This window comes from Porites lutea, chromosome 1 (genome assembly GCF_958299795.1).
Source record: "Porites lutea chromosome 1, jaPorLute2.1, whole genome shotgun sequence".
Taxonomy (NCBI): Eukaryota; Metazoa; Cnidaria; class Anthozoa; order Scleractinia; family Poritidae; genus Porites; species Porites lutea.
In genome coordinates, this window is record NC_133201.1 from 49,121,575 (window position 1) to 49,193,663 (window position 72,089).

At 40.2% G+C, this 72,089-nt stretch overlaps 4 protein-coding genes across 4 annotated transcripts in view; 2 read left to right on the top strand and 2 right to left on the bottom strand.

Moving 5' to 3' along the window:
- Positions 1-9,347: 9,347 nt before the first annotated feature.
- LOC140939470 (uncharacterized) lies at positions 9,348-12,498 on the bottom strand. The gene is made up of 3 exons (XM_073388847.1): positions 11,997-12,498; positions 11,248-11,528; positions 9,348-9,723 (listed from the first exon to the last, which is right to left on the bottom strand). The coding sequence occupies exons 1-3, from the start codon at positions 11,997-11,999 to the stop codon at positions 9,561-9,563; spliced, it is 447 nt and encodes a 148-aa protein (XP_073244948.1). The 5' UTR covers positions 12,000-12,498; the 3' UTR covers positions 9,348-9,560.
- A 2,663-nt stretch (positions 12,499-15,161) lies between these two features.
- LOC140931408 (uncharacterized) lies at positions 15,162-18,161 on the top strand. The gene is made up of 3 exons (XM_073381228.1): positions 15,162-15,220; positions 15,588-15,639; positions 17,758-18,161. The coding sequence occupies exons 1-3, from the start codon at positions 15,162-15,164 to the stop codon at positions 18,121-18,123; spliced, it is 477 nt and encodes a 158-aa protein (XP_073237329.1). The 3' UTR covers positions 18,124-18,161.
- Positions 18,162-35,970: 17,809 nt separating this feature from the next.
- Positions 35,971-41,752, top strand: LOC140939486 (small ribosomal subunit protein uS15m-like). The gene is made up of 7 exons (XM_073388848.1): positions 35,971-36,072; positions 36,917-37,003; positions 38,322-38,385; positions 38,764-38,812; positions 39,932-39,998; positions 40,319-40,386; positions 41,501-41,752. The coding sequence occupies exons 1-7, from the start codon at positions 36,000-36,002 to the stop codon at positions 41,714-41,716; spliced, it is 624 nt and encodes a 207-aa protein (XP_073244949.1). The 5' UTR covers positions 35,971-35,999; the 3' UTR covers positions 41,717-41,752.
- A 15,447-nt stretch (positions 41,753-57,199) lies between these two features.
- Positions 57,200-72,089, bottom strand: part of LOC140953676 (DNA mismatch repair protein Msh2-like) — a 34,908-nt gene continuing 20,018 nt past the window's right edge. The window contains exons 23-30 of the mRNA XM_073403088.1: positions 71,625-71,689; positions 70,636-70,803; positions 69,949-70,040; positions 68,873-69,027; positions 66,673-66,740; positions 59,057-59,129; positions 58,177-58,226; positions 57,200-57,563 (exon numbers count right to left, since the gene is read on the bottom strand). Coding sequence (XP_073259189.1) covers positions 57,408-57,563; positions 58,177-58,226; positions 59,057-59,129; positions 66,673-66,740; positions 68,873-69,027; positions 69,949-70,040; positions 70,636-70,803; positions 71,625-71,689 — 827 coding nt within the window. The 3' untranslated portion in view covers positions 57,200-57,407. The remainder of the gene's footprint in view (positions 57,564-58,176; positions 58,227-59,056; positions 59,130-66,672; positions 66,741-68,872; positions 69,028-69,948; positions 70,041-70,635; positions 70,804-71,624; positions 71,690-72,089) is intronic.

Sequence of the window (72,089 nt, forward strand, 5' to 3'; positions counted from 1 at the left end):
ACAGCTACTACACCAACTACAGCTACTACACCAACTACACTAACTACACCAACTACACCTACTACACTAACTACAGCTACTACACCAACTATAGCTACTACACTAACTACAGCAACCACAGCTACTACACCAACTACACTAACTACACCAACTACAGCTACTACACTAACTACAGCTACTACACCAACTACACCAACTACACCAACTACATTAACTACACCAACTACACCAACTACATTAACTACACCAACTACACCAACTACAGCTACTACACCAACTACAGCAACTACAGCAACTACAGCTACTACACCAACTACACTAACTACACCAACTACAGCTACTACACTAACTACAGCTACTACACCAACTACACCAACTACAGCAACTACAGCAACTACACCAACTACAGCAACTACACGAACTACATTAACTACGCCAACTACACCAACTACAGCTACTACACCAACTACAGCTACTACACCAACTACACTAACTACACCAACTACAGCTACTACACCAACTACAGCTACTACACCAACTACACCAACTACAGCTACTACACTAACTACAGCTACTACACCAACTACACTAACTACACCAACTACAGCTACTACACCAACTACAGCTACTACACCAACTACACCAACTACATTAACTACACCAACTACAGCAACTACAGCAACTACAGCAACTACACTAACTACACCAACTACATTAACTACAGCAACTACAGCTACTACACCAACTACAGCTACTACACCAACTACACTAACTACACCAACTACAGCTACTACACCAACTACACCAACTACGCCAACTACAGCAACTACACTAACTACACCAACTACATTAACTACAGCAACTACAGCTACTACACCAACTACACTAACTACACCAACTACAGCTACTACACTAACTACAGCTACTACACCAACTACACCAACTACATTAACTACACCAACTACAGCAACTACAGCAACTACAGCTACTACACCAACTACAGCTACTACACCAACTACACTAACTACACCAACTACACCTACTACACTAACTACAGCTACTACACCAACTATAGCTACTACACTAACTACAGCAACTACAGCTACTACACCAACTACACTAACTACACCAACTACAGCTACTACACTAACTACAGCTACTACACCAACTACACCAACTACACCAACTACATTAACTACACCAACTACACCAACTACATTAACTACACCAACTACACCAACTACAGCTACTACACCAACTACACCAACTACAGCAACTACAGCTACTACACTAACTACAGCTACTACACCAACTACACCAACTACAGCAACTACAGCAACTACACCAACTACACCAACTACACCAACTACATTAACTACACCAACTACACCAACTACATTAACTACACCAACTACACCAACTACAGCTACTACACCAACTACAGCTACTACACCAACTACACTAACTACACCAACTACAGCTACTACACCAACTACAGCTACTACACCAACTACACCAACTACATTAACTACACCAACTACAGCAACTACAGCAACTACAGCAACTACACTAACTACACCAACTACATTAACTACAGCAACTACAGCTACTACACCAACTACAGCTACTACACCAACTACAGCTACTACACCAACTACACTAACTACACCAACTACAGCTACTACACCAACTACACCAACTACACCAACTACAGCAACTACACTAACTACACCAACTACATTAACTACAGCAACTACAGCTACTACACCAACTACAGCTACTACACCAACTACACTAACTACACCAACTACAGCTACTACACTAACTACAGCTACTACACCAACTACACCAACTACAGCAACTACACCTACTACACCAACTACAGCTACTACACCAACTACAGCTACTACACCAACTACAGCTACTACACCAACTATAGCTACTACACCAACTACAGCAACTACAGCTACTACACCAACTACAGCTACTAAACTAACTACAGCTACTACACCATCTACACCAACTACACCAACTACATTAACTACACCAACTACAGCAACTACAGCAACTACAGCTACTACACCAACTACACTAACTACACCAACTACAGCTACTACACTAACTACAGCTACTACACCAACTACAGCAACTACAGCTACTACACCAACTACAGCAACTACAGCTACTACACCAACTACACTAACTACACCAACTACAGCTACTACACCAACTACACCAACTACAGCAACTACACCAACTACAGCTACTACACCAACTACACCAACTACATCAACTACACCAACTACAGCAACTGCAGCAACTACAGCAACTACACCAACTACAGCTACTACACCAACTACAGCAACTACACCAACTACAGCAACTACACTAACTACATTAACTACATTAACTACAGCAACTACAGCCACTACACCAACTACAGCTACTACACCAACTACACTAACTACACCAACTACAGCTACTACACTAACTAGAGCTACTACACTAACTACAGCAACTACAGCTACTACACCAACTACACTAACTACACCAACTACAGCTACTACACTAACTACAGCTACTACACCAACTACACCAACTACATTAACTACACCAACTACAGCAACTACACCACTACACCAACTACAGCTACTACACCAACTACAGCTACTACACCAACTACACTAACTACACCAACTACAGCTACTACACCAACTACACCAACTACAGCAACTACACCAACTACAGCTACTACACCAACTACACCAACTACATCAACTACACCAACTACAGCAACTGCAGCAACTACAGCAACTACACCAACTACAGCTACTACACCAACTACAGCAACTACACCAACTACAGCAACTACACTAACTACATTAACTACATTAACTACAGCAACTACAGCCACTACACCAACTACAGCTACTACACCAACTACACTAACTACACCAACTACAGCTACTACACTAACTAGAGCTACTACACTAACTACAGCAACTACAGCTACTACACCAACTACACTAACTACACCAACTACAGCTACTACACTAACTACAGCTACTACACCAACTACACCAACTACATTAACTACACCAACTACAGCAACTACACCACTACACCAACTACAGCTACTACACCAACTACAGCTACTACACCAACTACACTAACTACACCAACTACAGCTACTACACCAACTACTGCTACTACACCAAGTAGACCAACTACACCAACTACATTAACTACACCAACTACAGCAACTACAGCTACTACACCAACTACACTAACTACACCAACTACAGCTAGTACACTAACTACAGCTACTACACCAACTACACCCACTACACCAACTACACCAACTACACCAACTACATTAACTACACCAACTACATCAACTATAGCTACTACACCAACTACACTAACTACACCAACTACAGCTACTACACTAACTACAGCTACTACACCAACTACACCAACTACAGCAACTACAGGTACTACACCAACTACTGCTACTACACCAACTACAGCTACTACACCAACTACAGCTACTACACCAACTACAGCTACTACACCAACTACACTAACTACACCAACTACAGCTACTACACCAACTACAGTTACTACACCAACTACAACTAATGCACTAACTACTGCTACTACACCAACTACAGCTACTACAACATTCTCATAGTGGGCTTAGTGGTCACTTAATATCTCTATATTCGTGACGGTTATCATGAACCCATTACCCTCGTTTGGATGAAATGTTAGCGACGTTAGCCGGCAAGTTGAACAGCAATGAAGCCTTCAACCCCGATCGCGGTTTCCAAGTGGATGTGGTGTTTGTGTCTATGCCTGGTCCAGGGTCTGGTCGACATAAACAACGCAATCCTGGTCGACTGTGTCTGGATCGAGAGAACAAGAAAAAGAAATGTATTATCACCATTCGAAACAGGGATGCCCTATGTTGTGCTCGCGCTATTGTCACCATGCGTGCCCACTGCCATAAAGATCAAGGGGTGGATGGGTTTCGCGACTGGGACAATCTCAAGCGTGGTCTTCCTGTGCAGCAACGTCAAGCCCAAGCCCTCCATCAGCAAGCGGGGGTGGCTGAGGGTCCCTGTGGTTTGCCCGAGCTTCGTCAGTTTCAACAGGCATTAGGCTCTCAATATCAACTCTTGGTGATGACCCGGATGAAACCCTTTTTTCTCATCTTCAAAGGCCCTGACGCGCCTCATCCAATACGTTTATTGAAATCCGATGATCATTTTGATGGCTGCACGTCTTTTCCTGCGTTTGTCAATCGCTCCTATTATTGCCTGGATTGTGAACGAGGGTTCAACAACAACGATCGGACCAATCACACTTGTCAAGGGAGACGCTGCAAAGCGTGTGGTCGATTTGATTGTCCAGATTATGTGCGTGGCACCCGCCCCACAGACTATTGCCCCTTATGTCATCGCAAGTTTTACGGCAGCCAATGCAAACATCATCATGGGGTCAGCAAGCAGTGTCAATCCCTCAAAACCTGTCTCAAGTGCCAGGCCCAGTACACCGTCGTCCCTAACCAACGTCATCAGTGTGGGTACGCCAAATGTCATGTGTGTCACGAATGGGTGTCCATCCAATACCATAAATGCTACATTCAACCCGTGGTCGAGAATGAGGAAGAAGAACCCACAGAGGAGGGGGGAGGTAGCATGGTGGCGCCACCCTCTCCCCTGTTTGTTTACGCCGATTTTGAAGCCATGCAGAATGCGGAAGGCGTGTTTGTAGCCAATTTGTTGTGTTATTCGTCTAGTGAAGAAACCACTATTCATGTGTTGGACGGGGAAGACTGTGCTCTCCAATTTTTGCATGATTTGGATGATCTCGTGGCTCTCCCGGACACAGAGGGCGAGCGGGAGATTCTCGTGGTGTTTCACAATTTGAAAGGGTTTGATGGCATGTTTATTCTGCATGAACTGTACCAGCAACAACGCGAGGTGGTGGATCAACTGACGGTGGGCGCTAAAGTCCTGTCTTTCAAGAGTGGACCCCTCAAATTCATTGACTCGTTGTGTTTCTTGCCCATGCCGCTGGCCTCGTTTCCTAGCACCTTCAATTTGACCGAATTAAAGAAGGGTTTCTTTCCGCATTTGTTCAATACCCCGGATCATCAACAGTATGTGGGCCGTATCCCCGATTTGGAATTTTACGATCCCGAGGGCATGATGGCTAAAAAGAAAGACGAACTGACGCGTTGGCATGCCGACCAAGTCCGTCGTAACGTGCGTTTTGATTTCCGTCAAGAAATGATGGACTATTGTAAATCAGATGTGGCTCTCTTGAAAGCGGGGTGTGAAGCCTTTCAGCAAGAATTTGAACGGCAGGCTGGCTTCAATCCCATGGCCAAATGCGTCACCATCGCCAGTGCCTGCAATCTCTATTGGCGCAAGCATCATTTGACCCCCGATACCATTGCCGTCGAACCGCTAGGGGGTTGGCGAGGCGCCCAAGTCAATCAATCGCTCAAGGCCCTGCAATGGCTGTACTACCAAGAACATCTCCTTCCCAAGGAGGGAGCCAGTGCCGATCGCATTCGTCATGTCCGAAATGGGGGTGAGCAGTTTGTCCGGACCCTCGTGAATAGTTATTTCGTCGATGGGTACGATCCTCTGACCCGAACCGTCTACGAATTTCATGGGTGTCTCTATCATGGCTGTCCCGTTTGTTATCCCATGAGAAACGCCAAACATTATGCCACACCGGATCGAAGTGTGGAAGAACTCTATCAGGCCACGCTCTCTAAACGTATGGCTCTGCTTCGAGCGGGTTACACGGTGATTGAAATGTGGGAATGTGAATGGGACAAGTTGGTGGTCACGGATGAAGCTGTCCAACGTTTCCTGAATTCGTTTGATTTGGTGGCACCCTTGGAACCCCGTGACGCCTTCTTTGGGGGTCGCACCGGTGCGGTGGCCCTGCATGCCGTGGCTGAAGAGGGGGAGGACATACGTTATGTGGATGTGACCTCCCTGTACCCATGGGTGAATAAGAACTGTCCTTACCCTATCGGTCATCCCAAGATCATCACCCAACCTGCCGACCAGTCCCTGGAGTCTTATTTTGGTCTGGCCACGGTGGACATTCTGCCTCCCGCTGGTCTGTTCCACCCCGTCTTGCCTGTACGCTGTGGCCAAAAGCTCACGTTTCCTCTCTGCCGTGCCTGTGTCCAGACAGAACAAGCCCAACCCATGTTGACCCGAACCCAGTATTGCCCTCATTCGGATGCGGATCGCACGCTACGCGGGACCTGGTGTACGCCCGAATTGGTCAAAGCTGTGGAAAAGGGGTACACCCTGATCAAGATCCATGAAGTCTGGCATTTTCCCCCTGAGCAACGTCAAACGGGTCTTTTCGCTGATTACGTCAATACTTGGCTCAAACTCAAACAAGAATCCGCGGGGTGGCCCAGTTGGTGTCAGACCCTCGAGCAAAAACGCGAGTACATTCTTCGCTACCAGGAACGGGAGGGGATTCGATTGGACATTGCCAGCATTGCTAAAAATCCCGGTCGCAAGGCCACGGCCAAGCTCATGCTGAACAGTTTCTGGGGCAAGTTTGGCGAGCGGATGAACAAACCCACCACCGTCACCGTTCAAAACCCCGCCCATTTGTTCAGCCTCATCTCTGACGCCGCTCTTGATCTCAGTACCCTCCGTCTCTGTACCGACGACATTCTGGAAGCCGTTTACACCAGTGTCCAAGACAATGCTATCAAAGGCACTAAGACCAATATCTTTGTGGCGGCCTTCACCACGTGTCATGCTCAATTGAAGCTCTACGAGTCCCTGGACACCCTTCAACAGCAAGTGCTTTACTATGATACCGACAGTGTGGTGTACAAGTGGCGTCCGGGTCAACCCTCTATCACCACGGGCGATTTTCTGGGGGACATGACGGATGAATTGGACGGAGACGTCATCACTGAGTTTGTTTCGGGGGGCGCCAAGAATTATGGGTATACGACTCGCGCAGGTAAAGTGGTGTGCAAGGTCCGCGGTTTCACTTTGAATGTTCGGGGATCCGCCATTCTTAATTTTCACACCATGAAAGAGAACATTCTCTCGGAACTAGACTCGCCTCAGGACACTCGCCGAAATTTGAACATTGTCACGCCTTATCATTTCACACGGGATCTAGAGAAGAAACAAATTCAAGTGGTTCCGCGCGTAAAGCAGTATGGGTTGGTGTTTGACAAGCGTGTCATCGATGTGACCACCCGGTCGAGCTATCCTTATGGCTACAAAAAGATTGGGGATGAACTTGATTTGTTATTAGATTTGTAAAACAATGGGCGTGACGTCACTAGGACCTCACACACGTCCCGCTTGTACCTAGGCTCTACGCGGTCAATAAAACTATGCCAAGTATGTGGATCAAACCCTTGTGTGGGCGTGTTCTTTTCCCTATGGGGTCACGTGACTTTGATGCCCAAATATGGGCATTGTGACGTCAATGAAGTCACATGGGCTGTATGCTCGATGCTGATTGGTGGAAAAAATTTTTGCTGCGCTGTGATTGGTTAGTCCCATTAGTAGCCTGCATCACTACTCGCCGCTTATCCGGATGTGCACAATTCAGTCAAATAGACAGGAGAAAAATGCAAAAAATCACGTAAAGTTGACCCAAAAACTGCAATGAATTTGAAAAATGTCCTATTGCACTAACCACCTTGCATGAAGCCTACAAATGTCCAGCAAAGGGAAAAAACTGGGCAAGAAAAGCGGGAGAAGGGAGAAGAGACAAAGCACGAAGAAAAATTTGGCCTTCTGCCCATGCCCAAAATTCAGAACCGGCTGTTTGCCAGAAACAAAGAGCAGCGTAATGCTTAACATGAGATCGGGCCCAATTTTGGCCGCTTTCATACCAAGGCCGTAGCTAGAAATTTTTGACTGGAGGAAATAAAGCGAAATCTGGAGCAATGGTCTTTCAGAAAATTTTGAAGTGAATGTAGCGGCATGGAAATAGCAATTTGTACATAGATATGCCGTTCAAAGTAACGTTAGTCAGTTAAAGTTTAAAAGGACACGTTCTTTTAGAGCGCAAGGTTTTAAAAACTATTGATTCATCAATCAAATCTGACCAGATCGCGGTCTAGGATCGATGTCTCCAAATGGATTTCCCTCTAAAATATCGTCCTCAGTCAATTGCAGTTTTCAAAGTTAATCATGGCATAGAATGGACGATATAAAGACTTACTCAGGGAACCCAGTTAAAACGACGCGGGTTCGGGCCTTTGCGCAAGTTAGGTTTCATTTGCTAATATAAATGGCCTCAGATTCCTGTATGTATTCTGTCCCACTTTGAATGAGGAAACGAGGAACATCCCTAGGCCACGTGCACTCAAACGACCCTCATTCATTGCAGAACGGTTCCACAATAGCCCAAGTTCGATATATTAAATTCTAACACGACTCCGACCCTTTCTGGTCATTTTTCTATATTTGGTTTTGTTTTCTTTGCGTTCGAGTCTCTTCTGAGAATTACGAGACAATGGAGTCGTGAAAAATTTGCAATTTTGACCCTAAAGCCTTGGAGCTATAGTGTTAGAATTTTGATATATTGAAAGTAAGCTATTTGAGACGCCTCAGAGCAGAAAAAGAGCGTTCACAAATAATATTTCCCACGGGTGTAGTAAGAAGAATGGTAAGGATCTTGTGAATGGCTAGAAATGTCTGAGGATACCCTAGAGTGCCGTACCAATCGCTACTCTTCTCAGGGTTTCGCTAAGTATTAATCACTTTTCAACCTACCACATGTGTGAGACACTTTTCTATTAGAACGTTCAGCATGAAATTTGCCAAAAAAATTTAATTTAAAAGAACATGCTAAGAACATACACAAGGCTCAGAAGAACAATTTTTTTTCACTGCTTTTACTTTCCTAAATCCAGAGAATCTGAATTACCATACAATGTTCTACATGAAGAGTGCAGGTAAAATTTTGTTCTTTCAACACATTTACATTGTACTTGTACAATTCATTAATATAAAAACTATAATCATTATCTTATCTTGCATACGGTATGTCTGTATGTCAGATTTCCGTTATTGAAATTTAAGAACATCCGTAGGGACATTTTTAGGCTGAAACTACCCGGAAAATAAGAACTGTCCATGCTTAACTCGAAAAATGGACGTTCTTATAAAAAAGAGTGTATGCCAGGAAGAAAAACGCTGTTTACTGCTTTTTTTTCCCCCACGAATGCCAAGTGAAGGTATCACGACATTAGTTGCTCGGTATTTAAAGGTTTTAATTAATTCTTTAGCTATATAAAAACTTTTCTTAAAAGCATTCAAGAAATTGTTAAAAAAGTTAAAAAATATACAACGTTTCGACGTTCTCGAACGTCATTATCAAGTAAAAAAAATACAATATGAATGTTCTATAAATACAAGAAAAACAATAGTTCATTAAAAAGAAAAGTAACATATAAAAATATGCTGCAAATTAAACAAAGAGTTTAGCATAGATGGAGTCACTCTGAGTGTTAAGGCTGGGCCTCACACTATCTAGTAAGCTTTTTGTTCCACTTCCTCGCTTAAAGTTGTGTAATCCAAATCACCCCCATCATTTGCTTGGAATTCCAGTGATAAACCAGTGAGGGACTTTTTGATGGTGTCTTTCGAAGATGCGTATATCATTTTGTCTCCAATCTTTGCATTTTCGTCACACCTAAAGTGAAAAAGGGAAATGAGATGAAACGGGCTGGCTCGGCTCATGCCTTGTTTCCTTATAAAATTGTTGCTGTGTTGTATGAGAAGGCCTGCTGCCCCGTTTGCCGAGATCGTGGTTGCTTGAAGGAAGATCTCAGAAAGCGGGCCAGCCGGCCTTCTCATATAAACACCACAACAGTTTTACAAGGAAACAGGGCATGGGCAGGCCATTCTAACGGGGCTGACTCACTCATATAAGCAGTCCCTAAGTAGAAATGAGAACCAGGCAATAAGAGTGTACTTCATCATACAAACTAAAGCTTAAGAGGTGTACCCAACACCTTTTTGATTTAATAATAGGGAGCTTTAACATCGACGACGGCGATGGCAGCGAAAAAGCAACTTTTAAAATGAATTCGCGTTTATTCCAATTCACTGAAAATGTCAAATGTGGGCGAATTACACTGGAGTTGATTTTTCGGGGACCGGACTCAAGCTTAGAAAGAGAAAGGAAAATTCGTCGTCGCTTGTTTACGTTCTCCATAAATCATGAAATTAGGCCTTTTCACGTCGTAGTCGTGCAGTAACGGCAAAGAAATGTACAAAAAAGTGTGATACACGTGGAAAGTTGTTGTTTTGCTAATCAAACCTATTGTTTTTTTGCGGTTCTCGTTGCCGTCGCTGTCGCCGTTGCTAAAGCTCCCTAATCTCTTGATGAATGCTTACATCAATTAAGGAAGCAAGGGTGGCACTGTGGTGAGAGCAGTAGTTAGAGCAAACACCTCCCACCTGTGTTGTGTAGGTTTATATCCCGGCGTGGACTCCGTATGTTGGTTGGTTTTGTCGTTGGTTCTCTACCTTACATGGAGAAGTTTTTTTTTCCGGTTCTCCGTCTGGGTCGTAAGCGATGGATTCATAAGCAGAGTCAGAAGAAAATAGAAATGTTCTGATTATTCTGACTCCAGTTCTGCAGCCTGTGTGTCAGGTATTCGAAAGGGGAAGGGGACGGAAATTTTAGGAAAGGTGGGAGGGTAGGGAACGCTTGCAAGAGCGTCATTATTATCACCTTCCCGCCTACTTATTATGTGTGCAAAAAAGACGCAACTGCGTAAACGTCTAACCATCTGTTACTGTTAGTTAAGGTATTCATTATTTTTACATCTCTCTGGTAGATGTGAAAATGGAAACTATCATAGCGTCCTTGCAGGCGTTCCTTACACTCCTCCTCCCGCGCCTTTCTGCCACGCAGACAACCAATTCTGTACAATTGCCGTAAGTCGACTGCGTGAGCGCCGAAGGCGCGAGGGACGCTGGCGAAGCGAGTGAAAGCGAGCGACGGAGCATTCTGTTGCACTTATAACTATAACTCCGCTTACGACTCAGAGTTTTGATTTTCACTAAGTTAATAACTTATTTTGAAAATAAACTGTTTTTACAACTCTAACTCTGTTAGACAAGTAAAATCCAGCCTAAAATGTCTTGAGGCTAAAGGAAAATTTTATACCCGGTCACCAATTAAAAATGCAGAGACAACCTCACTCACCAGAAGATGAATGCCAACTTATTAAGTTTCCTGCCATCCTTCTTCACAAATCCGAAATCATACAAAATATATCGTGGCTCATTGCTGAGTTGCTCCTTCATTCTATTAAACTGTGCTTCATCTTCTTCTTTTGCTTCTGTTTTGCATGGATCACCACACACGTCAACAACAATTTTCTTCTTTCCTTCAATTTTAAAGAATGCAAACTTGTGTGTGCTTCTCAACCTCATATCATTAAACAAACCGTTGATTTCAGCATCGAGTTGTACCCCTGACATAGACTGTATCAAGAGAACATAAAGAATAAAATTAATAATCTAAAAAACCTTATTAAGGTATCAAAACTGCTATTAAGTCAAAAATTGGTCAGGCTTATAAAATTGCTTATTTGAAATGTACTCTCAAACTGAACACAAATTCCAAAAATGAAGTATTTTTGTTCAATTGAAATGGAGAAAATTAAAACCAAAGTTGGTATCTAGAGAGCTAATTTTGAAATCTGATTGATTTTCTAATAAGCGAGTGGAAATAACAACGAAATTTGCAAACATTCTGCTTCCTCAAATAAAAAACGACTGCTTTGATCATGCCTAATCACTCCCATGACTGAAAAAAGCCTGGCCGAGGATGTCAGTCAGGTTTCCTGTTTAGTGAACAGCGACCTCTTTCTGCTATTCTGTCGGGTATTTATGAAATTAAGAGTTAACAACGGCCATCTACAATTTCAGCAAAGTACTTCAACTACTTACCATTGTGATAGTTTATCGTGACTTTAATTTCCAAAACACCTTGAAAACAAAATAATCATTGTAAAAATTAGTTGGGTCCCAGCAAACAAATCTGCAGATGGATGTTTAAAATAAACTTCGTAGTGAAAAGGTGTACATCGCGGATAGCACCTCATGGTGAAAAATCTTTAAATACTTAATCAATTGTAGCAAATTTTTACAACTTGAGCTTTCCGCTCCTGATGTGATAATTAAGTGTTTGGATTCCAAAAAACTTAGAACAAAGTTTAGTTCCGCTCCTTACCAGCAACTTGTTTCTTGACAGCTTGTAGCTCTTCCAACTCTATGGCTTGATAAAAACTTTGCTGTAGTTGCGTATATATATGTTCCCGGTGTGATGTAATATTGCTATATTTAAAATTACCCATTTGGTCAAGATTGTGGGTTTTCTGCGACATCATTTACTTCAAGGCGAGCTCAGTGCATCCTTTTAAGGAACATGGTTTAATAAACCGTGCCATGGGAATTGCGCAATGATAAAAATTTACATAAAATTGAATATTACAAGCAGTTGATTTGTTGTTGTTTTACAGCGTTAAGGCACATTGGTGCCCGGCGTTACAAGCGTGAACCATATAAACCTTCTCGTACAGCAATATGTCTCTTCTAATAATCAATTTTTAATTCATTTTACTGAGGGCAACTCGAACTAACGAACGAAAATGTGAAAATTTACTTATGCTGACCGAGCAACTCCGGATATAAAAGAGTTGATTGCGCACATAAGGTGTATTATCTCCTTATATGGCGTATTTTACAAATTACTAGATATTTTAAAGAATAATATGATATGAGATAAAGTTTTGTTGGTAACGTCATAGTCTATAAAACCGACATGTACTTTTTGATAAATCTGAGAAGCTTAATACCTATGTACTGGACAAAATTAACGATTGCATTTCATGTTAGCAATGTTTACCTCATAAAATGTGTCAGTATTTGCTACCTAGCGTTCAAGGTTAAAAGTACATTTAAGGTCTCTTGACCTAGCTCTCTAGCTCGATGAAAGAATCAAAGTACGTGAGGCGAACGAAGTGTCCAAAAACTTCCCACAACATTGCCGTGTTATATTCCCGTAATATTCGACTATAAACTGACATTCTGAAAAATGTTATGATCGCTGAGTGTTTTAGTAGAGTGAGAGTCCTTTGCATACGAATAATGAGTATAGAGCTTTCCCTAAATTTCTACCGAAAATATATATTATATGGCTTGAAAAAATGATGTTACAGTTATTACGTAGCGTAACAAAAAGCTTTAGATTCAAAGTAAGGGTTGATTTCTTCGAGACAAAAGACAACCCGCATCGCGTGGGCTATTACATGCTCTATGATTTTAATCAACATTACCAAAATAGGAAACGACAGTCGCATCTGTGTGTCACGTCACGCGAAAAAGGATGCTAGTCGCCAGCCACCTGTAAGCCGTGCAAAATATATAAAATTCAACTTTGTTGGGCATTTTAAAAGAAAGTAAAAAGATAAGAAAACCCTGTCTGCTGTTTAGAGAGATTCTACAGAAAACTTTGCGGCTTTATGATCATTTACGTGAGTACAGTGTTTTGCGTTGCGTAATACGTCATGGTACTGTAAGCCGACTGTAGTATGTGAAGAACAAAACGCTTATGTACTTAATAACGCACACTCTCTTGTTTCTGAAGTTTGAATTTTTAGTAATTTCATGGGCGTTCCGCAGAACAGTCATTAAAAATATTTATTGAATGTAGGTGAAGCTTGACTCGGTAGCTATAGCGTGACAAAGAAATTGCGTTATCGCGTGATCACGTGCTCGAGGTGAGTCGTCTCAAAGTGCGTTATGATATGAGACGATAGAACTGGACTGGGCTCTTTTCTTTTTATAAGAATATATTCTATAGGAATTATGAGGTTGAAAGTTGGGAAATTTTAAGAATATTTTAGGAGTAACTGAGGCTGAGATTTTGAAAAGGATATATTTTTGTGTGTTGAAAATCTGTAAATACAATACAAGTTAGTATGTGTTTTTAACTTAATTGTATCAGGAAATTGTTCTTTTCGTTAAACGGCAACACTAAACAACAAAACGAAATAAAAGGCGCCTGTGAGCCAGCTCATGGATGAATTGGATAAGTGTAGAAAAGACAGTTCAATAAGTCAACAAGACCCCCATAATGGGGTACATTGGTTTGCCGGCGTACCTGACAATTTGTTAGACGGAGTCGGGGCTATGTATTACTAACTTCTACCGGTGAACAAAAATAGGCAAGTTAGCCCTTTGAAACAAGAAACGATAACGTGACTAGTTTGCTCTACCCTGGTCAACTTTTGGCGTTTTAAAATGCTGTTAAAAAGAAGTAAAGCAAATTATTAAGTTTTAGTTTTGTTTCTTTCTGATATTGCATTAGCTGCCATATGACAGTCAACAATTTTAACAATAATTTGCACTGTTAATTTTCAATCGCTGCTCCGGTATATTGCTGATTCAAGATTTCCATGTTTCTTCGTTTCTTTCTAGTTTTCGTAAGACTGTCGGAATTAGAGCTTTAGCCAAAACGCTTGAAAAACGTAAGTTTTTTAAAAGAATACCAGGTCGATGGTGAGACATTAAGATTTGATCCTAATTGTTGGCTTTAATAATAAACATTCTCGTTTCCATATATCTCTGGCACGTCTCACAGATGCATTACTCGCTCACTTTTGGACACAACCACGCTTGGGAAGATTTTCTTGTTCTGCAAAACTTGTGGATCAAAGTTCATCGTTGACCGCAACCTCTTCACAGAGTCCTTCTCTCTTCCTCCCTTGAGGATTAGAAAGTGCCCTTGGAACGAAGTTGCGTTGACTGTTAAATCTAATGACGCCACATCTGGTACGAGGGCTGCGGCTTTTAATGCAATGAGAGGTTAAGAGCGTTTCAGGAGTGAATAGTGCTGTATATGGTGTTAAGCTGACATTAATAAGAAAATTTTATCAGATATGTATTGTACAGTATTCTGAGAACAATGAGGCTGAAATCTAAAGTCTTGATTTTCTCTTTTTAAAATAGTACATATAACCGTATAATTTCTTTTTAAACTTTGTATTTGAAGCATTTCCTTTTTCTTATCTTTAAGATTGCTTTTCGTGCATCCTTCGTCCCGTTTTCAAGATGTTTATTGACCAGTTTGGCTACTGGGCACCGTGTATAACTGCTGTTTATCATGTCGGGTAAGGTACAACCAACTGATCTGCAAGGGGTATTCACTTATAGTAATCAACAAAACTATACTCACTTCACTCTCTTCTCCCCAGAGGCCTCTTTTTGCCGTGGGGAGGCTCGGGAGAGGGAAAAATAGAGCGCCCGGGGGATGATGGGAAGAAGAACAAGATGAACATAGGCTACATCCAGTCTTCTTCGGAAATCCGGCGCCATCTTGAAATGTATTACAGAGCAGAGCGGTCAGCATTAGATCCCATCGGCCTAAACCCTTTGGTCACCTTAAAATGTAAAATGTAGTATTCTTTATTGCTTCTACACTACACTTAGATGAAATTCTGCTCAGCAAATTTTCATCAAAGTGTATGTCTCTTAAAGTTTTAAGGAAAAAATCATTCCGAAGAGCGTGAGTGGGTATCGAACCTGGAGTGTAGGTTCTGCAGGCCATCACCTTACCACTAGGTCACTGAGGTGATTTGATTTGAACTTATATAGCATCACTCCTAACCCTAAATAGAAGCTAGCCGTTGTGTAAACTTCATGAAGTGTCCCAGGTGGTTTAAGCCGATGGGATCTAATGCTAACCGAGCAGAGCAGAGGCTCCCTCATTTTCGAAGTTTTGAAATCGACACTCGCATGTAGATAATTAAGGACTGCTATTAGAATGTTAAACCGTGTTTAGTGTTGTTAACTCTTTAGGTTCTAAACGCGTTTAGCTTTGGAGTGTATAGTAGGGGTTATTATGCGGAGGTGCTGAAATGTACCGCATTAAATAAAGTTCCCAATAGTGCCACATTTTTAATGGTTGTTCTCTGTATATTACTCGCTGTATATGCCCTAGCCTGCGTTAATTAGCATGACCATGATTTTTTTTTTGTTTCAACCCGTCGACAAAATGAGCTTGGAATCGGGTGCTTTAAAGGTATAAGAGCCTGTAGCACAAAAGGCAGCATCGCCTTAAAGGTAACCATGACAACCAAGCGAGTGCAAACCACCCAGCACCCTCACACTCAACAATTTCAGTGGAATAATTACCACAACCCATACTTACCTATCCGAGGGGAAGGAGCGGGAGCAGAAACCAGCAGTGAAATATCTTAAGCCGTGAATCAAAACGATCCGCAAAGATCAGCAAAGTAAAGCATTCATAGCTGAGTCATGCAATCACATGTTAGCCCCTACAGACTGTGAAGCAGATTCGGGGGCCACCCCGTACAAGCTTGCCTACCTGGGGCTCAAGCGCTGACCCATTAGTGATGTCTCGAGGTTAATCTTCAATCGGCCGACTCTAACTCTCTCTAACCGGTTCTAATCGTTTAATCTGGCAAGGGTATGTACAGCCCATCACGGCCGATGTGCAAATGTGCATGTGGTTATGTTAAAATATAATCATGGTGCCAGTGTTAAGTGTAAAAAAAGTTCCTGGGTAAGCGTTTTTAAAGATGGCACATGACGACCATTGTAAAAGCCTCCACTGACTGCTTTTCAATGACACTGTTTGGTAAGGAGTTCCAGTCTCTGATTGTACGTGCAATAAAACTGCGTTGACATTTGTTTGTTTTGGCAATAACTTGTATGAATTTCTTAGGGTGGAATTGCCTAGTGCCCTCTGTCGCCTTTTAAATAATATATAGGGTGAAAATTGTATAGCTGATAGACCAGAAACTACTTTAAATATCATTGTGAGTCGTGCGACTTTCCTTCCTTTCTCAAATCATTCAGAATTTTCGTGACAGTTCCAGCAGTAGTGTTATATTCAAGCTGTGGTCTAACCAAAGCAATATAGGCTTGCTCTTTTACGATTTGAAATTAGTTGAGACACTTCGACCCATTAAGGGGCCTTGTGACGTTTTACTCACTTCCAAAGGGTAAACGAAAGCTTTTCCTCCCCCATCCACTCTATGCACTGTTGTGCCACTGTTCGAGGTTTCTATATAAAACAACAAACACTTTATTTTTGAATGAAGGGAAGGGGGAGGGGTGTGGATTCTTTTGTTCCCTGTAGTTACTCTATTTGAGTACAATGTCTCAACAATTTTGTCGCCGATTTTCGCTTACACTACAATACCCCACGTTCGATATTGACCACTTCAGAAAAAAAACATAACATACCATAATGCTCTTTGTTTGTCACCCCAAAATTTTGCAAAAGCATTATTTTCAGTTTCTCTTGGGAGTTAAAATGGCACGAAGAGAAACTGAAAACAATGCTTATGCAAAATTTTGGGGTGACAAACAAAGAGCACTATGGTATGTTATGGTTTTTTCTGGAGTGATCAATACTGATATATCACAATTCTAACATGACTGTACTCCCAGCCTTTAAGGGACAAAATTGCACATTTTGCACGACTCCATTGTCTCGCAATTCCCTGAAAAGACTTGAGCACAAACTAAACGAAATATAGAAATATAACCAGAAAGCCTCCGAGTCATGTTAGAATTTTAACATATTGAACGTGCGCTATTTAGCCACATAGAATTTGGGAAATACTTAATAGTCATTTCCAGGTTTTCCTCATTGATCTTTTTCTGATTGTCTCTGCAGATTGTTAATTTTAGGTTCATACCAGTTGCTCACCAGCTTAACTTTTGTCTGGCTGTCAGTTTGGTTTGGGCAACAATTTTGAGTATCATACGAGCCTCCGAAGCAAGCCATGTTAAGGAAATTGAATCTATAGACACCATATCTATAACAAACTACTCTGTAGAAGCGACTCAGCAGTGGCCATGGAGCGATGGTCCCTGGAGGAAGAAGGGAAAACAAATCCGTTGCGCAAATTTTCGCGGCTGTCATCAGTTGTGCCACTCCAACTGTCTCGCTGCTGGCTCTCTGAGGATGAGGCTAGCCATGCTCCAATTCATGGTGTCTCCTTATGAAGCCGGCTGGGCGGAGGCGTTTTTGAGGAAGTAGCCTGCGTAGCAGACGCTTGGAAGTAGTGGGCGCAAACGCTCCCGTTCTTTCTTGTGCCCACTACTTCCAAGCGCCCTCTACGCAGGCTAGTGAGGAAGAGAGTTTTATTGTAAATGTGACTGATTGATCATTCTTGAAAACAAAAATATAAATAAGATCTACGTTTTATGATGCCAGTCTCTATTTTATTTTCTCTGTATATAAGTACTGCTAATATTCGGCCGAATCAGTTAAGCCATAGTCATGCATTAGCACGACACGCTTCATCCACGACCGCGTAAGAGAACATCTCAATAATGAAAACTCCTCTGTTAAAAAACATATCTATTCCTGCCAGAACAAAGACTATAAAGGCATTGAAGATTATCATGAGCGAAAACGACCCTGCTAATCTACGCCTGTATGAAGCATTTTACATTAGAAAGTGCAAGCCTACACTCAATTCCCGAGAAGAATGTACTGAATTTGCAGACTCTTATTTTAGTGTTTTGTTTTAGAGACCATTCTTAAGAGCTTTTAGAGGTCCTTTGTCTAGAGACACAGCATCACTAGAGCTTTGTATTCCATTCACAGTTTATTTCTATAGCTTTCATACATTCGTCACATCTTTTACACATTTCACCCAACACTTTCTTTGCGTATATATAGCGCGCGCGGAATATTTTCTCATCCCCGTTGATGTCGTTGATCGGCGAAAGCTTGGATTTTAGTTTTTACTTTTTTAAACAGCAGTTTAAGGCCTCACTAGGACAGTTTTATATATTTTTAATTATGCTGCTGAAGGACAACATGAACAGATTATTCATGAGAGAAATTTCGATAGCTTTGCAGATAGCATAATAAAACTATCAGTTAACAATACAGAAATCACGAACGTGATTTCTGTGTTTCATGACAGAATTCTACGTTTCTTTTAAGAAGGGTAGCACAGCCTGCCATTGCCTCGGGTTGTGAAGATACAATCCGATTTTCAAACACAGTCAGAATGTTTGTAAATTCTGTATTACAGCAAATGATTTCGGTGAGGTGCACGACCGCAATGCACACTGGTTGAAGGTGCCACTTTAATGTGAAAGTGTCGAAGAGCATTCAAGTAGCAGTTGAAGTGGTCTGCGAAAAGGTTTTCTTAATCGGATTGGCTGCTGTCGAATTGGCGCAACGAGTTTTCAAGGACGGTCGCCAGACTAAAATCTTTCATCGACAGTTCTTTGAAATATCCTGTACGGTGGAAAATGTTCTTGTTATGCTGGCTGCTTTAAACGCAACTGTTTAAAACGAGCAGGAGAACGGTAACAATGGTAGCTTCCTCAGACTTAGAGTTTTCTTAGTGGCAAATTTTCTACAGCACGGTTAGAGGTCTTACCAAATTTTAAGACACGCAGGAGTCTTTCAGATGAGTACGATGGTTAACTTGGGGATTGGATTTCAATTCAAGAGCCTTTGACTCGTCCAGGTGTTAAACCTGACGAGAAGATGAGCATTTGCTCTTCGACTCCGCAACACGGGGGATATACAAATTCCAGTTGCTAGAAGGTGATGTGAAAGTGAGAAAATGTCATGCCATGCTATTCTTAAGAACCTGTATGAGCCGAAAATGGATGTGATTTTGACCATTCGCTTCAAAATAACAGCGGAAATCGAGATAACAAAACATATGTTTTGTGTCCTACTTTGCAGACGAGGACGTGTATCGGCGTTTTGAAAAGCATAATTATGTTCTTTCATTCATTCATTGCCATGGAATATGCGTTTACATTGTTTTTTCACTGTTAATAGCTCGGTTAATGCGGCTGGCGATCATCTTGCCGGCGGAAGTTTCAAGGAAAAGGAATAAAATGAAAGACTTTTACAAACGATTTCATAATCAGCCTCTGTGGCGTAGTGGTTAGGTGTAGCCGCGTCGAGTCGAAGGTGCCGGGTTCGAGTCCTACCGAATTATTACTTCCTACTTTCCCGTTTTTTGTGTTGTTGTTTTCTATAAATATATAGCTAAATAACTGTTACTTAATAAAGTGCAATAAACAGCAAGAAAAGTTTTGTGTTTCCAGAGAAAATATCGTGCACCGCATATTAAATATATGGATAAACAATCTGAATTTCTATTATTTCCTACAATTTACTGTGGGAAAACCTGAGTTGATAACCACTTGATCATTTTCTAAACAACGTTCCCACGAGTTCTTTTTATAGACTGATAGTAATTATTCTAGTACTTTCCAACATGTAAATAGGACATTCAATGTCACTTTTGATTCTTATAAGTCTCACTGCCTAACTAATGCCAGTATCAACAGAATGTGCCGCAGCATTACTATCTTTTAGATACCCTAGTTAATTATAATTAGCGCAACATCCGCATTTCTTTTCATTTGTCCCTTTCTCCTGTAATCAGTACTGATGGACTGCAATGTTTGGTCTTCCTTTTTCGAACAAGATGCTTCCACTTTTGTTTTTCATCGTGGTATGAAGCGGTGGCTGTGAACCTTAAAAGTAAAAAACGCGGGGAAAGACAGTCATAGTGATATCGATGCTCAGTTCGTGCAAATACAGTCGAAACCTCTGCTAACGGCCACCTCTCTACAACGGCCACTTTTTTTCGTCCCGGATGACACAAAATCCATACATTGACTCTTGTTTAAAACCTGCGTACAACAGCCACCTCCTTACCTCTCAACTGTATTCCAGAATCCACTCCAGTGTATATCAAAACACGCCCTTATAGGGCGTTTTCACATGACATCACCCCCGCCATATGGCTGTACAAAAACAATAAAGCGGCGGCCATGTTGGTGTTCCAAACCGATCCTTTTGGTATTGAACCTTTTTCTTATGTAAAAACTTTCTTTTGTTCCAATAAATTACACGGCTGGCTGACCACGTGAGTAAAAACGCTCTACAGATCTGACATTCATTGTAAACCAGCCCATAAAAATGGCTATCGTTCAGTTACAATAGTCACCCTTTACACCTAGGGTATTAGGCCTGTCTCGTCCCCAGTCACCTCTCCTGCTCCAGCTGAAGTGAAAACCTTTAGCGAGTAAATCCTGTTTCGTTTAGAATTAATCGCTTACTCATTTCTTATTTAATCTCCAAGAAAGCGAGACTTAACGCCGCTTTGAACAGCGTTCTTGTTTTATACATCACTGCAGAATCGCTTGGTTTGAATCTCTTGTCCATGTACGATGTCTTCACAGGCTTTCTCGGTAAATTCATTTCCTTGAAGTCTTTATAAAAACACTTGACATAAATCAAATTTAGCGAAACTCCATTGACACTATTGGAGAGAGCGCCTTAAATCAACTACACGCGCGCGCTGTTCAGTTTGTTTAGAAATGTTATGAATTACTGTAGTTTACAAGAATGCAGGCTGCAGTTAGTCATGTGTCCGTCATTCACTCACATTGTCCGCACTCATGCATTATACAACCAAGGATGGGGGTTGAGTTGTTCAAAAACCGGTCAACACTAACTTGGGGGTAAAATGTAATGTAGGAGTTTCAGGTAATAAATTTCGCACTGTTTTATGGAAGTTAAAACTTAGGAAAAAACGGGGCTCTGCCTTGGAACTTTCGGGCACGTATTCGCTCAAAACAATGCATTCTCGGTTCTGCATTATGATATAAAAGTTACCTTACGTTAAATCGCTTCGAGATTCATTGTTCCTTGGAAAACTTGGAACTTTCGCGCACGGCTTTATTATGCCGCCGCCTCGCAGCCTCGCGTCTTCGCGTGGCTGCTCGTTGGCAATTAAAGTCTGTTACTGAATATACTATTATATGAAGTCCATTAAATACAGAAATATACCTGCATGGCGATTTACTGTAAAGCAAATGCTCTGCAGGCTAGTACTGTCAACTAAGACAATTTATAGAATCAAACAACGTGCTTTCGCATGCCGATAATTAGCTCGACTGCTTCCAAGGTGTTTGTTTACTGATACCAACTGACTACGAACTGTTTCCACATACACATGATCTTCACCAAAAGTCTTTTGGCGAATCGTCAGTGCTTTTTCGTGAAGTACTTTGGCTTGATTATATTCTCCTAGGTGGTCGTACAATGATGCCAAGTTGTTATAACTTGTTGCTACATCGGCATGATCTTCACCAAAAATCTTTTTGAAAATCGTCAGTGCTTTTTCGTAAAGTTCTTTGGCTTGATTGTATTCTCCCAGGCTGCTGTACACTGATGCCAAGTTGTTATAATGTGTTGCTACATCCGCATGATCTTCACCAAAAATCTTTTTGGAAATCATCAATGCTTTTTCGTGAAGTTCTTTGGCTTGATTGTGTTCTCGCAGGCTATTGTACACTGATGCCAAGTTGTTATAACTTGTTGCTACATCGGCATGATCTTCACCAAAAATCTTTTTAAAAATCATCAATGCTTTTTCGAAAAGTTCTTTGGCTTGATTGTATTCTCCCAAGCTGTTGTACACTAATGCCAAGTTGTTATAACTTGTTGCTACATTGGCATGATCTTCACCAAAAATCTTTTTACGAATCGTCAGTGCTTTTTGGAAAAGTTCTTTGGCTTGATTGTATTCTCCCAGGCTGTTGTACACTAATGCCAAGTTGTTATAACTTGTTGCTACATCGGCATGATCTTCACCAAAAGTCTTTTTGCGAATCGTCAGTGCTTTTTCGTGAAGTACTTTGGCTTGATTATATTCTCCTAGCTGGTCGTACACTGATGCCAAGTTGTTATAACTTGTTGCTACATCGGCATGATCTTCACCAAAAATCTTTTTGAAAATCGTCAGTGCTTTTTCGTAAAGTTCTTTGGCTTGATTGTATTCTCCCAGGCTGCTGTACACTGATGCCAAGTTGTTATAATCTGTTGCTACATCCGCATGATCTTCACCAAAAATCTTTTTGGAAATCATCAATGCTTTTTCGTGAAGTTCTTTGGCTTGATTGTGTTCTCGCAGGCTATTGTACACTGATGCCAAGTTGTTATAACTTGTTGCTACATCGGCATGATCTTCACCAAAAATCTTTTTGAAAATCATCAATGCTTTTTCGAAAAGTTCTTTGGCTTGATTGTATTCTCCCAAGCTGTTGTACACTAATGCCAAGTTGTTATAACTTGTTGCTACATTGGCATGATCTTCACCAAAAATCTTTTTACGAATCGTCAGTGCTTTTTGGAAAAGTTCTTTGGCTTGATTGTATTCTCCCAGGCTGTTGTACACTAATGCCAAGTTGTCATAACTTGTTGCTACATCGGCATGATCTTTACCAAAAATCTTTTTGAAAATCGTCAATGCTTTTTCGTAAAGTTCTTTGGCTTGATTGTATTCTCCCAGGCTGTTGTACACTAATGCCAAGTTGTTATAACTTGTTGCTACAGTGGCATGATCTTCACCAAAAATCTTTTTACGAATCGTCAGTGCTTTTTGGAAAAGTTCTTTGGCTTGATTGTATTCTCCCAGGCTTTTGTACACTAATGCCAAGTTGTCATAACTTGTTGCTACATCGGCATGATCTTCACCAAAAATCTTTTTGAAAATCGTCAATGCTTTTTCGTAAAGTTCTTTGGCTTGGTTGTATTCTCCCAGGCTTTTGTACACTAATGCCAAGTTGTTATAACTTTTTGCTACATTGGCATGATCTTCACCAAAAATCTTTTTGAAAATCATCAATGCTTTTTCGTGAAGTTCTTTGGCTTGATTGTATTCTCCCAGGCGGTTGTACACTAATGCCAAGTTGTCATAACTTGTTGCTACATCGGCATGATCTTCACCAAAAATCTTTTTACGAATCGTCAGTGCTTTTTCGAAAAGTTCTTTGGCTTGATTGTATTCTCCCAAGCAGTTGTACACTTGGCCACTCATATTCAAAACCCTCCCTTTACGAGTTATCGCACAGTTTGAAGTGTCGTCTAAGTTCCCCAGTAGATCGTAAGCAAAGTTGACCACAAGTTTCGCAAAGGAGAAATAGGAGCTTTCTTTACAGACCCCTGCGAGATTATGTAGCCAATAAATAACTGTATCCAAATCTACGAAGGGCGCAAACCTTTCTAAAAGAGTGTTTTTATCCGAACTAAACTCTGACGTCATTTGCTTAAGTAAAGATTCACAGTGGGGCATCAGTTTTTTACAAAACGCATAATTCTTGTCATTTTCTTGGAGTTGGGAATTGAAAATCTTTATCGCTTCTGCCATGGTCTGGTCTCTCTCACATGATTTCAGGCTAGCTATCTCGCCTCGTTTTAAAGCTTCATGCACAACTTTATGTAAACGTAAAGAAGTTCGTTCACCCCCTTCTTCGGAATAAACAAGACTTAAAGAGGACCTTACAATCTTTGCCTTCATTAAAACCTCTGGCTGGTCGTTTACTTGGGCTTTGACGAACTTTAAAACAGTTTCGAGTGGTAGGTCGTTGTTAGCGCAGAGCGAAAGAAAAGAGAATGTATGACGAAGAATCTCGTCTGTGTCAACAGCTCTTTGGATAGCCATTTCTACTGCGGCCGTTGTCGTTTTATTGTAGGCTGAACTCTCATTAGCAAGGACAGTTTCGGTCTTTTTTCGCTGGCTGTATGTTGATATGTCTTGAAGGAATGCTTTCCAATTATAATTTGAAGACCCACTGGACACAACAGTTTGCACGTAATAAGCAGCAGCAGCTAAGGCCAGTGGCTGAAAATCGAGAAGTTCAGCGACATCATCTGCTTGTACTCGCTCTGAAATTTGCGATACTGTTTTCAGCAATTCCACTGCCTCCTCCTGCCTCATTCCTTTGCTTAACGATTCATGATACGTGTGAGGGGCGTTTTGAGGAACTGTATCACCATCTTGAGTGGTAATCAACACTTGCCCATGGCCCCATTCTTTACTGCCAGTTGGAGGAAGCAAGCTGCGGACTAAGCGTAAGTCAATCACATTGTCTGCAATTATCAACCATTTGGTAAACTTGCTTGTCTTCGGCGAAATCAAGCGATGAAGCTGTTTAATTGCTTCAATAGGTTTCTCTTCTTTTAAAGATTCTAACCTTGTCAACGCGTACTCTGTTATCCCTAGGTGTCTCCCAAGGGTGAGGTAAGAGTCGGCAAGTGTCTCAGTGCTTTCTGTGTTCAGTGTCGCAGCAAAGATAAAATCATCATTTTGTTCAGAAAAGAACCGTTGTCCAATTTCCCGGGCAAGTTGGCTCTTGCCACATCCTGGATTTCCTGACAAATACACTGTACTGACCTCTCCGCTGGAACCATTGTAAAGTTTCTCCATTTTCTTAGTGATTCTTTCAATGTCGTGCGAGCGCCTAATGATAACATGTGGTGGGCGCGATGCGAGAATGCAAAATGACTGAAGCTTGGCACTTATTTCCTGTGTAAGACATTTGTTTTCTTCTTTTGTTGAGACTAGGGCAGCTTCTGTACTTTGAAGATTGCCTTTTGCCTGATCTAACTCGGCTTGGAGATTACGAGCTTGCTTCTTAATTTTTTCCACTTCCTTCGTTGGAAAGGTCGTCTGGTTCTTTATTTCTTGAATCTCAGTTATAGCAAGACCAAGGGATGTAAACGCGTTTAACACTCTGTCTACAAAATTTTGAAAGTCTGCATCTGACAACTTTGCCTCGGTGATATGAGCGATCTCGTTTCGCACCTGACGAATATCATCGACCTCTTTACGGACAGCTGGACTTAATGTGGTACCAATGCTGTCTGAGTACAGGGTGGCAAAAAACAAACAGGTGCAGTCCCACTCTGCCGTGTTACCATTCTGTATTGTTGCTAGACACCGAGAGTTTTTCTTGTGACTTGCTTTAGATTCCTTGTTGTAGAAATCACGACCATTTTGTGTCGTGTCTTTCCATTCTCCAATTAACGTTGCTTTATAAAGGAAATCCCACTCGTTTTTGAAAGTCTGCCGCAGTCCCACTGGAACCAAATCAAATGCTATGTAGCAGAATCTGAAGTAGTTTAGTTGCTCTTGCGAGTATTCCATCACCACCTTATAATCCTGGAAGAGACATTGCCTTTTAGTTTATTTTCTTGCGAAACAAACATTGGGTTTTTCACTTATTATATTGAAAATGTCGAGTATCAACCGGTGATGAACACAGGAACTCCAAAAGATTATGAAAAGCTAGTCACTAATTATAAACTACGTTCAATACGAGACGACAGGTTAAGTATCTACAATTTCAGGAGTAAGATTTACTCAGTTGGTTAGGTAGACGACGACGCATGAGCTTTAAACACAAATGTCTTGCCAGGGAGCTAGTTCGTTACCGCCAAAGGACCTCTAAGATTTGTTCGGTAAACCGTTTTACTTGGTAGCCTATGTACAGACGTCCCATCCACCTTGATATCTTTTAGCAAAGGAGGCGTCTGTTCATGGACTAAAAGCGCGGGGGTTCTGGGGGTCTGAAGAATAGGGGTCGTTTAAGAAATAGTAGGCGTTCATTCTGATAAATGTACCAGCTCCAACAAAACTAAATGTACTTCGAAAGCGAATTCCTTTCCGTTCACGTTTGCAGAAAACGAAAACGCGAAGTGGGTCTTGTTTGGCCGAGATGTTACCGAGCTAGAACAGGCCGGAAGAAAGTTGCTGACGTATTGAGCACATCAAAAGTATCAAAGAGCGCATTTTTCACTTTGATCTTATAGAACAAAAATTCAATGTGTAAACCCTTGTTAATCACTAAAGAATTTCCAGCTGATTACTGGTTAACTGAACGATTTTCCTCTATGTCACTTTGCTCTAGTATTCTAAAATAATTGTCTTTGGGAGGTCTGTTAGACGGGGCGTTCGTTAGAGAAGGGGCATGAAACATAAATATAACAGCGTGAGGAGGGGATGGAGATCTTTACTAGAAAGAAGAGGAGTATATTTGAGAGAAGGCGTCTATTACATCATTAACGATAAGTATATTATCATTCGATGTCAGTGTTTCTAATTTTCTAACCAAATAATGATGACTCAAAGTCAATGTCGTACAATAATAACTTTTGGTGTTCTTGGCCGTTTTGACCAGCGCTTCGTTTGAAGGGCAAACAGAGGGTAACAGATATTCTAGAGGTAAAGGATAAGCACGGGGGGAGGAGATAACAAACAGAGAGCAATAGAGAACATAGTGGGTTATACAAAAGTTCATTAATTTTGTTCGTTCTGTTCGCCGATGAAATTGTTGATTCTTGATCATAACTGAATGCACGAAAATTCTTCTTGGCACCTTAACCCTAGCCTGGATGTCAGAAATGAATTCGGGCGTCTTTAACCCTTTCACTCCTAGATTGAGTGATAGTGAGATCACCCGTCATTTTAATTTGTCCCTGTGGACGAAACCTTGTATGACTTAGGCTGAGATCATGCCCTCTCCTTATTATCCCTCGCAAGTTATGTATGACTCGGTCTTGGCGGGGCTTTCCGTGACCACTTACAATTGCAAATGATACTGACTAGGGAGAAGTCAGGTTTAGACTGCAAACGTGAATACAGACATATCTCCGCTCGATCGTAAACGATTGCATAAATAAATTTTAAATGAACATTCCTTTGGTTCCAAGGGAACATGACGTGTTCTCTTGTTTGGTTCCTATTCCAAATAAAAACAAGACGCGATGGAGCGTACACTTTGGCGACGTGGTTGTGGAACTGATTAATTGTAAATGCGGAGGAATAGTAAGAAATGAAATATGGTATGAGTAAGTTGTTAATTTGTGAAATTATGGGATTTGTCAGGATATTCTGAAAAGAGCAACATCCAAGAGGCCTACTTGCCAAAAACTAGCGTTTCGGGGAAAATTGTTTCTGAGATATTAGTCCAGTTATGCTGTGATGACTCAATACAAACACAGGACGAAATGCTGTATTTACTTTCCTTTACGGAAAAGTTAAATTTCACTTAAAAGTTTTTCTAAATCTTCAAGTTGGTCTTAAAGCCAATTAAATCTCTTAATTAAATGGAGAATTTCAATTTAAGATTGTTTAAGTGGTCATTAAATGCACATGACACAAGATTAACATTCCTGCCTTTAAATTTTCCAAGTAAAGGTGACTTAAATGGTTTAAAGCCTTTAACAGGACTTTAAGAGCTACAGGTAAAGATGACTTATATGGATTGTAGACTTAATTTTTTTTACTTGCCACTTAAATGGGGATAAAGAGCATAAGAGTGAAAACTATGATGACTCTTATGAGCTTTAAGTAACCACTTAAAGGTTAGGAGGGAGTTTTTGGCTAAATACCCACCCATGACTAGAAATTTCAGGAGGGGGGATCTTAAAGGGAAAATTTCTAAAAGAAGGAAACAATGGTGATTTTGTGAATATTCCATTATTTAGGCTGAACTGGTGTTTTTAAAGTGAGTATGCCTTTTTGGGGATTTGAATAGAGATGAAACCAAACTGCCACTGGGCAAAGGCCCAGCAGCTATGACAAAACAAAGTTTACTTCTCAGTTTAACTTACAAAGAGCGAAATAAGGAGTGAAAAAAATCTATGGGTTAACATCAATTTTAAAAACATATCAGTAACCTCCTGGAGTTAACCAAATTTCTAACAAAATTTAATACTCACAATTCAGGTACTATGCAGAGCTTGGTAGAAAATTTCAAAGTTATAAATACATGTTTAAAGAAAAGAAAGGAAAAACAAAAGAAGGTGGGAAGGCACAGCAAAAACCAACACAAAACAAATCCTGGTTTGCTGGGGTTCAAACCTGTCACAGCCCTTGGAACCTACACACTATATTACGTTGAAACCTCAGCACTATCATCTATAATGAAACATTACACAGTTAACCTACAGTAAAGGATTTTTTTTATAAGTTAAAATAGTGGGCTCTCTCAAATACAGGTATCTTTGATTAAGGGCAGTACATGTGTCCTAATCAAATCCCTAGCAAATGTTTACAGCTAATAATCACACTATGTTGACACAGGCTTATCTAAAAATAATTCTTTCCCGGAAATAGTCAAAGTAAAGATCAGGGTAAGTGACTGAGTACATTGTTGCCGATTTTTTTCCACTGCTTTTGTTGCTAGGTATATTTTAAAACTTAAAGGCACCTTTTGATGAATTAGCTGATATGTCACCATCACAACAGAAATATACATATTCTCATTTTTCGTCTAACCTGGAAAAACATGCCATGATGACACAAATGCAAAAATTGTAACATCGAATGCTGTAAAATACCTACTGCATGCTTTACCCAACTTTACTCCACTAACATAATTTGAAGCACAGGGTGCTCACTGATTAAGAGGAAAGCACCAGGGCCAAATAGATTGAAATGCCTATAAAATTAGAGGCAGTTTGAAGCAGCCAGTACCAGATTGCTGAAAGATGACCACACCTTAACAAAGGGCTTACAAACTGAAAAGATGACGACATCTTGAAAACACAATGGTATGGATGCTGACAAGATCCGCCACATCAATTCACATATGAATTGTGAATGAATAATTTGAGAGTTGAATGAAAATGAATAAATATTCAATGAAATACAATGAAATACAAAACAAACAGCTATAACTTATCTTAGGTCCATGCCAAATTGCCAGAGAAGTGTTTCAAATACATTTATAGTGAACTAAAAAAAGAAGTTCACAATAGCCCTCGTCAAATTGTCAAATGACAAATAAAACAGAAACAAATGACCTTGATTAAAGAAATTCAACAGTGATAATTCAGGTTTTGCAGATAATATTCTCAATTATGAAATTTCTTAAATGGATTTCATGTTACCTAATTTTTTATTTACTTATTTTTTACCTCATTGCTTTTCTCAGAAGTTTTGGTTGAGTACAGACAGGTGGAAAATGAAATTCACCTGGACCAAATACTGCAGGCTGAATTACCTAAACAGGCAGTTTGTAGCACCCATCGCCAGATTTCCGAAAGATGATTGAGTTAGAATTATATTGTGACATTATTAAATTATTGTAACCATCAGGTATATGATACCCAGGAGTTTTCAAAGTTAGAATTATATTGTGGCATTATTAGATATTGTCCATATCGTTCGAAGTGATCTCAAGAAATCACGAAGTAGTCCGGTCTCGTTTCGTGAAATAGCCGAGACAAGCAGAAAAGTCACGAACTTGAGCGCCCACTGATCTTGTCCCGAAACTAGTGCATTATTTCATAGCTATTCTTCATATCCCGAACTACCTTGGGTTGCAGTAGCCTAACGGCTAATCCCTCAACTTAGAGTCTGAGTGCTTCTGATCTGACGGGTCACATTCAAACCCCGGGAAAGCCAAAGTAATAACTCTTTCTTCCTCGAATAAATCCCCAGTCGAAGAAATCTAAGTGACCTCCAGATATCTCGAACTAATTCGGCTCTCACTTCGTCAAATAGCCGAATAAAACCGAAAACCTACAAATTTTGCGTACCCAATCTTGTCTCAAAAATGTCAACTTTGTTACATTCCTGAGCGTCGCGAATCCTTTACTTTGCGCTGTACCGAAGTATCGAGAAGTAACAAGCGTTAATTTTGATCGTGGACAACGAATGACCCACCGCCTTGTTTTAGTGGAATTTTCAGGGTAAATGGATGATAACGACCTCTTTGGTGAACGTGTTTTTAACTAAAGAGAGCACGTTAGCTGTCATGATATAAATCCAGTCTTTGATGATCTCGTAGACCAGCGTAGACGTACAAGGAAATGTACACGCAATGCTGTCTGATTCAAATGTTAACGAGAAAATTATAACGGTTTTGAAAAAAACATAACAGATAAACCCTTTTTGTCACCCCAATTCTATACCATGCACCGTACTCATGACAGTAGCGATAATTTAGTATGCTGATCAAATTCATTAGTTAGTGTGTGGCGAACGGGTGGGTCTAAATAACAGCACATACAAAGCTTCCTATTACTGTACAAAATTACGATGGACAATTAGCCTGCGTTAATCTGTGAGCATGAATAAGCTGAATAACCAACGCAAAATTACTCACCGTGCACAGAAGAATCCGATCAAATCTGATTTGATAACTGAAAACACGCACAGGGACATAAGCGGAACTGTAGAAAATGAAAGTGATCTGAAGCAAATTAATCACGTTACCGATAATACAGACATCACGCAAAATGTTGCGCTGTTTTCGATGGTCACACTATTGATTTATGGAACGCCAAGCGTGACAAAAGTGTTCAAAAATAAATATAGGTTGTACCATCGAGTTTGGGATGTACTGCCGTGTTAGTGGGTTGAAAATTACGTATATATAGCCAGCCAGTATCAGGTGTTTCTGATTTAATTTGCATAACTTATTAACAAGAATCCTATGGTCTATGAGATCAAAAGCTTTCTTATAATCATAGAGTGTAACTCTAACAGTTGCTCCGTTGCCATCGCATCCTTTGGTCCAATGGTGAAGCATGTGTATAAATGCTTGAGTTGTGGAGGACTTCGGCACAGCGCCATACTGGCTTGGGTCGAGAACATTAAGTACGGCGGATTTCACGTAGTCAAATACGACACACTCTTCAGCAACTTTCGAAAGACAAGGAGTGAGAGAAATCGGCCTTAGGGAAAGTTCATTTAATATGACAAGGGGGGGGGGGGGGATGAAGATATTGAGGGGGGGCTCCGAAAATTTTTAGACACCCGAAGGGGGGGCTCTGAAAAAATTGTTGCGCTAGGAGGGGGGGCTCCGAAAATTTGTATACTTCAAAACCAACACATGACATCATCGTACAGATCGGATGGTTTTCAACTCAACAATTTAATGACCTGTGCAACTCAGCTATATCACGTGGTTTACAGATATAACAAATGTAGTCTCAGTAATTATTACACTCTTGTTCATCCCAAAAATGCTTTAGAAAATTGTATCACAACTGTATCTCAAGTTTGTCATAGTATAAATCATTGAAGACAATAACGGTAAATATATTTAATAAAGTCTAGCGATCTTTTTTAAGGGGAGCAAAGGAATTGAAGAAGGAGAGGGGGGGGGCGGGCTCTGAAATTTTTTCGACTACCAAGGAGGGGGCTCCTAAAAAATTGAACCGCTAGCGAGGGGGGCTGCTAAAATTTCAAGCTTCGAGTTTCAATATCTTAATCCCCCCCCCCCCCCCCCCCCCTTGTCATATTAAATGAACTTTCCCTTAGGCGCTTCTTTAGATCCTCCACCGGCTTTACCTTTGGCAATGGTGAGACATCAGCGAACTTCCAGATCTTCGGGAGACGCTGTTTTTTAAACGAAGAATTGATGATTTTAGAGACTGGGAAAGCCAACAGCTCAGCATACTCTTTAAGAAGCCAGTTAGGTATTTCATCAGGGCCACACGCCTTTGATGGATTCAGTGTAGCCAGCAGCTTCATTATCATCAGCTCGGATACCTCATGCAGCTTTGGCGAGTCAGTGGGGACTGGGAACTTGGTCAGCGGCTGTTCCAAGCGATATTCTTCGAGTGCTTCAAGGAAAGCCTGATTAATGATGCTCGCAAGTTCAAGCTACTTAGACGGGACCTCAGGTTAAAATACCAAACGCCGGCATGGAGCGTGGGAGTCAGGTTGACAAAAGTTAAGATAAGATAAGAAAACAAGTATAAATTAAAGGGGCTGTGTCACGGCAGTCCAGTTCATTTTGTTGTATTTTGCCAATACTCGCCCTCAATCGCTATGGAACTTAAAGTAGGCAAAGAAATTACATGTAAATGACAAAATCAGAGATTAGAAACAAGCAAATATGTCCCCTAAGCATTATTTTTGAAGTTGCAAACAGAGGAGAAAAACTTTGAAAAACTGTTAGGCTGAACAGTTTTCAAAAACCCTAATTTCAATCCGTTTCAATCTTCTTCAGTTTTGCTCATCAGTGGCATCTGTTGTATCTGTTGTGCTATTTTAACCTTTCTTTAAGGTGACTCGACCCAGTCTTTTTGGGGGGTACCATCCTACTTTGAAGCTCCCTGGTATCCCCACCTTTACTTTTATCGTAGCCTGAGATCATGCCCTCTCCCTATTATCCCTTTATGTCTCTCACGGGAAGAAGGCATGATACATTTGTTTGTCGGATCACCTGTAAAAAAGCCAGAATCTGGACTTTTTTCTGATTGGATAGGAAACAATACGGATGATTTGCGCCGTTCCGATTGGCCAAAATGCCGCCATCCGTTAGTTGTTGTTGATTTCAGTCTGCATTTTTGCTTGCGTAATGAGCAGTGAATACGCACGCGAGTTCGTTATGAAATTTCTGCCGGCTGAGTTTTCTTGAATTTGAAGGATGCCTAAATAGAAATTTCATCCATTGAAATATTTTCCATCTCATCGTATACTTAAAATTCACCGATCATTTGAATGCAATTTGATACCGGCTACAAGTTACAGAAGCGACAAACGGGTTCTCTTTTCAAATAATTCATGAATGGAATCTTGACCTGGTTTGACTGTAATTCGTCCTTCACAAACCTGCGAATTATTCTGAGCGATCTTCGCTTTCACAACACCTTTCAGGTGCTTCAGCCTTATTTTTTTTTCACTGCTTTCGGTACAGTACGAAGTCAACGAGCTTTAACCAGTAAAGTCTTTATTATTTGTAGCTGTTAAAAAGGTGCGGCAGCTCCAGCTAGCAGTATTTCATCACAAAAACAACACATTTAAATTTTTTTTTTAGGGAGCGCCATCTGAACATGGACATACTTTTAAAAAATTTTCTGTTCCCTAGCTAAAATTGATTTTAAAAGAGACATTATTCGCGCCAAATTTGATTCCCTTATGGTAAACGCTTATTGGCTAATAACATGACAGGTCAAGCAGACGTTAGATTATGTAAATTAGGGGGCGGTTGACGGCTTGTTAAATAAATGTATCAGGCGTTATTTTTTTCCCTCTCGAGCCAAAGAAGCAAAAAAGCAAAAAATAAAAAAATAACGCCTGATCTCAGGTTACTTTTATCGTAAGTCTAGCACATAGAATGGATAACATATAGATCAATCTACAATATAACATAAAACTTTTGGCGATCGGAATAAATGTCACGTGGTTATAATGCCACGCCCCTTTGAGGTCTGAGTCGAAAATCTGCTGTTGCCGGCATTTTTTCGTGAAAATCTCTCGGCTACACATAGTGCGCATTAGTGCCTTGCGCTGAACAGAGTTTCACCAAAATCGCAAAGACCCAATTCGAGAAATTCAGCGGTTTCCAAATTTAGGTCATAATTTATGCGAAAATGCTGAGATATAATCGTGTAAAGTTTGCTTATCATTTTCGCATAAATTATGACCTAAAAATGGGGTAAAATCTAAACAAACAATACTATAATACTATATAAAACGAATAAAAGAACATTTCAAAAGTACGTTCTTACTACTTTTATTCAAGGTTAACGGAAGTTCCGTTAAATTACTCGCTGTAATTAAGTATTTTCTCTCTCCACTAGCATCTCTTATTTTGAACAACATAATCACTCCAGGAAGATTGACCGTGCTATTATATTAATGAAACGTAAAATGCTTTATAACATCTGCTCAACATGTCGGAACAGGTCGGATCAGTGACCCGTAAAAAATCCTCTGACTTTCTTTTTCAATCGAGGTTTACAATCAGATGGGAAAAACAAATGAAAACTTCATACCTTTCTCCAACAGCGTGACTTTCAGAAAGCCTCGAGGGACGGACTTGGTAACCGCTTTTGAATTGATGCCAGGCTTTTATCAGTCAAAGTCAAATGTCCCGACCTCGGGTCGCTTCGCACGATCAGAAGCCCAACAGGGGGATCAGGCATCAAATCCCCGCCCCTTGCCCGCACTCCCCCCCCCCCCCCCACGGGGATTTACATTGATAGGTGCATTATCCATTCTATGTGTTAGACTTACGATAAAAGTAAAGGTGGGGATACCAGAGAGCTTCAAAGTAGGATGGTACCTCCCCCCCAAAAACTGGGTCGAGTCATCTTAATGTTTTACTTGGTTGTTTTTATGTTTTTTTTTTTAATGCAATAACCTGATTTGGCTGAATTTCGTGACACAGCTCCTTTGAAACACGATAAGACGTTACTTTTCCTTTCGTCGGTCTCGCGCACTGTGCTCCTTTCTGGCGTTTCGTGTTCGACTGCTTCTCTCTTCTCGCTAGGCTGAGTAAGGGTTGATTTGCACTGCCGCGTATTTTTCCGTGCGAACGCACGTAAATTTTATGTGCATAAATGAAATAGAGGCAATGTATGAAAGGCCACCCGTAAAAGTAAAAGTTAAACCTCGCTCAACTTTCACGCTTACTCGTGACCGTCCATACATAGCCTCTATTTTATTTACGCGCGTAAAATTTACATTCGTACGCGTGTAAAAATTACTTGACAGTCCGAGAATAACACTTGCCACACAAACTTACGAGTCGGCTCCTGATTTTGGTCCATTATTTTACCTACGGTGCTGGTTGGAACTTAGCTAAAAAATGGGAAATGCGAGTAAATGTCTGCAAATGCGTCGACAGTAACAATAGTCGTGCGTAAGACTACCTCCTGGCGTGCGCTTCCAGAAAGAGACCCCAAAAGGTTTCAGACCCCCTAACCGACCAGAAAGCTGTCGTTGTTTACATTCATGAGAGAAGTTTCAATAGCTATGCAGTTAGAATAATAAAACTATTAGTTAACAAAACAAAATGGACTGGTTGATTAGCCAAGATCTGTGCTTTTATTCTTTAGATAAGATTTTGAGTTGAGCTTGATTCCGGGACTTGATTTAGGGCCCGAAAAGTTTATCATTATACCAGGGGCCAGTTGTTCGAATGCCGATTAGCGCTAACCGGGGGTTACATTTTAATCCGGGTTTCTTTGACGGACGGTCTTCGAGAAATGGCCGGGGGCCCCTATTTGGTCGTTGTAGTCTGGGACGGGACTTACTGCTGGTTCTTTTGAGCCTGCTGTTTATGCAGCTGTCCAAAATTCAACATGGAGTCTGGTTGTTTTCAGGCGAAATGACTCTCCCTCAACGCTTGAAAAATCTGGGATCATTTTGGGCTTTTCGGAGCTTTCTGTCTGTCAAGGAAGGTAATTTGTTTTCTAGTATAAAATCGACTTTTTTTTTTGTATAAAAAAATTTAGTTGCGGATATTTAATACGAGGTGCAGGCCGTTGCCAAAATAGAATAACTTATGTTTGCTTCTGCTTGAATCCAATATAATTAGAAAAGAGAGATTTTTTTTTGTAGTTAACTGTAATCTTTCTAGTTGTATGATTTTAGTGAGTTAACGTTATAATAACCTTAGAAAGAGGACAAATTACAAGTACTTAAATTCTGTCACATTGTCGTGGGTGCGTGACGTCAGGTAAAAAATGTCTCCAGTTTGCTGGTCATTGCTATTGAGCAGATAAAGAAATGGCCTCATCTCTCATCCTCTGGCGCCCAGAGAGCAGAGTGCAGCCACGCAAGCTAACATACCCTGAAGTGACTGTTAGGGATTCAGGACTTGATATGAGGGATCTGAGTGTGATGATGGTGAACCGTGATTTTTGGGAGGGGATCTCCATGAATGTCCCATTTGCTCCAGTGGTCAAAGGATGAGGATGATGATAATGAAAAACCGGCAATTCTTCATTCTTTTTTAAAATCAAGTGACAGTGTGCTCGATCTGTAATCACTCTGAGTGATTCAGTGCCATTTAGGGTGGTCCCTAATAGGGTTCTCTCATCCTTTTATCCCGATCCAAATTTTTGCTTAATCCGGTAATCTGGATGATTATTTTTGGCATGCCACATCCGATACTTACTTTTAATCCCTTAACTTGCCTCCATCCTGCCCTTCAAAAGTGGCAAAACCTGGATCCCGAAGAACCTACTGGCAACCCTCTTTTAGAGCAAGTCATTTCTACTGGCTGTTATTTTTTATTTCCAGTCTATCCTGCCACCAGATTTCATGGCAAGCTTGTCACAAGATGTTCAGAGCTTTGTGGTAGAAGATTAAGCACAGTTAATTTAAATGGTTAGTACCAGTTTGGTGTTTTATTATTACCCCAACAGAGTTGCAAATAACATGCCGTCAGTGGACAATAGAAACCTTTAGATTCTAAGACAATGATGACTACAAATATGAGATTTTCTCAGTGCTAAGAAGTTTGTATGAGTGAACTGGCATCATTTTGGTGGGAAAATGTGATCACTGTTGTCATTCTGCTTCGAGTTTTAGTGAAAATTAATGTCCTAGTGACAGAAACAAGTTATCAAATGTTAGAAGTTTCATCATTTTGTGATCGGGAGAGGGATTAACCTCCTTCAATAAAAATAACAGTGCTAACTTTTCTGATGAACAAAAAGTACAATGAAACTTTGAGGGTGTTTAGTTTTTGGGATTACGGGAAAAAACTTTAGGTTCAATCTCGTCCTCGTCCTCGTATCGAGAGGGCTCTATTGTCTGACTAAAGTTGGCCTATGTCCGACAAAATTTTAACTACAAGTAATTATGGTTGGACATGATGTCCAGTCAAGGATAATACCAAAAACAATCAATTTGTAAGTGATTAAAAATCTGCCCTGTCATCTCAATGAAATAGCATGTTACAGTGAATATATGGCAGTAATAAGTCTACCTGAGAATGTCCCACCTACCAAAGGGCCCAACTTACATTAAAAATGCTTAATGCATGCTTGATTGTGTCTGATCAGATTTTTGTTTTGTCCAGCCAAAATGGTGACTTAACTGGACATATTTCCTTCCAAGAAAGAAAAATTATTTGTACATGTAGCTCTGCCCAAAACCTTCTAGACTGGGCCACAGATGGAACTAAACTTCTGGTTATCCACTTCGAGCCAACGTAAATCCTTGTTCTGGGCCTTTCGGGCTATGTACCAGGATTTGAGTATGAGCCTTGAGGTCTGTTAAAAAAACTGTTGTCAATTTGCCAATCAGGTTGGTGCATTTCGCATTTTCAGCAATTCGTGGAGTATTTTGGGGGCCCAGAACAAAGATATGGACTGTTTGTCAAAGCAAAAAGTTATTTTAATTACTATTGCTTATACTTGGTGCAAGTCCTGTGGTGTGAATAATACATATAAAACAATAAGAAACACCAAAATAATGAGGATAATGACCCATCAGTGGTCCATTCGCATTTCATTTTCAGAGTAAATCAGACAGTGAACTTTATTTACAGATCTATTTTGTCAAATTTTACTCTCCCTATTCAGAAGCTCTCTTGAAGTTGGGTATGTAAGTTTCTTCCTAAAACTGTTGTAATCACTGTGTGATAATTATTACTGGCCAGTGTTAACTTACATCACAGCTCATCTTGTTTTGTTCAAAGCTGATAGCTGGAGAAGTGGCAGAAAATATATCCGAGGATATGAAAACATACCTGAACTTGAAAGGTAAAAGCAATCATAAAGGCTTTGTTGTAGTTTTATGCAAAATAATGTTTATGCCATTAAATTGCATATGGCAGTGACCAACTTGAAAGCCTGAGCTCCTTTGGTCACTGTGCACATTTTACCTTTCACCATCCATGTATTAAAATTGTTTTCTTCTTTTTTTTCTGTTCTTCTAATATATTGTACTGTATGTAGTAACATCTTGTAATAGTGCAAAATCTGTTCACACATATTATATGAAGCTAACCTTGCATCAGAGATGGGTGTTTATGGACTTAAATGATACATGATTTTTGAAAACAAACAGTAAAACACTTGCTTAATCTTTCACGTGCAGCTACTCATTCTTTTTTCATGTTTTGAATTTTTTCTTTCTAGTGCCCCTGAGGAAGTTAAAAGAGTGTTTAGTCTGCAAAATGCAAATCAGGTACAGTTGACTCCGGATAACTCGAACTCTCGCTAACTCGAACCTTGCGATAACTCGAACCAAAATCGATTTCCCCTGGATTTCCGTAATACATTTATTGTAATTTTACCCTCGGTAACTCGAACCCTTGATAACTCGAACCTCCCGCCAACTCGAAGTACTTTTTGTTTCCCCTCAGATTATTTCTATATAATTTTAGCCTTGATAACTCGAAGTATGTTTTGACCCTTTAAATAGTGGGGGGTGGGGGGGGGGGGGGGGGACAGTGTACTGGCATCTAAAAAAAAATTTAAATTTTGAATTTCCCATTGACGTGTTGTAGGCATATTGTTTACTTGTAGAGGCTGATGTTGTTTGTCACAAATCTAAAGTGAAACAACTTTACCAGTCTCAAAACAGTGAAACGCATGTAGACTATATGTGTTGTTACGTTACATTCTGATTTATAATCTAGGAGTATCTTTTAATTTTTGACTTGACATTTCTACAATTTAATTGATTAAAATGTTCACTGTGCAGTAAAAACTGTTCTTTCCCTTACTCCCGGCCATTTGCTTTGAGCTCCCGATAACTCGAACTCTGGATAACTCGAACTGTTTTCGATTTCCCTTGAAGGTTCAAGTTATCAGGATCCAACTGTAATATTAATTATAACATGAAAGTTATTGTTTGTTTTTTCTTACTGAATTTGTCTTAACTATCACCTGAAATATTTGTTTTTGAACTGTTATTTCCTCAATGTACTGAAAGTTAAGAAAAGGAAATTGCTTTTATTGCAATCAAACCTTAGCTGTTTTGTCAACTTATAACTCTGATCAGAATCACAAACAATGTTTTTTTTCACCTGTGAAAAAAATTATTGGTCCAGTTAAAAGCCATTTGTGAGTTTTGTGCCAAAGTTCCTTATGTCATTAATATACTTGTTTTTGTATCATAAATCACACTCTTTGCTGCACCAACTTGTTCAATTTCTGACACGTCAACAACTCATGCATGAATACTGTAGGTGCAAACTTTCTAGAAAGTTTACAATATTTCTTCATTTTCTTCAAATAGTACAATCTGCAATATTAAAGATTTAACCCTATTTTAACGAGTACTTTTCTTTCATTCCTTCAGTTTGAACATCGGAAAGTTGCCATTGAAAAAGTAAGAGAACAATACGCTGATGATGCAGAGAGGAAAAGTAAGTTCTTCTGATGCTGTTTGGCTAATGTACCATTGTAGAGACTAGTTTCTTATGTACCGTTCCACAGAGCACAAGCAAGAAATGATGGGAGGGAAAAGAGATAAAGATTACTTTTTCTCCCATCCCCATCCCATCACTCCTCCCTCCCCCCCACACACACACCCAACCCCCCGCTGCTCAAATATCCCCCAAAAAAGTGATCAAGAGCAACTGGGGACAAGGCAGCTTAACAAGTAGGTTCGTATTATAAATTGTTATTTTCTTCTTTTATCACAATTTTGAATAATTGCCTCTCCATTCTACCTCTTTCTCATCAGTTGCAGAATTGTCACTGAAAATTGAAGCAGTGAAAAAGCATAACAATACAGGGAGGAATTCGAAAAAGGTAACTTTTTATCAGACCCTGTCGGAAGTAAGTGTTAAGTTGAATATGACAGGGGTGGGCTTGATTCCCACCACTCTCTGGGGTCTGGTTTTGTTCCTCCCGAGAAGAGAGCTTCTCAGGGGAGAAGTGCGGGCTCATTTCCCAAGCAGCAGCTGGTAATCAAGCCTAACAGAGGGGAAGCTAGGATCTAATTTTCTTGAAAAGGAAGCTGGCTAATTGCTTAATATTAGGAATTGGACAGCTTCCTTGTGGAGGTGTTAAGTCTTTGAAAACGCATTCCTGTAAAAGTCCATAGTATATTAGTGGATTATTGTAGTCTAAGAGGACAGATCATAAATAGCTGTCACCCCTGCAAATATCCACTGTTTCACTGTTCATCAGCAGGATGCCTAAAATGCCTGCAACATTACCCCTACAATAATATTTATTACAATTGATCACTCCAGAAAATACCATAACATACCATAATGCTCTTTGTTTGTCACCCCAAAATTTTGCATAAGCATTGTTTTCAGTTTCTCTTGGGGCCATTTTAACTCACAAGAGAAACTGAAGATAATGCTTATGCAAAATTTTGGGGTAATGAATAAAGAGCATTATGGTATGTTATGGTATTTCTGGAGTGGTCAATTACAATTATTGGTTAACTTTCCACTGTAATAAATCTTATACCGATTGACGATGGGAGGAGCGACCCAAGATTTGAGCGCCATTACTGGCAGGACATGTTAATAAGGAGCAAGGATGGAGCAGTGATGAGAGCACAGGCCTCCCACCAATGTGGCCTGGGTTCAAACCCCGGCATCAACGCCATATGTGGGCTGAGTTTGTTTTTAGTTCTCTCATACTCCGGTTTCAGTTCCCCTTTCCTCGGAAACCACTTCCGAAATCCAATTCGATCTGGAACGCAGGGCACGATTATATAAGAACTTCTAAGTGTTTCGTGCGTGAACGAGTTGCAATTAATCCGAGGCTGTCTTGTGTACGTAACATGTAGGCATTGTGAGCATGCTCGCGATACCGTTCTTTTGGAAGTTGTTGTTGTAACTGGGATCTATACATTACAGCCTTACTGATTATTGGTTTTATTCTTTTATCCACGCTTCTTTTTCAGGATAAACACAATAAAGTATTTCTTAACTGGTTAATAAGTCAACGAAAAAAGAAACTAGGCCATCTCAAGAACGGTCGGTTTGAGCGTTACCTGGTGTTATCAAAAGAACTGGACCTTCCTCTTCTGGAGAGCCCGCATACAAAATGGAACAAATACAAGTTCAGAAAGTTCAAAATAGGCGTTGAAATTAAAGAGAAAAAGAGATTCCCTAAGTGACGAAGAGTCGAATAAAACCTTCAAGTTTTGGTAAAATGTACAGATTTCTTTGTCCATACAGTACGCAGCTGGATAAGGGTGGATTTTCTCGTAATTTTTACTCGCGTACGCACGTAAATTTTACTCGCCTAAATACAATAGAAGCAATGTATAGAAGGTCGGGCGTACACGAAAAAGTTGAACCTCGCTCAACTTTTACCCGCGGACGTTCATACATTGCTTCTGTTTTATTTACGCGCGTAGATTTTACGTGCGGACGCAGGTAAAAATTGCGAGACAGTGGACATCCACCGTAATACAGGGCCAATTTTTAAACTGACGAGCCGCCGAGCCGCTAAAATATACAGCTATTTCGAGAAAGGTTGACGGGAGAAATGTGCACGTGACAATCCCGAAAGGTAATATGGGATATGATCAATACACTGTTCGTAACGACTGAAGCTGTCGAACCTACTTTTGTTGCTTTCCTTTAGTGCTCGCAAACATATGTCCGTGGCCTCCCGTACCATTCTTTTAAATTTCTTTGAAGAACAGTGCCCTCAAAGCCACCCACAATACCTTTCGGGATTGTCGTGTGCACTTTTTTCCACAACCTTTCTCGAAATAGCTGTATACCCATCTTGTTCTTTAAGACGCTATTAACCTCGACTGACGAGCCAACGAGCCACGAAGATATATAATCTTTCCTTGTTCCCCGAGCTACTTCTGGTTTTTAAAAGACCTTCCAATATGGCCCTGAATTCTGTAGTTGCTCCCTTGTAACAAATCATTGAGGAGACCCTTCAACGGTTTTATAAACTTTCAGGTGGGTCAGTTAGCGAAAATACGTTGGCACCGTTGGAAAGAACCCCTTGAAATAAGTAAGGTTACCATTTGAGAGTGACTCAAACTAGCGAATATATAGTTCTTCAAAGCCGCGAAATTTTACAGTCGTTTGGGTGGTGGTGGTTGGGGGGATTTGATTGACAAGTTCTTGTCCCCTCCGTTTTAGCGTCTGTAAAATTTTGCGACTTTGCGGAGCTATTAGTGAGCTTAAACGAAGAAGGTTTTGACCGACTCACTTCAACCGGAAGTGGTCTTTTTTTTTTCATTTTTGGACGGTGGTTTCACCCAAATGTTTGGACAAATTGGTAAATGCATTTCCTCGAAGTATTTTAAAAACACTTGACATAGATCAAATATTTTCGAAACTCCATTTACACTACTTAAGAATGCGCCTTAAATCGACCATACGTGCGCGCTGTTCAATTTGTTTAGAAATGTCATGGATGACCGTAATTTACGAGAATGCAGGCTGCAGTTAGTCATGTGTCCGTCATTTACCGTCATGGAACGCACTCATGCATTACACTTGGAATCGTTCGTTGAGTGCCTCAACCAAGGACGTGGGGTTGAGTTGTCCAAAAACTGGTGAACCAAAACTTGGGGTTAAAATGAAATGTAGGAGTTTCTGGTACTTGATTTCAAACTGTTTTATGGAAGCAGCCTAAGGTAAAACTTAGGAAAAAACGTGGCTCTGCCTTGGAACTTACACGAATTTGTTCGCTCGAAAACAATGCATTCCCCGTTCTGCATTATGTCATAAAAGTTACCTCGCACTATCTGATGTTACGTCGCTTCGGGATTCATTCTGACGTGGAAAACTTGGAACTTTCGCCCACGGCTTTATTATGCAACCGCCTCGCAAAGACGGGAGGCTGCTCGTTGGCAGTTAAAGTCACTTACTGAATACACTATTATGTGAAGTCCATTAAATACAGAAATATACCTGGATGGCCATTTAATGTAAAGCAAATGTTACGCAGGCTAGTACTGTCAAATAAGACAATTTATAGAATCAAACACCATGCTTTCGCGTGCCGATAATTAGCTCGACTGCTTCCAAGGTGTTTGTTTACTAATACCAACTGACTACGAACCGTTTTTACATACACGTGATCTTCACCAAAAATTCTCTGGAAAATCATCAGTACTTTTTCGAAAAGTTGTTTGGCTTGATTGTCTTCTCCCAGGCTGCGGTGCACTAATGCCAAGTTGTAATAACTTCTTGCTACATCGGCATGATCTTCACCAAAAATCTTTTTGCGAATCGTCAGTGCTTTTTCGTGAAGTTCTTTGGCTTGATTATATTCTCCCAGGAAGTGGTACACTGATGCCAAGTTGCTATAACTTGTTGCTACACCGACATGATCTTCACCAAAACTCTTTTTGAAAATCATCTGCTTTTTCGTGAAGTTCTTTCGCTTGATTATATTCTCCCAGGCGGTCGTACACTGATGCCAAGTTGCTATAACTTGTTGCCACATCGGCGTGATCTTCACCAAAAATCTTTTTGGAAATCGTCAGTGCTTTTTCGTGAAGTTCTTTGGCTTGATTGTATTCTCCCAGGCGGTTGTACACCAATGCCAAGTTGTCATAACTTGTTGCTACATCGGCATGATCTTCACCAAAAATCTTTTTGAAAATCGTTAGTGCTTTTTCGTGAAGTTCTTTGGCTTGATTGTATTCTCCCAGGCTGTAATACACTGATGCCAAGTTGTTATAACTTGTTGCTACATGGGCATGATCTTCATCAAAACTCTTTTTGCGAATCGTTAGTGCTTTTTCGTGAAGTTCTTTGGCTTGATTATATTCTCCTAAGCGGTTGTGCACTGATGCCAAATTGCTATAACTTGTTGCCACATCGGCATGATCTTTACCAAAACTCTTTTTGCGAATCGTTAGTGCTTTTTCGTGAAGTTCTTTGGCTTGATTATATTCTCCTAGGCGGTCGTACACTGATACCAAGTTGTTATAACTTGTTGCTACATCGGCATGATCTTTACCAAAACTCTTTTTGCGAATCGTTAGTGCTTTTTCGTGAAGTTCTTTGGCTTGATTATATTCTCCTAGGCGGTCGTACACTGATGCCAAGTTGCTATAACTTGTTGCTACATTGGCATGATCTTCACCAAAAATCTGTTTCAAAATCGTCAGTGCTTTTTCGTGAAGTTTTTTGGCTTGAATATATTCTCCTAGGCGGTCGTACACTGATGCCAAGTTGTTATAACTTGTTGCTACATTGGCATGATCTTCACCAAAACTCTTTTTGCGAATCGTTAGTGCTTTTTCGTGAAGTTCTTTGGCTTGATTATATTCTCCTAGGCGGTTGTGCACTGATGCCAAGTTGCTATAACTTGTTGCTACATCGGCATGATCTTCACCAAAAATCTGTTTCAAAATCGTCAGTGCTTTTTCGTGAAGTTCTTTGGCTTGATTATATTCTCCCAGGAGGTTCTGCACTGATGCCAAGTTGCTATAACTTGTTGCTACATCGGCATGATCTTCACCAAAACTCTTTTTGCGAATCGTTATTGCTTTTTCGTGAAGTTTTTTGGCTTGATTATATTCTCCTAGGTGGTCGTACACTGATGCCAAGTTGCTATAACTTGTTGCTACATCGGCATGATCTTCACCAAAACTCTTTTTGCGAATCGTTAGTGCTTTTTCGTGAAGTTTTTTGGCTTGATTATATTCTCCTAGGCGGTCGTACACTGATGCCAAGTTGTTATAACTTGTTGCTACATTGGCATGATGTTCACCAAAAATCTTTTTGAAAATCGTCAGTGCTTTTTCGTGAAGTTCTTTGGCTTGATTATATTCTCCTAGGCGGTCGTACACTGATGCCAAGTTGTTATAACTTGTTGCTACATTGGCATGATCTTCACCAAAAATCTTTTTGAAAATCATCAGTGCTTTTTCGTGAAGTTCTTTGGCTTGATTGTATTCTCCCAAGTGGTTGTACACTTGGCCACTCATATTCAAAACGTTCCCTTTACAAGTTATTGCACGTGTTGAAGAGTCGTCTAAGTTCCCCAGTAGATCGTAAGCTAAGTTGACTACAAGTTTCGCAGAGGAGAAATAGGAGCTTTTCGCACAGACCCCGGCGAGAGTATATAGCCAATCAATAACTGTATGCAAATCTACGAAGGGCGCAAACCTTTCTAAAAGAGTGTTTTGATCCGAACGAAACTCTGAAGTCATATGCTTAAGTAAAGATTCACAGTGGGGCATTAGTTTTCTACAAAACACATAATTCTTGTATTTTTCTTGGAGTTGGGACTTGAAAATCTTTACCGCTTCTGCCATGGTGTGGTCTCTTTCACTTGATTTCAGTTTGGCTATCTCGCCTCGTTTTAAAGTTTCATGCACAACTTTATGTAAACGTAAAGAAGTTCGTTCACCCTCTTCTTCAGAATAGACAAGACTTAAAGAGGACCTTACAATCTTTGCCTTCATTAAAACCTCTGGCTGGTTATTTACTTGGGCTTTGACAAACTTCAAAACAGTTTCCAGGGGTAGGTCGCTGTTAGCGCAGAGCGAAAGAAAAGAGAATGTATGACGAAGAACCTCGTCTGTGTCAACAGCTCTTTGAATAGCCATTTCTACTACGGCCATTGTTGTTTTATTGTAGGCTGGACTCTCATTAGCTAGGACAGTTTCGGTCTTTTTTCGCTGGCTGTATGTTGATATTTCTTGAAGGAATGCTTTCCAGTTATAATTTGAAGACGTACTGGACACAGCAGTTTGCACGTAGTAAGCAGCAGCAGCTAAGGCCAGTGGTTGAAAATCGAGAAGTTCAGCAACATCTTCTGCTTGTACTCGCTCTGAAATTTGCGATACTGTTTCCAGCAATTCCACTGCCTCTTCCCGCCTCATTCCTTTGCTTAACGATTCATGATACGTGTGAGGGGCGTTTAGAGGAACTGTATCACCATTTTGAGTGGTAATCAGCACTTGTCCATGGCCCCATTCCTTACTGCCAGTTGGAGGAAGCAAGCTGCGGACTACCTGTAAGTCAATCACATTGTCTGCAATTATCAACCATCTGGTAAACTTGCTGGTCGTCGGCAAAATCAAGCGATGAAGCTGTTTAATTGCTTCAATAGGTTTCTCTTCTTTTAAAGATGCTAACCTTGTCAACGCGTACTCTGTTATCCCTAGGTGTCTCCCAAGGGTGAGGTAAGAGTCCACAAGTGTCTCAATGCTTTCTGTGTTCAGTGTCGCAGCAAAGATAAGTTCATCGTTTTGTTCAGAAAAGAACTGTTGTCCAATTTCCCGTGCAAGTTGGCTCTTGCCACATCCTGGATTTCCTGACAAATACACTGTACTGACTGTTCCGGTGGAACCACTGTAAAGTTCCTCCATTTTCTTAGTGATTCTTTCAATGTCATGCGAGCGCCTAATGATAACATGTGGTGGGTGCGATGCGAGAATGCAAAATGACTGAAGCTTGACACTTATTTCCTGTGTAAGAGATTTGTTTTCTTCTTTTGTTGAAACTAGGGCGGCTTCTATACTTTGAAGATTGCTTTTTGCCTGATCTAACTCGGCTTGAAGATCACGAGCTTGCTTCTTAATTTTTTCCACTTCCTTCGTTGGAAAGGTCGTCTGGTTCTTTATTTCTTGAATTTCAGTTATAGCAAGACCAAGGGATGTAAAAGCGTTCAACAATCTGTCTACAGAAGTTTGGAAGTCGGCATCTGTCAACTTAGCCTCAGTGTTATGAGCGATTTCGTTTCGCACCTGACGAATCTCATCGACCTCTTTACGGACAACTGGACTTAATGTGGTACCAATGCTGTCTGAGTACAGGATGGCAAAAAACAAACAGGTGCAGTCCCACTCTGCCGTGTTACCATTCCGTATTGTTGCTAGACACCGAGAGTTTTTCTTTTGACTTGCTTTAGATTCCTTGTTGTAGAAATCACGACCATTTTGTGCCCTGTCTTTCCATTCTCCAATTAACGTTGCTTTATAAAGGAAATCCCACTCGGATTTGAAAATCTGCCGCAGTCCCACTGGAACCAAATCAAATGCTATGTAGCAGAGTCTGAAGTAGGTTAGTTGCTCGTGCGAGTATTCCATCACCACCCTATAATCCTGGAAGAGACACTGCCTTTTAGTTTATTTTCTTGTGAGGCAACAATTGGGTTTTTCAGTTATTATAATGAAAGTGTCGAGTATCAGTGATCAACCGGTGATGAACACAGGAACCCCAAAAGATTAGGAAAAGCTAGTCACTAATTATAAACTACGTTCATTACGAGACGGCAGGTTAAGTATCTACAACTTCAGCAGTCAGTTTTACTCAGTCGGTTAGGTAGACGACTGCGCGTGAGCTTCAAACATAAGTTTCTTGTTAGGGAGCAAGGTCGTTACCAGCAATGGGCCTCTAAGATTTGTTTAGTAAACCGTTTTACTTGGTAGCCTATGTACAGACGCCCTTTCCACCTCGATATCTTTTAGGAGAGGGAGCGTCTGTACACAGGCTAAAGCTCGGGGGTCTAAAGAATATGGGTCGTTTAAGAAATAGGTGGCGTTCATTCTGATAATTATGTACCGCACCTCCAACAAAACGGCCCAACAAAACTAATGTACTTCGAAAGCGAATTCCTCTCCGTCCACGTTTGCGGAAAACGAAAACCTGAAGTAGTTCTTTTTGACCTACAGTCTCGGTCAAAATTGTTGAGACACTTTTGTGTCTCCTTGTCCCCTCAATGTTGGTGTACAAGGTTTGGTGACTGAACCGCAATAAACAACTTTGAGAGGGACAAGGGGAGCACAAGAAGGAAAAAAACAGTGTTTGGTCTAAGTGTCCCAACTATTTTTGTCTGAGACTGTGTCAAGGAGGAATTTGAATGCGTGGTGACAGATACGGAGGTTAATCTCTAGGTCGGTAACAAACGCTGGGTTTGGTTTGTTGGGGCGTCCATTGTGTTTCGCGAACGTTTCTACATGTAGCAGTGAACTGAGTTAATTTGGCAAAAGAATGTCCAGTTCGCAGAAATTTTTTTGGGAAGTAGAGTATTGGTTAATAAAAGGAACTGAGTGTGCAATAAACGGTACACAAATAGCTTTCAAGTGAGCGATTGATAGCGTGATAATATAGCACGTGCATACTATCTGCCTAAAATTTAGGGCTTTCACACAAGGAGAGCGGTCAGTATAAAACACGGACTGCGGACTACGGACTGCGGACTGGGTATAAAATACGGACAACGTATAAAACGCGGACTGGAAAATACGGACTGGGTATAAAACACGGACTAGGTATAACACGCGGACTGCGGACTGCGGACTGGGTATAAAATACGGGCTACGGACTACTTTGGTAAAAACGGTGCTAATTGGTTCTAGGTAAGGAAAAATAAGATCAAAAGATCGCTTAATAGCAAGACACGTGAGTTAAAGTTGTAAATACTCCTATAAATTCTTGGTGGAGGTGTGCCGCCCGGTTCTCTGAATCATGAGCCAGATAAAAATGCTATTTTCTTCACCCATTTTTAGACCTTGTCTCGGTCTCTAACAATCATGAAAGGGTCAGGATCAGGGGGGTACTCCCTTATATAAGGGAAGGTTAGGGGTTTTGGGCCTTTTTGGTCTGAAAACACTTTGCCCATTTTGGTCTGGAATCGGGTATGGTTTTTCGAGGGAACTACGGGAGCATACATGAATGGACGTTATTTATCGTTTCAATTCCAAATGAATAAGAACGAAATAGATATGTGCGAAGTCGAAATGCATTTGGAGAATTTTTTTTTTGTTTCCGCTCTAACTTGGTAATGATGACATAATTTCTGCCTAATCATACCTAACCTGTTCCAGGCTCCGAGATAGCTGGGTCCGCTGAATTGAGAAAGCGCGACCACGAAAATAAAACGGGAAAAAACTGGGGAGTCTCCCCAACTAGGCTAAATTAGGCCAGGTCCGAAAATGGGTATGGATTTTAGAGATCTGGTCTGAAAATGGGTGTGGAAAATAACATTTTTCGGTCTGCAATAAGGTCAGGATTCAGAGAACCGGGCACCACCCCCCACCAAGAATTCCCAGTAGTACCCCCCTCCTGGGATCAGGAACAGGGTGTAAATCATGTCATCATAATCATCGCTTGGAATATAACGTTGGATGACTCATTTCGGTTATCATTCACATATGTGAGTTATCCCTTCCCCCATTGCCCTCCCCCCTAAATACCGCTTTTGTGCATCGCGGAATGCCCTACATTGACCTTCTCGTCTGAGTTCTTCATTCAGTCCTCATACGGAATTGTGGCATTCGATAAGAATTTTACTGATCTGACTAACACCAATACCATTTTTTTAATTCGGTGCTTCTTATTGGTTTAAAACTGCAAATTGAAATCTCTTCTAACTCCTTCTTTTCATAAAATTCAGAGTTAAATTTCAGTTGCCTTGAGTAACCGGCATAACCTTCCTTCTCCGTGGGAAGAACAGACTACGTAAACAGCCAAGGGAATGTCAAAGCTTGGACTACTTACTACTTTACCTTTCTAAAGTTGTTCTTATTTACATAGTCCGTAGTCCGCGTTTTATACCCAGTCCGTGTTTTATACTCAGTCCGGAGTCCGCGTTTTGTACCTAGTCCGTATTTTATACCCAGTCCGCAGTCCGTGGTCCGTGGTCCGCAGTCCGCAGTTTATCTTTTATACTGACCGATAAGGAGAGTCGCTCGAATTTGCCACATTTCAAGAGAGAATGTGTGGAGCAAAATAAAGAAGGCCTCTTTGCCCAAAAAGAGTGTAAGTAACAAGGCCCAAAGGGACGCCTTTCTAAGTTAAGGACAAGGGGCGAAATACAGCTCAGAAGAGCCATTAAGCGATTTCGAGAGAAAAGGGGGAACTCATTCCTCCACACTGGAAAATGCAACAAGCCAGGATTATTCCCAAGACGTATTAGCGAGAACAGTATCCCACTTTCTAAAATTCTAAAGATACTAATGACTACAAGAGCCTAAAAAGGGTGTCACGGCTCCAATAGTGTTTGGTAAAAAACGCCCAAAAGTTTCTTTCTGATATTCCAGGCTACTGCTGTAAAATCGACAACTTTTAATAAGTTGTTTACGACGAATGTTAATTTGGCCTCGCGCCAAATCGGGTGTTACCGGTTCTCATTCTTTACCCCAAATATACACCTTCCTGAATAGCTATAAAACAAACTACTGTGACAAAATGTGGGAATTAAGGTACAAAACATGAATCATATCAAACGAGGACAATACATATCCTTAAACCTCAAAAAAGTGTTATACTCGACCTGTACACGGGTCACCGTACATTCCTTCAATGTTTCTTTCAGCGAACAATCGGGTCACCATGATCAAAGTCTTCATAACTTGTCTTACATGTATCAAGGCTCTATAAACCTTGGCAATTTCAATTAGGTGTGAAAGAACCTTATCCTTTTCTTTCTTATTCCAGTATATACACCAGAGAGGTCTTAGGAAACGCCCTGGATAGTACGGTAGCGTGTACAACGTTTTTTAACAATGATCATGTCTTTGAAGCGCGAGCGATCCGTTTTTTCGATAAAAGATAAACGGTCTATAATTGTGCGATTAGAGAAAGGATAAAAAGGAACAAATTTGTCAGCTCAATATGGTGTTAGTAAGCTGGAGATCTCTGATATCTGCAAGAACAATGAAACGACCATGAAGTTTGCCGACATCTTAGAGGCCAGCGAAGGACTGAAGCGAAAATCGCTGAAAGTTGCACATGATGAACAGTTCGATAAAGCCCTGTATGCCTAGTTTATTCAGCAACGAACATCTGGCCTCCAATTTCTGGTCCCCCAAACGATTTGTAAAAGTGTGTTGTTTCACAGTTACATGTTGTCTTCTTAATTTAATCAGTTTTGTTCTTTAATATTGATTTCATATTTTCGATTATCCGGACCCTTGATTATCCGGACGGCGGGGCTAAAGTGCAGGTCACAGGTCACAGGTCAGGTCACAGGTTACAGGCCACAGGTCAGGTCACAGGTCAGGTTACAGGCCACAGGTCACAGGCCACAGGTCACACAAAAAAAACAATAGGACACTGGACAAAACTGTTCTGGACTGACATTTTACTATACAAAAATAAAATAAGCCAAGGAACCTTGATGACATGTTTGTCTTTTAAACAATATTAAATTCCACACATGGAATAATATTTTCATGCTGATCATACGGCATATCCAAACTTCGTAACGAAATCACAAAGGTGTGCAAAATAATGTGATTTGTATGAAAAACAAATCACATGTTTTTCACTGAAAACGAAGTGTTGTCGTGATATTAGAATGTCATCTCCAAATAAACCGTGCAGCCAAGATAACTTGGAGCGAGTCATAGAAATGCAGCACTGTATTCCTTTGATACATCAGCAGTTTACAGAGACAAAGATTCAAGTTGTAATGGCGGAATGCTCCCACCTAAGGCCCACGAGGCAAATCCAACAGAGGTTTTTCAAGCTGTTGTGCAATAGAACGTGAGAAAATGGCAAGCTCTTGCGAGGAGAGCCGAGAAATATGGTCCAGCAACTATTTGAGAGGCCCAAATAGCAGTGTCTGAAGTTCTTAGCCGACTACACTTTAACACAGCAGTATTTTGTGACTGGTACAAAGCCCGAGCAGCAGGCCGCCACCTTCAAAAGAGATGGAAGACCGATCTAGTGGCAAGAAGAGTTTAGGGCGACGAAAGTCTGAAGAAAGTTGCCGTATTTCAGTGGTCAAACACGTTTTAGATTGTCCTTAAGCTTTTCTTCCGTTTTCCCGTCAAATGCTTTTCAAAACATCCACAAACACGTCATGATATTCTTAACTCAACATCCCTTCTTTTTGAGATTCGTTTTTTCTAACAAATCACGTGATTTTGCGTACCTTTGTGATTTTGACTAACTTTGGTTACGCTGTAACGCAAGTCCTCCTTGCGTGATAAACATGAATATATTTTCTCATGTGTGGAATTTCGTAAAGTTCAGAACAGAAAAAATATAATTGAGGTTCCTTGGCTTGTTTTATTTTTGTATAATAAAATGTCAATCAAGAACAGTCTTGTCCAGTGTCCTATTGTTTTTGTGTGTGACCTGTGATCTGACCTGTGACCTGACCTGTGGCCTGTGGTTTGATCTGTGACCTGGCCTGTGGCCTGTGACCTGTAACCTGACCTGTGACCTGTGACCTGCACTTTAGCCTCGCCGAGAATAAAGAAGAGATTCAGGTTATAACGACCGTAAACGATCGAACCCTTCTAATCAACATTATGCAAACTACCATGAAATTTTAACAGTGTTTGCCCGCCACCCAAGATGGCGTCATTGACCGTGGAAAGGTCTACTTCTGTCTGATTCAGATGTTAACGCGAAAATTATAACGGTTTTGAAAAAACCATAACAGATAAACTCTTTTTGTCATCCCAATTCTACACCAGGCACCGTATAGTACTTATGACAGCAGCGATAATTTAGTATGCTGATCAAATTCTTTAATCAGTGTATGGCGAACGAGTGGGTCTTAATATCAGCACATACAAAGCTTCCTATTATACAAAATTACGACAAACAATTAGCCTGAGTTAATCTGTGAGCATGAATAAGCTGATAACCAACGCAAAAAATTACTCACCGTGCACAAACGAATCCAATGAAATCTGATTTAATGACTGAAAACATTCACAGGCGGAAGCTTAACGAAGAAGCGGAACTGCAGAAAATATAGCCTGCGTAGCTGGCGGGATTTGCGGAAGAGTGCTGTATATATTGTTTTTGCGACCGAAGAGTGCCGTATTGATTTTGCGGCGGAGCCGCGAGAAGAGTGGGTACAATACGGCGAAGAAGGGGGGCCGCATCTTTCCAAATATTGGTCAAAAATATTTATATATTCCTGACTGTAAAATCAGCCTTACTTCTTTTGTTTTATATTAGTTCAAAGTACGGAGCCGTAAAGGGGAGGAGAAGGGAAAGGGAGGTTTACATAAAAGATTGAGAAATGCCACTTCAATTTGGCCAACGTTAAGCCGAGAAGTAAAAGATCTCTGAACATAGTAAGTAGTCTCCCTAATTTATTCCTTTTAGCTTTCTTTAATCACTTAATGTCAAATCAAGGAAGTGTTTAAGAAAAGCAAAAGTGTTTTCTTGTTTTAAGTATAAGGTAAGGAAAATACAAATTGATTATTTCTCTTTTGTGCATGCAAATACATGTTTGTCGTTGGTTTACGACAAGTAATGTCATATATTTTACTCTGAATTATCGTCTCGCTTTGATTATTAAACTGCTGCGTAGTTGTTGGAACAAGGCTGGTGTGACGTTTTTCGAGGACAGTGTGCACCACTTGTTCAGCATTGGTCTTGCGTGAACAATTGATGCGTTTACAAACCAACTGATCATTGCTCATAGACTTCAGGAAAGTATCGAAACGACATTATTGTGTCGATACGACTGTCCTGCTGGGTTGTCGGTCATTTTTATTTAAAGTTAACAGTAGTAAAAACAGAGAAGGGCTACCTAGAATAGAGCCCGCAAGTGACTTTTCCAAATTCAATATTTGATTCGCTCATTTTTTGCTCATTGATAACCCTTAATGAGTAAAAACAGGCTGTAGTTAGTTTTTCTGAATAACGTGTTCTTTCGTTAAAAAATCGAGAAAACTCATTATGCCCGCTTGGAGCTCAAAATCCACTTCCGGTAAAGCGGAATTTTTCACAACTTTCATCGTCTCGTCTATCAAACTACAATGAGTTGCCACTTTTTGATCAACATTTATAGTTTTTTTACTCTTTCTTTCTTATAAAATGATAGATTTGTGTCACCTACGGGTTTCATAACCTGAGTAAATACGGAGTACATATGGGGTGAAGTTTAGGTCTGGAAATTTGCTAGAAAATGGAAGTAAAAATCGATGAAACTTACCATGTGGCGAGTTGTTGTTGTCTTTAATATGCACACGAAGTTTCGAGAATAAAAAGTCTGCCTCATCTTTCCTACATAGTATAGTGGGAAAGATGAAGCAGAAAAATAGTCTGCTTCATGATCTTTTCTACATAGTGTAGTGGGAAAGATGAAGAGGAATATTTTTCTCGAAACTTCGTGTGCATATTAAGGACAACAACAACTCGCCACATGGTAAGATTCATCGATTTTTATTTCCATTTTCTAGCAAATTTCCAGACCTAAACTTCACCCCATATAGTATCTATATTTACTCATGTTATGAAACCTGTACGTGACACAAACAGTGAGCCTGGGTTCCCTGTGCGTAGACGTACAAGGAAATGTACACGCAATAGACCTTTTCACGGTTTATGATAGCATCTTGGCTAGGGGCAAACACGGAAAAATTACAGTGAATGTATGGGATTTGTACTGAGAATACTTTAATGAAGTATAAAGAAGAAGTTCAGGTTTTAACGACCGTAAACGATTTTTAAATCTTAAAGTAGTGGCAAATGTTGGAAATCCGCCTCTTTGTAGCGAGCGGCGTTACAGCGGTTCCAAGTAGGCCAAAATCCATTACATTCACTGTAATTTTAGCCGCGTTTGCCCCCAACCAAGATGGCGTCATAAACCGTGAAAAGGTCTATTTCTGTTTGATTCAGGGGTTAACGCGAAAATGATAACGGTTTTGAAAAAATCATAACAGATAAACCCTTTTTGTCATCCCAATTCCATATCATGCACCGTATAGCACTTATGACAGTAGCGATAATTTAGTATGCTGATCAAATTCTTTAATCAGTGTATGGCGAACGAGTGGGTCTTAATATTAGCACATACAAAGCTTCCTATTATACAAAATTACGACAAACAATTAGCCTGAGTTAATCTGTGAAAATGGATAAGCTGAATAACAACGCAAAAATTACTCACCGTGCACAAACGAATCCAATGAAATCTGATTTAATGACTGAAAACATGCACAGGAGGAAGCTTAACGAAGAAGCGGAACTGCAGACAATGTAGCCTGCGTAGCCAGCGTGGATTTGTGTAAGAGTGCTGTATATATTGTTTTTGCGACCGAAGAGTGCCGTATTGATTTTGCGGCGGAGCCGCGAGCAGAGTGGGTACAATACGCAGAAGAAGGAAGGTCGTGCCTTCCGCATTGTAAAAAAGTATATATATTCCGGACTGTAAATTCAGCCTTGCTTTTTTTGTTTTATAATAGTTCAAAGTAACGGACCCGTAAAGGGGAGGGGGAGGGAAGGGGAGGGAGGAAACCTTATACGGACGTAAAGGGTATACACATCAGAAAATTAAAATCAAACTCCTAAAGGAGACTCTTAATTATACACGGTATGACCAAAGTTGTTATGTTACTAATATACACCTAATTGCAATCAGGTTTTCATAAAAGATTGAGAAATACTACTTCAATGCCGAGAAGTAAAAGATCTCTGAACATAGTAAATAGCGTCCCTGATTTATTCCTTTTAGCTTTATCATTTTACTCACTTGATATCAAATCAAGGTAGTATTTAAGATAAGAAAAAATGTTTTCTTGTTTTAAAGTAAGATAAGCCAAAAACTAATTGATTGCAACTGAAAAAAATTCGTCTCTTTCGTGCCCACTGCAAATACATGTTTGTCTTTGGTTTATATAGGACAAGCGATGTCATATATTTTGCTCTGAATTATCTTATCTCTTTGATTATTAAACTACCGCGTAGTTGTTAGGAGGCGGGTGTGACGTTTGTCGAGGACCGTGTCTTATTCAGCATCGGTCTGGCGTGAACAATTGATGCGTTTACAAACCAACTGACCATTACTCATAGATCATAGACTTGAGGGAAGTATCGAAACGACATTATTGTGTCGATACGACTATCCTGCTGAGTCTTCGGTCGTTTTTAAGTTAACAGTGGTAAAAACAGAAAAAGGCTGTCCAGCATAGAGCCCCAAGTTACTTGTGAGCGACTGTCTGTAAATATCGACCAAAATCTACTTTTTGTGGCACAAGTTCAAAGTTCGATTTCGCTCATTTTTGCTCATTGATAACTCTTAATGAGTAATGAGACAGGCTGTAGTTAGTTTTTCTGAATAACGTGTTCTTTTATTAAAAATCGAGAAAACTTATTATGCCCGCTTGGAGCTCAAAACCCACTTCCGGTAAAGCGGAATTTTTTAGAACATTCATCTTCTCGTCTGTCAAACTACAAGGAGTTGGCAGTTTTTGATCAACACGTAGAGTTTTTTTTACTCTTTCTTTCCTATAAAATGATAGATTTGTGAAAAATCTAATATTTTTGTCGCCAATAGGTATTGTTAAAAATGGCCCTATTTGCGATTTTTTACGCAGCCAAATTGTAGGGATAAAAATTGCAAATTGTAACCTTGCGCTATAACTTTGAATTTCGTGAAATAACTTTTTTTTTTAACTTAATTAGTTATCAATCTTAAGTTTAACCCTAATTTTGAGAAAATTGCGGCTTTGTATCCGTAATTGCGTGACACGGTTCGTCACGGTATTTTCGTGAGAATAGGTAAATGTGATTTGTATGCAACGGCCAGGAAACTCGCTCAGACCACGTGATCGGAAAAGCATAAGACGAGCGGAATAGTGAGGCCTAGGCACCTGGTAAGGCATAAAATAAACTACTTCGTCTAAAGGAAGTTTATTTTATTTAATAGCTGCTTTTGCATATTTAAATCTGCAGATTCTTCTGCCTATATGTAACAATCTCTTTATAAAACTTAATAATAGTATCTCATCTATCATTGTAAGTTGCAGTTTTAACTTTTTCAAGTTTCCGTCACAAGAAGTGAAGAAGTGACAAGAAGGCATTATCACCACTGTCAACGAAAACGCTGAGTATAGTGCATCGAGTCTCTAGGAATACATTTAAATACTACACTAGCTCGTTGACCGTTAGGGCTTCTTATTTGGCCAAAAGCTCTTGTATGTAAGGATTACTTCTTGCAAGAACTTCCTCCTTTAATTTTGATACTTCCTGCGTGGTTTGATCGTCTGTCATGGTTTCAATGGGTAACTTCGCCACCTGACTTAGAAAATCTTTGATAATTTCTTCCCCTTCCTAAAAAAGAAAAAAAAGCGAGTTGTGGCAAATAGATAACACTACAGCCGATTTTTACGTAATCTAGCCCTTGATAAATCAAGCATCAGCCAACCAAAGCAACTACCGGATGAAAAGAAGTAACAAAGTACCAACAAACAGCCAAACAAAAACATCCCAATATAATCATGAAAGAGATCATTTATTGTGGCTTGTTTATGATAGGGCTTGTTTACCGTTTGCCTCACCGACGATAGTCACTATCACTGACCCTTACTACTGGAGAGCTTACCATTTGTACGGAAAATCGGCTAATTCCGGGAGAATTCAAATGAAACCGTTTATCCCAGTGGAATGTCTTCGGAAAAAGGTAACACCTTCCAAGGTGTTACCTTTTTCCCATTTGTTTGTTTACCACTGCCAGGCTTGCTCTCTCCAGTATTTTGTACATGGTACAGCTCTTCGCCGGGAGCAAAAAGAAAAAAAAATACCACTCCCATTTAATGGGAAATTTTTACCAAAATTTTCGTATAAATAGTACGCGCATCAACTGCTGAATTCTTCAGTCCTCAACACTATCGCCTGAAGAAGACCATCTGTAAGAGATAAAAGCCTGAACGCAGGTTACACTTACCTGCTTGATTAAACGCCTTCTTTTTGCTGGGGAAAGTCCGCTGTCCGAGTCTACAAGACACAAACAATTTTATGACAGTGTGGATTTAATACAACTTTGTACGCGACTCGCGCTTTTTTGTACACTTTTTTGTCCTTGTTACACGACTATGGAGGACATGAAAACGAGACAACAATTTTTTTAGAAACATTCCTTTAGAATCAAGTTTGAATTAGCGCGAATTCACTTTTAAAAGAGGCGTTTTTCGCTACCATTGCCGCCGTGGTAGCTTATTCTCCGCAATAGCTTATCGAAACTCAACTCAGCAATGTAAGTGGAACTGTTGAGCATCACTTTCCTGAGGCACCGTTTGTGAGGGTGAACAAAGTCCTTCTTACTTTAAGGTAAGCAGTTACTAAGCTTAACCTTAATAACATGTTACTAAAACGAGGAACAGGGGCGGGGGACTGGGGACGCCGAGAAAATGAAAAATAGGAAGAAAAGCTGACGTCAACCCTAGTCCTATCAGTAACCCGTCACCCATTCTTTGTCCTGCACTCATTTTTCATTCTCCCGTTATTTTGCTTTTTGCCCGTCCATGTTCCTTGTGTTAGTGACATCCAACTTAATGCCGTACTACTCAGTTCTGTTGACATATTCAAGTATTGATAGAAAAAGAAAACTTCGCGATGGAATTTTTTTCCTGGGACGAACGTTATCAGTTTTTTTTTTCAGGTGAAAACGTTGCTGCACTTTTAAGTAACACTCGAAGTATTGTACACATTGAATTTTGAAGTCAATAAACGTCATCGTGTCACCCTGCCATTAGTTATAATTAGGGTGGCAACAAACATTACCACTCTGAAAACAGCATATGTGTTTATTATCTGCTTAGACTAACCCAAAACTCCTTCTCCCAAAGGCGCGGTACTTCCTTGAAAATCTTCCAGTTCTGCAGCTTTTTGTCTAGCAAACTGACGATAGAAAGTAACAATACACCTTTTTACCTTGTACGTTTTGTTTTCCCAATTCAGAACACGTGATTTTTTCCCAGGGAATTTGATTTTTGTCTTTTCATAAATTATGCATACCAAGGCAACTGGATGCACCTGCATAAGACGCAATTTGAAAAAAAAAACAGTTCTCTGGGGTACCACCACGTGGTCTGAAATGGGAAAACAAAACTTACAAGCTAAAACTTTAGAGGGCCACAAGTTTACTAGTTTCTGTAACTATTCCGTGCTACTCTCTTTAAATAAAGTGTATTATTATAAAAAACGTCTATCGAAGAGAAAGGTTAAGATAAAGGTCCCTATTTTAAATTACGTCGGTAACTCCCGACAGTACTCAAATTGACTAAAATGAGGCCGACAGTGCGCTCATTTTACCTCCATCAGCGCTCCGTTTCACGAGTATTTAAAGCTACTTAAAACTTCAGGGAAAGGAAAGAAGTCTAAGCAAGGATTTGTGGTCACACCTGGGAATCGAACTCGGAACCTCCCGCACAGAAGGCCGCGCACTGACTGACTGACTGTGGAGTTGAGTCGGCCTAAAACATGGCTGGAGCAAGTCAATTTAAGGACGTTGATAGTTTATACTCCGTTGGAATATTACAGATTGGAGGCCTGTGCGGGTTGAGCATTAAGCATTATTTATTCAGACAGAGAAAATTTCCAAATGCGTTTTGCAATGAAATCATTAAAAGATTTTCAGATTTCCTTAATTGGCAATTTTGAGGCTATACTAGAAAACAGCTTGCTACAATCTTGGACAAAATAGATGGGAAATTTGTGCCCGCCCCCCACCCCTCCCCTTAAATCAAGGATGGGAAAATGGAGCGTTTTGGCTTTTGCATTGCTTCATCCTTGATTTGAGTGTAGGGGGGGGGGGGGGGGGGGGGTTGCTTGTAGGTGTTGTGTCGAAGTGCATTGTAGGACTGTTTTGGGGGACGAATTTGGACCCAGTTTCCTAAGCAACTTCGTCATAGCCAATAAACAATAGAGTCACGATTTCAATAAGCCATTTCCGAGTTGTCCCAAGCCTCTGTTTCAAAGCGAGGCTAAGTGCATAGTCATTGATATGAAAATCATTTTTCATTCTCATACAAATAAAATTTGTTCTCACAAGAAAGGCCTCGGGTTTGAATGTGAGAGTTTTTTTCACTCGGAGATGGCCTATTGGTGTTTGTCCTGAACTCCCTTTGGCTAAAGATCGCCAGTAAAGCAAAACAGAACAAATAAACAAAAAAAGAAAAGCAACAGTTAGTAGACAGACCTTTTCTCGAGTAAGGAGTAGTGATTTTATTTTTTACAAAAATTATATATGTTGAGAGTTTTAACAGAAAGTGGAATAAAATTCCAAACAGACACACCAATTCTAGTAAAAGACTTTCTCATTTTGCAGTTCTGGAGAATTTGACAGAGAAACACTTCTTTGCTGATAATCGCGTATTAGAATGATCTTTTGTACTGATTTTCGCAAACTTATCGAGATTTTTAGGAACTGACTTAGAACGGACGTCATACATTAAATACCTTAACTGATTACAAGAGCCATTTAAACAGATAACTTAAAGCTTAGAGACTGTTCAGTTCATGAATTGAAGTGACCGTTATTCCTCTAAAATCGCTGGCCTTTATTCTAGCTAACAAAATTTCACACGAATTAAGTGGTTTGAAGATGTCAGTTTCCAATGCGTCTATCTTGTCTTTGGAAAGCCTGAAGGCCATTCCCTTTATCTTGAAGACTTCGCTGCAAGAAAAGGATCTCTTGTTACTTCCCTCTGTAAGAGTCGGCAATGTGATCTGGTGATAACTCCCATTAACGCTAACGTAGTCGGCCGTTGAATCCAACTTGCGATTCTTGGCTATTGAAGGAGGTGAACATCTTGTCTTCTCTCCAACGATGGGGACTTCTTCTCTTAGTTGAACAGAAATACACTCTTGGACAAACTTAGGTGAATCCATGATTCCACCTAAAATTCACCATCCAAATGTGGCAAATGCTACAAATGTCCCTTGAATTTCATTCTTGTTCAGCCTAATCAAGACTTGATTTTACCTCCCAAATGACGCACGTAGCTAATTAAGCGTCTTGACGTGTTTGAAGATCGAAGACTTCTGACCCAATTGAGGCTGCCAATCAGACTCAGAATGACGTCATTTGTCAATTAAAGGTATTATGGTGTTGCTTCGACTCCAAAAGAACTTTCTTTCTTCTTTCTTTGCGCTTGTTTGTTCGCCCCAATGACGCACATTGTCAATTAAAAGTGTTGACACGTTTTGTAAATCAAAGAATTCCGCTCAAATGGCGCTTATTTGTTCGCCCCAATGACGCACATTGTCAATGAAGATATTGACACGTTTTAAAGATTAAAGAATTCCGCTCAAATGACGCTTATTTGTTCGCCCCAATGACGCACATTATCAATGAAGGTATTGACACGTTTTAAAGATTAAAGAATTCCGCTCAAATGGCGCTTATTTGTTCACCCCAATGACCAACGCTTATTTGTTCGCCCCAATGACGCACATTGCCAATTAATGGTATTGGCATGTTTTGTAAATCAAAGATCTCCGCTCACATAACGCTTATTTGTTCGCCCCAATGACGCACATTGTCAATGAAAGTATTGACAAGTTTTAAAGATTAAAGAATTCCGCTCAAATGACGCTTATTTGTTCGCCCCAATGACGCACATTATCAATTAAGGGTATTGGTACGTTTTAAAGATTAAAGAATTCCGCTCAAATAACTCTTATTTGTTCGCACAAATGACGCACATTGTCAATTAAGGTATTAACACGTCTTGAAGATTAAAGAATTCCGTCAAATGACGCTTATTTGTTCGCCCCAATGACGCACATTGTCAATTAAGGTATTGACACGTTTTAAAGATTAAAGAATTCCGCTCAAATGACGCTTATTTGTTCGCCCCAATGACGCACATTGTCAATTAAGGTATTGACACGTCTTGAAGATTAAAGAATTCCGTCAAATGACGCTTATTTGTTCGCCCCAATGACGCACATTATCAATTAAGGGTATTGGTACGTTTTAAAGATTAAAGAATTCCGCTCAAATAACTCTTATTTGTTCGCACAAATGACGCACATTGTCAATTAGTAATGGTAACAGGACTGAGTGGAGTCCACTTCGGTCTGTAATCATACGAGTGATTAACAAAATCGGACGACCGCGTAGCGGGAGTCCGATTTGTTTAATCACGAGTATGATTACAGACCGAATTGGACGACACGAAGTTCTGTTACCAATTAATCATAACTTTAACAAAATTTGTGATATATAGGGCTCTTTTAAAATCAAAACACAAGAAATTCCAAGATTTTTTCGCTACCTATGAAAAAAAGAGCCATTTAAGCGCGCGCGTGAAGGCGCGTACTGTCCAATTACTTAGGCATGACGCGTACTGTCCTATTAAACTGTCCTATTAAGGCTGAAATCAGGGCAGTTGAGAACCAATCAGATTTGAGAATTTTGTTATAGTTATGATTAAGGTATTAACACGTCTTGAAGATTAAAGAATTCCGTCAAATGACGCTTATTTGTTCGCCCCAATGACGCAGATTGTCAATTAAGGTATTGACACGTTTTGAAGATTAAAGAATTCCGCTCAAATGGCGCTTATTTGTTCGCCCCAATGACGCACATTGTCAATTAAGGTATTGACACGTTTTGAAGATTAACGAATTCCGCTCAAATGGCGCTTATTTGTTCGCCCCAATGACGCACATTGTCAATTAAGGGTATTGGCACGTTTTGTAGATCAAACAATTCCGCTCAAATGACGCACATCTTCGATTAACGGTATTGGCACGTTTTGTAGATTAAAGAATTTCGCTCAAATGGGGCTTATTTGTTTGCCCCAATGACGTACATTGTCAATTAAGGGTATTGGCACGTTTTGCAGATTAAAGAGTCCCGCTCAATTGGTGCTTATTTGTTCACCTCAATGACGTACATTGCCAGTTAAGGGTATTGACACGTTTTTTAGATCAAAGAGTTCCGCTCAAATGGCGCTTATTTGTTCGCCCCAATGACGCACACTGTCACACTGTCTCAGTATGGTAAGTTATCACCTCTCTTGGTCTTGAGACCGTATTTCTCAGGTGGCAGTTAATAATTTTGTTATTAACTAGCGTGGTATGGTGTATTTTTGTGGTGTGGTGTATTTTTGTATTGTTGTGAAGTGTTAATTGCGACCTTTAGATTCGAGAACCAGGAAGACCACAAGGACTACTCAACACTTTTTCACGTATTCTCAAATAACAGGCATCCCCGGAAAGAGTAATTTTATTTTTTTTTCACCAAAAAAGGTTAGCATAGTTGTTTTCATTGAAGGAGGTTAAGCCCTCTCCCGATCACAAAAAGACAAAACTTTTAACATTTGATAACTAGTTCCCGTCACTACAATATTTTCGCTAAAAACCAAAGCAGAATGATGAGGACTATCGCGTTTACTACTAAATTAGGGACTGTAAGATCCAACGACGCGGACGGTAACGACAACGTCAAAAAAAGAAACAATAGGTTTGATTAGCAAAACAACAACTTTGCACGTGCACCATGCTATTTTGTACATTTCTTTGCCCGTTTTTGCACGACTACGACGTGAAAATGCCTAATTTCGCGTTTTACGGAGGACGTAAACAAGCAGCGACGAAATTTTATTTCTCCTACTGTACTTGGATATGGTGCCTGGGAAATCAACTCCAGGAGGGTTCGCCTACATTTGACAAAGTAAGTGGGTAGGAATAATTGCGATATAGACTGAAAGAACGAAAATTCACTTTTTAAGCGACGTTCTCACTGCTGTTGCGCCGTTGGATCTAATGACGAGGTTGAACGTGCGCGCCCTACTCAGTGTTGAGAGAGCCTTGTTCTTGCAGTCGTCCACGGATCTAAGGGTCTCTAATGCGTTTCTTTTTTCATGCTAAGTTTATCGTAATTTTAGTAATTGATGTGACGCGTGATTGAATCGTTTTTCTTGTTAACTGAGAATGTTTGTCATTCGGGATATACAACGTTATTTGGGCGGGACTCTTTTGTCCGCAAAACATGTTCTCAATTAAGGGTATTAACATGTTTCGCAGATCATAAAGTTTTGACCCAAATAGCGCTACATTTGTTATCCCAGTGACGCATTTTGTCAATTAAGGGTATTGGCATGTTTTGGAGATGAAAGAGTTTCGACCCAAATAGCGCTTTATTTGTTATCCCAGACATGCATTTTGTCAATTAAGGGTATTGGCATGTTTTGAAGATCAAAGAGTTTCGACCCAAATAGCGCTTTATTTGTTATCCCAGACATGCATTTTGTCAATTAAGGGTATTGGCATGTTTTGAAGATCAAAGAGTTTCGACCCAAATAGCGCTATGTTTGTTCTCCCAGTGACGCCCTTTGTTAATTAACAGTATTGGCATGTTTTGAAGATCAAGGAGTTTCGACCCAAATAGCGCTTTATTTGTTATCCCAGTGACGCACCTTGTCAATTTAGGGTATTGGCATGTTTTGAAGATCAAAGAATTTCGACCCAAATAGCGCTATGTTTGTTCTCCCAGTGACGCCCTTTGTTAATTAACAGTATTGGCATGTTTTGAAGATCAAGGAGTTTCGACCCAAATAGCGCTTTATTTGTTATCCCAGTGACGCACCTTGTCAATTTAGGGTATTGGCATGTTTTGAAGATCAAAGAGTTTCGACCCAAATAGCGCTATGTTTGTTCTCCCAGTGACGCCCTTTGTTAATTAACAGTATTGGCATGTTTTGAAGATCAAGGAGTTTCGACCCAAATAGCGCTTTATTTGTTATCCCAGTGACGCACCTTGTCAATTTAGGGTATTGGCATGTTTTGAAGATCAAAGAGTTTCGACCCAAATAGCGCTATGTTTGTTCTCCCAGTGACGCACATTGTTAATTCAGAGTAATGGCATGTTTTGAAGATCAAAGAGTTTCGACCCAAATAGCGATATACTTGTTTTCTCGAATGTTGCACATTGTCAATTAAGGGTATTAGCATGTTTTGAAGATCAAAGAGTTTCGACCCAAATAGCGCTATGTTTGTTCTCCCAGTGACGCAGATTGTTAATCAAGAGTATTGCCATGTCTTGAAGAGTTCCGACCTAAATAGTAATAAGAGTTATGACCCAAATAACGATTTGTTTTGTCGTTCGAATGACGCTCCTTGCCAGTTAAACACGTCAGATCAAAGCGATCCAATGCAGGCTTCAATTTGTTTCCAGGGCGAAGCACGTATCAGTGTGTTATGCAGATCAAAGAGTTTTGACTCACTCAAGATTTAAAATTTATTTTTCGGGGGACGCACGTCGCCAATTAAGCGTATAGACGTGTTTCATAGATCAAAGCGTCCCGATTCAATAAACATTACAAACCAACTGAAATACGTCATATCGTGTGCAAAAATTGAAACACTTTGGCAGGTGATTTGTTAATCAAAGGGTTGTGTTGTGTTTAAGCAAGCACAACTAAATTTGCTTTTTCCAATCACGCTAGTTAAAGTCCCAGTGAGGGCTTGACTTATGTTTTTGTCCCGAGAATCGTGTTTGAAAACTACTCATTACAACCAAGACATTCTATGTTTTCGTGTTACGACGTATGCTTAAGATCTACAGACAGGATCTTTCTAAGCTGACCAGTAAGGCACGTAGGCAACTGTCAACTGCTCGCATCATTAATTGTGGCGTACCTCAAGGTAGTATACTTGGAACATTGCTTTTCTAAAGTATATGTTGTAGTTAATTTTTTACCTCAGTTAATGTTTATTTTTCCTTTGTTTCAACTTCATTAGTATACATTACCATAGCCAAAAACAAAAGAAAATCAAAAACAACCTGAGTTCAAATATTAACTACAACATGTATTAACAATGTACCCAACGGTTTGCGCGCGCCGCACCGGGAATGTTTGAAAGGCATTTTCTCTTTCTTTTGTTTTATCGTAACTGATGATTTCCCCCCGTATATCTAAAATAAGTTTTATGTACATTCTGTTATTTTAAATACATACGTTAATTGACCCATTAGCTTTAGGACCTCTTAAAAAACTTCTGATTGTGGACTTAAGGGGCCTATGGTGTGTACTGAACACTAACACTAGCACTACAAATGGCACTATCTTTTAAGCATGTACCTCTAACTATAAGGTAAGTCGATGGAATTCTTTGGGGTTAGAATTGAAATGAAACCTCTTCAGCAGTACTTTCACACGGTGCTATAACTTTCATACTATCTAGTTATAACTTTTGAGTTTGTGGAAGTAATCCTATGGTGTGTCCATTCAAATGAAACCTCTTCAGTAGTACTTCCACGCTGTAATTTTTTGTTTAAAATTTGAAACATTTTAGAAAATAGGAATTCGAACTTTTTCCCACTTTTTCAGTTCCTGGACCTTTGGAAGCGTAAAGGTTGACGAATTTCTCTAAGTTAAATGCATTCCTTCCGCAAAACCCCCCACACAACAATAAACGTCACACTTACGTCAATCACACGCGTTGGAAAGTGCGCGAGTTCGGCAACATGGATACCAAAACTCTGATCACAGACACCTGAAAAAAAAAAAATGAAATAAAAGAAATAAAAGAAAACATTAAAAAAAAAATAAAATAAAATGAGGAAACCTTCAGTAGAAGAAAAAAATTGTGATCACATAGATCAATAGTGAATAAAGCGGTTCACTTTAAGCGACAAAAGAACGGAGACAATATCCAGTATCGTCACGTGATCGAAAAAGCTTGGTCGATAGTAGATTACTTATATTGCCAAAAGAAAGCGGTTTGGATTTCGAGTGCAATTTGGAATAAATAAGCACGAGTACATTTTTCAAAGACCAACAAAAGAGCGCGAGCCTGTAGGGCGAGTGCACTTTGTGGTCTTTGAAAAATTTACAAGTGTTTATTTATTCCAAATTGCAGGAGAAAAATCATGTGATTACTTATTAATATCATAGGTGACGAATTACTCCTTAATTTTGGCGCAAAATTTCAGCGTTAATTTGCAATTTCACATGTGAAATTCCAAAATTGCCATGGCAACCCTTCCGTACGTTTCAGTGTCAAGATGGCGAAGAAGTTTTAAAATGCCGTGAATGAAGATGTCAGGGCACAAAAAGACGCTTTAGAAAACCTGAACACACAAGAGAACATCAAGAAGGATTCTACCAGGTATTTTCCGAAAAAGTCTGAAAAATTCTGAACTTTATAAGCCAAATTTAAGGTCTAAACAATTGAGAGAGTGGAGTTCTCGATCGATACGATCCAGGATAAACATGTCCAAAATCCAAGATTGCTACCGTAATTCGTGACCCATGATATTAATAGGTAATCAACTGGTATACTCGTAAAATTAGGGAATAATTTCAAACGCGTGTGAAATTATTTCCTTGTTTTACTCGTCACCATTTGATTAGACATATTAATAATATAGAGCGTAATCACATGATTTCACATTTTTCGCGGGAAATTTGAGTCGCCATGTTGGTGTTGAAAATTTCAACATGGCGGGATATCTTCTCTCAGATTATGCGAACACGCTCGGTCCCCACGTGAAAAAACGTTACTTTGAGAAGATTTCTTGTGTTGGAATCGATCCTGTCTTGATACCAGATAAAACATACGATCCAGAGTGCCTGTCTCCTGTCGAATCCATGGATCGAGTGGGAAAGATAGAACCATCTTGCTCGCTCGCCCTAACCGCTTTTGCTTCATCCAACTCACACGCCGAGCTAACGATGTAATTAATTCACTATTAAAATTGCTTAGGTTTTCTATTGCTACGCTTTGTGATTTCCTTAAAGTTCTCGCATCACAATTTTTTAAAATCTACGAACCATCTCGCGCATTTTCTCGCGCTTTTGCGCTTGGCGCCAGCTTTGCGAGTCTGCTTCGTTTCCTGATTGGTTCCTACTTGTCTGCACGAGGGAGTGATTGGCTCGTTAGTTACGTTGGTCAAGGTTGAAGTTCTACGACACTCAATAAACAAATCGCTTTAAAAGTCTAATGACACTCCCGAATTGACTGCTTCTACAGCTTCCACCTTAACGTACACTGAATGATACGACTTGATAATTTTGCACATGGCTTTATTGGTTGAGGATTAGATAATGAGCCCTGAAAGGGACTGTTTATATGACGTGAGCCAGTCCGGTTAGCCAGGCTGGCTCGCTTTACCAAGCTGGCTCAGCTCACGTCTTATTTCCTCGTAAAAATGTCGTTGTGTTTATAAGAGAAAGCAGGCTAGCCCGTTTGCCAAGATCTCGGCTCGAGCAACCGGGATATCAGCAAGCGGGTCAGTCTGCCTTCTCATATAAACAAAACGAGAGGAAACAATGCATGAACCGAGCTAAGCCGGCAAAGCGGGCTTGCCTGGTCTACCGGGCAGGCTCACCTCATATAATTGTCCCTAACAAGAATACGACATCGTTGAGGCAGATGTCAAAAATGGAACAATGAACGAAGGAGGTCAAATACTATTTTTGGTTCTAAAAACTTCGAGAATGAAATCGCTCTTTTTGCGGAATTGTCTCCAAATCCTTTTGTCTCAAGACATTTACACAAATCGCAAATGCAATTGTTCTTGATAGGCAGTTGTGTTGATGATAAAATCCGGCTTCAGTTTTTCTAGCTGCCCGATGATACTGCAGCCTTGCCGGTATGGTTATTCTAAAACTCAATCGTCTTACCGGGTTTTACTTTGTACAGCAGAGTTAAAGTCCCGCTTGAGGTCATAGCTGTCACATGTAGGTTGGTAACTGTTGAAACTTCATCCGCTAGAGCGGTGAGTTCATGGAAATGAGTTGCGAAGAGACAAAAACATTGGATCTTGGTAGCGATGTACCTAAATAACGACAGGGGCTAGTTAAATTATGAAAACTTATAAGTGGATGAGAATAATTGCGCTTTAGTCACGACGGCAGGCAGATTTATTGCCACTAGGTGACGAGTAATATTTAGATATATTTTCTCTTCAACATTGAAGGCTCCTTTTTGCAAGAAACACGTCAATTCTCACGCTGACGTACCCTGCTAGTAGAACCTTAATTTCCCTTGCTCGATTTTAGGGAGCTTAAGCAACGACGATGAAGACGGCAACGAGAACGGCAAAAGAGCAATAGGTTCGATAAGCAACAACTTTTCTATGTGCATCACGTTTTTTTTTGTAATTTCTTTGCCGTTTTTGCATGACTATCACGTGTAAGTGCCTTATTTCACGCTGGCAGGACGTTTCTTTTTCTTTTCGTGACCTTCGATACAGTCCTTCAGAATTCAAAAAAAAAATTCGCCAACATTTGACGAACTGAACGAGACGGAATAAGCCCGATAAAGTTTGAAGCGGCGCGAATTCACTTTTTAAGTGACGTTTTTGCAACCATCGCCGTCGTTGTTGCTTCTCCCTTGGCGAACTCGAATCGAGTAAGATTTTTGCTGAGCATGCGCTGCATGTTGCTAGGATACAGTTTCGAACCCAGGCCTAATAGCCGTGCACTTGGTACATCGGGCTTAGTTATGATCATTGGTTATCAATAAACGGATGATGACACTCGAAACGCTAGTTTGACGAGATAAAACAAGATTGACTAGTCCAGAAGATTGGGCTGTGGAGACTTCAAAGGCTTGACACGATTCAGGCACAGCTTCCTTTCCTCTTCCTCGATCAAAAAGAACACAAAAAGGGGCTCTGTTCACAGGGTAACGCTGACGGAACAAAACGAAATAAATAAAAAATAACACCAATAACAAAAACAGTTCGGCAACTTACTGTGATATTGCCCAGGCAAGTCCAAAACCATCGTAAGTCGAGGTACCTCTTCCCAGTTCATCGATTATGATAAGCGAATTTTCTGTAGCAGACTAAGATATATATAAATTGTTACATAAAGGGTATTCACTCTTTACATTTGCACTGTTTGTACTTGGGTATTCTCTTCAATTCCACTGCCTTGATATTAAAACGACAGTTGTTGGTGGTAAATTGGTTTGTCGGAAATCAACATGCATTAGGGGTATTTATTTGGCAAAATTTTGTTAGTTGCAGAATTTTTTAAGAGGATCTATGGAGGTCTTTTTGGACCACAGACTATTTCCCTCGTCCCAGTCTCCCTACGGCACAAAGAGACGTCTGCGGGGGAGAGGGCTATCAAGTTTAGAGATGCACGATTGGAAAAACGCGATTAGGTTTGCAAATTTATTCCTCGGCAAAACACAGTACTATTTATTTAACCAAAAAATGATCAGTTAACCAAAAATTCAAGTAAGAATAAACAGGAACCGTTTTGGTGATTTAAAGTGCACAAAAAAGTTATCGTCGTTTAAATCGTTGCAACAATGAAAAGACGAAAACAGGTAACCTTCGATCAGGCGGTCCTCCTTCCCTTTTTCTTTGGGATCGCAGGTTAGGGAAGAGGCTAAACGCAGTGCAATAAGTAAATTAAACGTTTCCTCTTACTCTTAATATTGAAGCCGTTTCCAGCATTTCTGACATGAAGGTAGAGACCCCTTTTAACTGGCTGTCTCCAGACCCCACTCGAGCTAAAATGCAGTCGGTGATGGTTACTTCTGCAGTGTTACAAGGCACGAAGCATCCAAGCTGAGCCATCAGTACTATCACTCCTGTCTGGAGAAAGGTTACTAACATTAATATCACCAAGGCCTAGGCCACAGGTCGAATTTTTCATTAGACGAACCAAATTTTAATTTGGGTCGACCTACATTAAGTTAATATCGTCTGTTGAGTCAGACCTCGGACTTAGGATGCGAAACTGAATAAACTGAACCGTACCAAATAGCAATTTTAATAAATCTTCTCCCGAACAGGGCTAAATATAAATTATCATACAAATTTTGGAGTTGAACAAAACCCAACTTCGGAATAAACATAACCATTATACGAGTCAAATTCTTTGTTTGGACATCAGACGTAAGTAATTACGTCTGAGGGCCCAGTCGGTTTTCCCAACAAAGTAATCATCGAATAAAGCTTTCTCGACATTATCTACGCTCAAAACTTGACAAATTTTACTCTCTCAACTAAAAGTACACATTTACTAAAAGCACTTCTGTGCAAAGATATTGCCGGATTTGCCCCATTTGTGCACACCAATCGACTCATTCTTCCCTTGGAACGAAGAAGCCGTGTCGTCATGTGACGTTACTTGGGAATACGTGACTTCGGATGCTTTTAAACCACCCTGGGATTCTACCGTATTCGAGAACTTAGAGGGCAAAAACTGAGTAAGACAGAACATGTATTGCAGTGAGATGTAACTACAAAAACAGGATAAAAATAAACAAGATCCCGTTTGAATGACAAACACATTGTAGCCCAGAAAATAAGGCGTACCGCGTCGATACCCATATGGAATGTTAGTCTATCACTTGGATACCACAAAGCAACTGATTCAATTATGTTCGAACGAAGAGAGCCAGTACACAAACCTGTCTGATGTAGGTAGACTTGCCTCCCATGTTAGGCCCCGTGATAATCAAAAATTCTTTTTCACCTACAATAAAAAACGTAAACGAACATTGTCAATAACTGTGTACTAGTTGTGGTGTCTGCAGAGTTCATTCAGCAAGGTTTCTAGATTTGGGGTGACACCTATTTTAGGGAATCTTTCTTAATACATGTTTGCATGACATGTAATTGTCGGAATTTTATTTTATTTTGGTAGAAAAAGAGATAAAAAATCCCTTAATCACCTAAGTGGCTTTCTTTTAGGAGGGTCAAACCATTATTAAGCAGTCAGAGGGCCATTCCCCAAGGATGACCACTTAATCCTTTAAACCCTAATATCAGAATTCAATTCTCATTTGTTGGCCTATGAAAGTAGTGGGGAGAAGTTGTTGAAGTATCAATAAGATTTGTCTTTTGTGATCATGTCCTCAATGCTCACGACCACT

Excerpts from the sequence above, each read along its gene's own strand:
- LOC140939470 (XM_073388847.1), bottom strand. Across the intron at positions 9,724-11,247 it reads AAGTTGGCATTCATCTTCTG|GTGTGACGAAAATGCAAAGA; the intron begins GTGAGTGAGGTT and ends TTTTCACTTTAG.
- LOC140931408 (XM_073381228.1), top strand. The coding sequence starts at position 15,162 with ATGTTTATTGACCAGTTTGGCTACTGGGCACCGTGTATAACTGCTGTT. Across the intron at positions 15,221-15,587 it reads ACTGCTGTTTATCATGTCGG|TTTTAAGGAAAAAATCATTC; the intron begins GTAAGGTACAAC and ends TGTCTCTTAAAG. Across the intron at positions 15,640-17,757 it reads GTGGGTATCGAACCTGGAGT|ATTGTTAATTTTAGGTTCAT; the intron begins GTAGGTTCTGCA and ends TTGTCTCTGCAG.
- LOC140939486 (XM_073388848.1), top strand. The coding sequence starts at position 36,000 with ATGACTCTCCCTCAACGCTTGAAAAATCTGGGATCATTTTGGGCTTTT. Across the intron at positions 37,004-38,321 it reads AAGCACAGTTAATTTAAATG|CTGATAGCTGGAGAAGTGGC; the intron begins GTTAGTACCAGT and ends TTTTGTTCAAAG. Across the intron at positions 40,387-41,500 it reads CAGGGAGGAATTCGAAAAAG|GATAAACACAATAAAGTATT; the intron begins GTAACTTTTTAT and ends CTTCTTTTTCAG.